Here is a 72,089-nt window from a genome sequence, read left to right on the forward strand (position 1 = left end):
GGTCTGCCAAGGATGATGGATTCATCCATACACTTCCCAGTCTCTAGGACTATGAAATCAGCAGGGATGTAATGGTCTTCAATCTTTACCAGAACATCCTCTACAAGTCCATAAGCTTGTTTTCTTGAATTGTTTGCCATCTCTAGTGAGATTCTTGCATTTTGTACCTCAAAGATCCCTAGCTTCTCCATTACAAAGAGAGGCATGAGGTTTATACTTGACCCTAAGTCACACAGAGCCTTCTTAAAGGTCATGGTGCCTATGGTACAAGGTATTGAGAACCTCCCAGGGTCCTGTCTCTTTTGAGGTAATCTTTGCCTAGTCAAGTCATCCAGTTCTTTGGTGAGCAAAGGGGGTTCATCCTCCCAAGTCTTATTACCAAATAACTTGTCATTCAGCTTTATGATTGCTCCAAGGTACTTAGCAACTTGCTCTTCAGTGACATCTTCATCCTCTTCAGAGGAAGAATACTCATCAGAGCTCATGAATGGCAGAAGTAAATCCAATGGAATCTCTATGGTCTCATTATAAGCCTCAGATTCCCATGGTTCCTTATTAGGGAACTCATTGGAGGCCAGTGGACGTCCATTGAGGTCTTCCTCAGTGGCGATCACTGCCTCTTCCTCCTCTCCAAGTTCGGCCATGTGGGTCATGTCAATGGCCTTGCATTCTCCTTTTGGATTCTCTTCTGTATTGCTTGGAAGAGTACTAGGAGGGAGTTCAGTAATTTTTTTGCTCAGCTGTCCCACTTGTGCCTCCAAATTCCTAATAGAGGACCTTGTTTCAGTCATGAAACTTTGAGTGGTTTTGATTAGATCAGAGACCATGGTTGCAAAGTCAGAGTGGCTCTGCTTAGAATTCTCTGTCTGTTGCTGAGAAGATGATGGAAAAGGCTTGCCAGTGCTAAACCTATTTCTTCCACCATTATTGTTGTTGAAACCTTGTTGAGGTCTCTGTTGATCCTTCCATGAGAGATTTGGATGATTTCTCCATGAAGAATTATAGGTGTTTCCATAGGGTTCTCCCATGTAATTCACCTTTTCCATTGATGGGTTCTCAGAATCATAAGTTTTTTCTTCAGATGAAGCGTCCTTAGTACTGCCTGGTGCAGCTTGCATTCCAAACAGACTTTGAGAAATCATATTGACTTGCTGAGTCAATATTTTGTTCTGAGCCAATATGGCATTCAAAGTATCAATCTCAAGAACTCCTTTCTTCTGATTCGTCCCATTGTTCACAGGATTCCTTTCAGAAGTGTACATGAATTGGTTATTTGCAACCATTTCAATGAGTTCTTGAGCTTCTGCAGGTGTCTTCTTCAGATGAAGAGATCCTCCAGCAGAGCTATCCAATGACATCTTGGACAGTTCAGACAGACTATCATAGAAGATACCTATAATGCTCCACTCAGAAAGCATGTCAGAAGGACACTTTCTGATCAATTGTTTGTATCTTTCCCAAGCTTCATAGAGAGATTCACCTTCCTTCTGTCTGAAGGTTTGGACTTCCACTCTAAGCTTACTCAATTTTTGAGGTGGAAAGAACTTTGCCAAGAAGGCATTGACTAGCTTTTCCCAAGAGTTCAGGCTTTCTTTAGGTTGTGAGTCCAACCAAATCCTAGCTCTGTCTCTTACAGCAAAAGGGAATAGCATAAGTCTGTAGACCTCAGGGTCAACCCCATTAGTCTTGACAGTGTCACAGATTTGTAAGAATTCAGCTAAAAACTGATAAGGACCAATGGAAGTCCATGGAACTTGCAATTCTGTTGCATTAGAGAAACTAATTGAGGCTTAAGCTCAAAGTTGTTTGCTCCAATGGCAAGGATACAGATGCTTCTCCCATAGAAGTCGGGAGTAGGTGCAGTAAAGTCACCCAGCACCTTCCTTGCATTGTTGGCATTGTTGTTGTTTTCGGCTGCCATGGGTTCTTCTTTGAAGATTTCTGTTAGGCCCTCTACAGAGAGTTGTGCCTTAGCTTCTCTTAGCTTTCGCTTCAAGGTCCTTTCAGGTTCGGGGTTAGCCTCAACAAGAATCCTTTTGTCTTTGCTCCTGCTCATATGAAAGAGAAAAAAACAAGAAAATATGGAATCCTCTATGTCACAGTATAGAGATTCCTTGAGGTGTCAGAGGAATAGAAGGAAGAGGTAGAAGAATTCGAACTTATCAAGAAAGATGGAGTTCAAATTGTGCATTGAGGAGGAGTGTTAGTCCATAAATAGAAGGATGTGAGAAGAGGGGAAGAAATTTTCGAAAATTAGAGTGAATTAAAAAAAAGTAATTGATTTTCGAAAACTAAGATTGGAAAAAAAATTAAGTGATTTTTGAAAAAGATTTTGAAATTAGAAATCAAAAAGATATGATTGAAAACTATTTTGAAAAAGATATGATTGAAAAGTTATGGTTTTAAAAAGATGTGATTGAGAAGATATGATTTGAAAAACAATTTAAAAATATTTGATTTTGAAAATTAATGACTTGGCTAACAAGAAAAGATATGATTCAAACATTAAACTTTTCTCAACAGAAAAGGCAACATACTTGAAATGTTGAATCAAATCATTAATTGTTAGCAAGTATTTTTTAAAATGGAAAGAAATTGATTTTGAAAATATATGATTGAAAAGATATGATTTGAAAAGGTTTTGTGAGTGCAATTCACATACAGCAATAAACAATAAAATAAAGAAAGCAATAAACAAGTTGGTGTGAAAACATTATGAGAAAATAGTTAAGGCTTTAGAGATGTTTACTTTTCCAGATTAAAATATCTTACCAACTATTTTAACAATGAATGATTCATTTTATGGCAAACCATAAGTGTCTAAACCCTAATCTCTTAGCGATTTAGCCTCCTCTAACCTTCATCAACCGCCACTCTCGTGGTCACTTAACTCAAATTAGAGGGTGAAGTTCAAAAAACTAGTTTATACCACGAAGGCCTTAATCACCCTAAATCGGCTGAATAGATGTTGCTTATCCCCATCGGTTCGTGTAATTAGCCGTCTAAGATGAGTATTTTCAAGCTGTAGTTCAAGCAAGATAACTCTCTCGAGAATCACAAGAACTCATGTAGAAAAATGTCATACTCTCGTTCCATCAAATTCATAAGATTACAAATGAAAATAATCCTTAGAGTTGAATCAAACATAAATTAAAATAGAAGAATAATAGTTCTAATCCATAGAAATAAACAGAGCTCTTAACCTTAACAAAGAGAGGTTTAGTTGCTCATACTTACAAAGAAAATGCAATTCCCTAATGATGCTTGATGCAAGATCCCTGATGCCCCGAAAGGGTGCATCTTATTCCTTTAAATATTAATCCTAGTAATAAATGTTAGACCTAAAAAAAGATATTTTTCGTAAATAAAGATTACAAAAGGAAATAAAATAAAACTAGGGAGTGCTAAATTCAATTGAAGGCCCAAAGAGGGGGTGACTTTGGTAGACGGCACTTGGTAGACGGCAGCGGCAGTGAACTCAAAGGGGGCAAGGGTTGTAGCTTCGGTAGTCTTTGGGACAGTGAAGGTGATTTGGCCAAAGCTAGGAGGAATAAGAGGAAGGAGAAGAAGAAGGAAAGAGGGCGATGTCATAGTGGCTCTGTGGTTGCCATTGATAAACCACTATTTTATGACCTATTTTGGATCAAACTAAGTGGATTCTATCAACTTTACTCACACTTATCCATATAATTTGCATGTTTTTAAGTTTCCTTTCGAATTTTGTGCTATGATTGAAAATATGCTTCCTAGGCCTAAAAATTACAAAATTTTAATCCTCTGTTATTATCATTCGAAACCGTGATATGTGCGTTAAGTGATTACAGGATTTATAGAGCAGAAATGGCATAGAACATGAAGAGTAAGCATGCTAAAGTGGAAAAAACACAAGAATTTGAAGATTCGAAGAGCCAAAAGCAACGCGCATGCATGGCTGAAGCGCACGCATGACCAGGCCATCTTCCAAGCGATGCGTACGCGTGACTGATGCGTATGCGTGGCCAATGCAGAGTTCACTGACGCGTACGTGTGATTGACGCGTATGCCTGACGAGCGTCACGTGTTGCAATTAAGGGAATTCATTGGGGGCAATTTTTGGGCTTATTTTGGCCAAGTTTCAAGTCCAAAAATGAAGACAATATGCTGGGAATAGATCTAGAACACAAACACTTTCACTTTAGCTTAGTTTTTGAATTAGTTTTGAATTCTAGTGAGAGAAACTTCTACTTCTGTCTAGGGTTTTGATATTCTTAGTTACTTTTTAGTTGGATCTTCAGAGAAGTTGTGGTTACCTTCATTTCTAGTCATTTCTCTTATAGTGTCTTCTCCAATTCCTTCAGTACTATTTTCTATTTGGTTACTTGAATTCATGTTTGGATCTTGTTACTATTGAATTTTGTTAATGCATTGAGTTATTTCCATATTTATTGCTATTGCTTATTCTGTTCTTGTTAATTATTTTCAGTGCTAATTTGAATTGAGTTATTTTTCCTGTTTTTATCATGTCTTTTATCTTTGCTCACCAAGTGTTTGAGAAAATGTCATCCATGATAATAGAGTAGATTTCCTTGCTTGGTCTGGGGTTGAGCAATTAGAGCCACTTGAATTGTTATATTCAAGTGTTGATTGGTAAATGAAGATTGCCAATTAGCTTGAAACTCACCAACTCTAGCTCTTCTTTACGAAGTGACTAAGACTTGTGAGCTAAAGTTAATTGTTTCACTTGACTTTCCTTCAATCGTTAGAGGATAACTAAGTGACAGCAATGAGCTTTTACCATCACACTTGGGGAAAGACAATAAGGATAGAAATTCCGATTCTCACCCCTAACTAAGACCTTTTATATTGATTATTTTACAACACTTTCTAGTTATCTATTGCTCTAATTTCTAGATATTTATTTCTCTTGTTTTCAACTTCGAAAATCTCCAGGAAATCCTAATCAATAAATTGTATCTTATGTCAACTCCTAGGGAAACGACTTGGGATTCTACTCCCGATATTTGATTTTATTGGTGACATACATTTTAACTCTGACTAGAGGAAATCTCGTCGGTTAAGACTATACTTGCGACGTTAATTTGGAAAACCCTTTTGGTAATTCTTGACCAACATTTATCCGCTTGTCAAGTTTTGGCGCCGTTGTCGAGGAGTTGCATATGTGTACCTTATTATTGGTTGGTGTAAATATATTCATATTTGCATAATTACATCTTTTATTTGTGTGCTTTTTGGTTATTAGTAGTATTTATTAGTTATTTTGCTTAATATATTTTGTTGCCATGAGCTCTATGTATCTTTTATTCAATGACGCGTTCATTACCGGATCCGAGCTTAGCCCCATTTGATCCTAAAATTGAAAGAACCATATCACAAATTAGGCGAGCTCGGCGTCGGGTTAACTTCAGAGGGTGGTGAAGGGGTTTCCCTTAATTCACCAATCTTACCCGAGGTTGAATCCGAAGCGTCATTTGAGGAAGAAACTAACTCCTCTCCCACTAAATATATTGACATCTCTTCTATTGATTTAGATACCGATACCATGGCTGCTCCTAGAAAAACCACTCTCAAGGAGGCGGAAGCTTCGGATTTCACTTTCCAACCATTTCAAGCGCGTCATCCAAATTTAAATGCTGATTTTGAGCTAAAGACCTCATTGATTAATCTACTTCCTAAGTTCCACAGTCTACCCGCTCAAGATCCCATCAAGCACCTTAGAGACTTTCAAATGGCTTGTTCAACTGCTATGCGGTATGGTGTGGATGAGGTTGCCATTTTCTCTTGAGGGAAGGGCAAAGGAGTGGTTCTACACTCAACTCGAGAATGTTGTCACTAATTGGGATTTGCTTAGAATGGAATTTTTGGATAAGTTCTTCCCACCGGAGGTCACGGATAGATTGAGGAAGGAAATCTCTTGTGTCACTCAAGGTGAATCGGAAACTCTCTATGAGTATTAGGAACGTTTTAGGAAAATCCTTGATTCGTGCCCCCATCACATGATTGACGAGTTGGTGCTTATTAGTTACTTTTCCTAAGGCATGAAGCCTCAAGATAAGATCCTTTTGGATGCTTCGAGTAATGGCTCTTTGACAAAGTACAAAACGATAGTGGAAGCGTGGCAACTTATCACCGATTAAGCCGAGTCTAGCCAACATGCAAGGCACAGGAATAATCATCCCAAGGCTATTGCGGAAGTTTCCTCTAGTACTGAGTCCGCCCTCACCAAGACTTTGGAGAAATGACCAATATCCTCAAGCAACTCCAACTCAATTAACAACAACCTCCACCTCCTCTACAACAATAATGTCAACAGTTGGTCCCTCAAAGAGTATGTGGAATTTGTGCTTGTTATTCTCACTATACTGATGAATGTCCACAACTCCAAGAGGACAATACCTTAGTGGCTACCAATGCTTATTACAACCCTCTGAATCAAGGATATTATCAACAAGGTGGTAACTTTAATCAAGGTGGTAACTACAACCAAGATTGGCAAGATAATCCAAATCAAGGATGGAGAGACAACTATAACCAAGAAGGAAGAGACAATGGTCAAACCAAAGGTGGAACAATAATTACCAACAAAATTGGTATCAACAAAACCCTCCTTACCAACAACAAAACCAAGGTCAAAAGTAACCACCTCACTAAAGGCAAGCTCAAGTACCTCAAATCACCCAACCACAAGCCCCATAAATTACCTATCCTTCTTCTTCCTCCAACCAAGATGAAACCCTTCACACTATTCTTCAAGGGTAAAAAGAGCTTTAAAATACACTTACCTCTAGCCTCACCGGTCTCACCTTTACTCTCCAAGCTCTTATATCCCGTATGGACCAACCCTCTACCCCCAATTCTCAACCTTCACGCTCTAGTGCACTTTCCTCCCAACCCTTACCTAACCCCAAGGGTGGAATCAATGCCATCACCTTGAGGTCTGACACTACATTGCAAGAGAAGAGTTTCGAGGAGCCAAGCTCAAGAGAAGCCACTCAAGATGAAGAGGTTGTTGAGGTAGAAGATGTTGAAGACAAGGATGAGGTACAAAAGACGGTTGATGAAGAAGTTGCCCAACCCAAGGATGGAGTTTCTAAGGAATAAAATGTTTTAAAAGATGATATTCCAATTCCTTTTCCACACCTAGCTAGGAGGACTAAAAAGAAAGTGGAGCTAGATCCCAAGATGGTAGATATATTCAAAAAGGTTGAGGTAACTATTCCCCTTATTGATGCTATTCACCAAGTTCCTAAGTATGCTAAGTTTCTAAAGGATTTGTGCATGAATAAGGAGAAGATTCATGATTTAAAAACTATTCCTTTGAGTAGCTCAATTTCTGCTTTGATGGGTGCTATACCGGAGAAATATGGTGATCCCGGTCCTTGTCTAGTTACTTGCACTATAGGTGGTATACAATTTGTTGATTGCATGTGTGACCTAGGTGCTTGTGTTAGCATTATGCTGTTATCTGTTTAAGATGCATTGAAGCTTCCACTATTGAAAAGGTCGGCAGCCCATTTTGTTTTGCTGGATAAAAGCATAATCTCAGTGGTTGGCATTGCGGAAGATGTCTTAGTGAGCATTAAAGGGTTGAATTTTCCAATTGACTTATATATTCTTGAGATGCCCCATAATGACTTCGGAAAACCATCATCTATCTTGCTAGGGAGGCCGTTCTTGAAAACCTCTTGGTTTAAATTGGATGCCTTTTCGGGTACCTACTCCTTTGAAATTGATAGAAGAGCAGTGAGTTTCAATCTTGATGAGACTATGAAGCATCCACTAGAGGACCATTCTATCTTTCGGTGTGATATGATTGATGATATTGTGGCCGAAGTCCACCATGATATAGTTGATGAGAAAAACATGGTTCAAGGTGCAAATGTGGGGAAACCCCCTGAATATGATGAAGACACCATGTCACCTCCAGTGATACCGAATAATCAACTGCCAAGCCATGAGCTACATATGGAGTTGAAGCCACTTCCACCTCACCGTAAATATGCTTATCTTGAAGAGAATCAAAAGCTCCCGGTGATCATTGCAAAGGAGCTTACTTCCCAACAAGAGGAAAGATTGCTTAATGTACTGCGAAGGAACAAGAAAGATATTGGGTGGAGTTTGGCGGACATAGTTGGTATGAGCTCCCAAGTGTGTGAGCATCGCATTTTTCTAGAAGAGGGAGCCAAGCATATCCGTCAACCACAAAGGCAGTTGAACCCCACAATTCTAGAAGTTGTGAAGAAAGAAGTGACCCGACTACTTGAGGCCGATATTATCTATCCAATCTCAGACAATGAGTGGGTTAGCTCGGTACAAGTGGTTCCGAAGAAGTCTGGCGTCACCATAGTCAAGAATGAGAATGGGGAACTCATGGCCACAAGGGTGCAGAATTCATGGAGAGTTTGCATCGACTACAGGCGCTTAAACTTGGCCACTCGTAAGGATCACTATCCACTACCATTCGTCGATCAAATGCTTGATCGTCTGTCAGGTAAATCACATCATTGCTTTTTAGATGGCTATACTGGTTATTTTTAAATCCATATTGCTCCAGAAGACCAAGAGAAAAATACTTTCACATGCCCTTTTCGAACGTATGCATACAAAAGAATACCTTTTGGTTTATGTAATGCACCGACTACATTCCAAAGGTGCTTGACGAGCATCTTTTTGGATCTTCTTAAGAACTGTATGGAAGTATTTATGGATGATTTTAGTTTTTTATGGTGATTCTTTTGACCTTTGTTTGGATAATCTGGCTAAAGTATTAGAAAGATGTGCTAGTTCAAACCTTGTGCTTAATTTTGAAAAATGTCACTTTACGGTAAAACAAGGCATTGTTCTAAGTCATATTGTTTCTAATACTGGTATATCTAATGATCCTACAAAGGTTGATGTTATTTCTGGTTTACCTTACCCCTCTTCTGTAAGGAAAGTCCGTTCTTTTCTTGGTCATTGATAAACCACTATTTTATGATTAATATTATGCTCAATTGAGTGGTTTCTATCAAGTCTTTGCTCACTTATTCATATAAATTGCATGGATTTACAATTTCGTCCTTATTCCTTAATATATATGAAAATATGTTTCCTAGAGCATAAAATTGTTAACTTTAATTATCCTTTATTATCATTCGATGCCTTAATATGTGTGTTAAGTGATTTCAGAGTTTACATGGCAGGAATGGCTTAGAGAATGGAAAGGAAGCATGCAAAAGTGGAAGGAATACAAGAAACTGAAGGAACTGCTAAAGCTGTCCAGTCTGACCTCTTGGTACTAAATCGACCATAACTTGAGCTACAAAGGTCCAAATGACACGATTCCAGTTTCGTTGGAAAGCTAACATCCGGGGCTTCAAAATGATATATAATTTTCCATAGTGGCCATACCGCTAACATCTTTTCAAAATATGGCGATCCACGCGTGTGCGTGCCTGACGCGTACGCGTCACTTAAAATTTATGCGACCCACGCATATGCGTGCTGTACGCATACGCGTCGCATGCGACACACAACTCAATTAGCACACCACCAGATTTCAAATCTCCCCTCCCCCAATCGCGTACACGTCGCATGCAACGCACAACTCAATTAGCACACCGCCAGATTTCAAATCTCCCCTCCCCCAATCCTAATCTTTCTCATTCCCACTTCTTTTCTTCTTCTTTCTTTCTTTTCTTCTCCCCCTCTACTCTTTTATCCCTTTAATTTACTGCATTTGTTTATTCTTCTTTCTTCCCAATTTTTCTTTTAGCTTCATTATTTATAGTTTCTTTTTCTTTCTTTTTCATGCGTTCTTATGTTGGTATTGGAACTTTATTTGGGTCTTATATTATTATAATTGAGCTTGTGGATATCATTAAGAGTGATTTGACCATTAATATTAATTTTTGGATTTTTACATGCATACCAAGTGTTTGTGAAAAGCCCGTATGGCATTGTGAATTCTTAATTATTCTATCCTTCTACTCTAATTCCTATTTTTCACAAAACCCTTTAAATATTTTATTAATTAAATATAATTGTCAATACAAAAGTGCTTGTTAGTTTGTTACAAGTGATAATACATTTAAGCTACTGATGCTTGATCTATGCTACTCATGCCTTTGCCGGCATGCTAATAAATATCTTGCATTTAATTGCCTCAATATATCATGCTATATTTCCATTGATGTCCTAATTACATGGAGTCGCGACCATGTGTTAACGACATTCTTCTTTACCTTGGCATGATTATCACTCGTACTGCCCTCTTCCTTGCTGAATCCCTTTGAATTCATGTCCCTTTCTCTACTCCCTTTTCAGGATGGCCACCCAGAAGGGTGCAGAGAGAGCCTCTAACAAGTCACCGGCAAGGAGGAGAATGAAAAGCACAAGCATCTTCACCAAATCAGTTGCTCCTTCAGATACTTCAGAGGTTGGATCGGCTTGACAGGTAGGCAAAGTAGATGGAGCGCCGCAACCAGCGGCGATATGAGTGGTCTGAGCGTCGCAGCAAGTGACGCTATGAGCATTTGAAGTTGATGATCCGGTCAGGCTACACTGACATCCCCTCCGAGCCTGACACACCATCAGAGCCATCTGAGGAGGAGGCGGATGACCAGGAGAAGGATGCACGAGAAAAGGTTGAGCAGGCAGGACCCGAGCATGCAGAGCCCCAGCATGAGGAGCCTCAGTAGACACAGCCAGTAGACCCACATGCACCTATACAGGCAGAGCCTCAGACACTTTCACTGCCAGAGCCCATACAGACAGCACCAGCACACCCCTCCGGAGGTGACGACTCTTCACACCCAGCCTGATTGAGCATCGAGGACGATGCTATTATATAAGTGTGGGGAGGTCGCCATCTCTGATGAACTTTATTTTGGTGAACTACTTTCAGACTCTTTATTCTATTTTATTTCTCTTTCTGTATTTTATTTTATTTTATCTTGTTTGACTTCCAGTACTTGCACATTTTCTTTTGCTATATTTCTGATTACTTTATTACATTTTGCATTTTGTGCTGTATATATATCTTAAATATTTAGCTTAATTTGCACTCTTAGCTTATTTAGTTGTGATATAGAAAATATGGATTATTTAGTTTACTTTATCCTTTTAGCATATGATAATTTGGTTTAAATAAAAATAAAGAATAAATTAGAAACTTTAGTTTTTCATAATCACAATAATCCACCCACCATATATATATATATATATATATATATATATATATATATATATATATATATATATATATATATAGCAATAAATATTGACAAATTGACAACATTTTTCAAGGAAAATACTTATTTTTATAAGAGCCATTCAAAGATTCACATTGATTTGAATGGAAACTCTTCATTTCTACTTGCATGATATACATAACTGATATATGGCTTTTGAGCCAAAGAACACACAACCCGTGAGTTTTTTAGCCTAATAGCAGGGTTATATTATTTAACCATAGTTTTCATTCCTATGTGTTTCTCCCTTCTTCTCTATGATTGCAATCTTTACTTTGTTTCATTCTATATGTCCATTTTTTAGTGTATTTACATGCTTGCATATGATTAAGGCCATTATTTGAATTTTTGCTCACTTATCCCAAATAAGCTTACCCTTTTATGTCACCCTTGTTAGCCACTTTGAGCTTTTAATCCCCTTCTGTTCTATAACCACATCACTAGCCTTAAGCAGAAAAACAAATTAAATATCCCAAATTAAATCTTTGGTTAGCTTAAGATAGAGATTTTGTATCAATTAAGTGTGGGAACCGTGGGAACTTGGGTTGATAAGAAAGTATTAACTCTAGAAATTATTTGAAATTTGGGTGCATGCTCATGTGAGACCAAAGTAATTAAAATACCATGTGCATTGATATGTTATGTTTATGTTTAATAAAAAAGAGAGAGAGAGTAAATAAATAAGGGGACAAAATTATCCAAACAATAAATCTAGTAAAAGATCAATGCACATGTGATAAATTCTAAAATAAGTTGGTACATGAGTATGTGATACAAAAGTGGAAAAATTGGGTAGCTAGGCATAATTTTAAAATTGTATAGAGTGTGTATATATTAGGTGAGATCTTAGACTAATCAAGGATTCAATGTATAGCTCACTTAGCCTTATATATACACCTTCACCTTTACCTTAGCCCCATTACAACCTTGAAAAGACCTCATGATGTTTGCATGTATACATTAAATATTTTTTGACTGGTTAGATGAAGAACAAAGTTTTAGAAGGCATGACTAGAGAAGAGTAGAATGATTATCCCCAAACACTGAGTGATTAGAGTGTAAACACAAATCCAGTGAGGATTCAATGGCTCAATTCCATATATCCATGTTTAATCATTGCTTGTCTTGCAAGTTTGTGAATTCTTTTGATTAGCTCAACTCAATTGTGAATATATTTTAATATGGTTCAACCTTTGTTGTGCATATATGATTCCTTGAAAAATTTGACTTAATTTGACCACATGTAAGCTCTATGTGTATATAAGTGGATAGTAATTAAAATTGCATGATTCATTTAGGTAGCTTGCATTTAGATAGGTTGCATTGCATAGATTCCACCATTCTACCTTCACTCTTTTTCAGTCTCTCTTGAGCTAAGCATGAGGGCATGCTAATGTTTAAGCGTGGGGAGGTTGATAAACCACTATTTAATGATTTATATTATGCTCAATTGAGTGGTTTCTATCAAGTCTTTGCTCACTTATTCATATAAATTGCATGGTTTTACAATTCCGTTCTTATTCCTTAATATATGTGAAAATATGTTTCCTAGACCATAAAATTGTTAATTTTAATTATCCTTTATTATTATTTGATGCCTTGATATGTGTGTTAAGTGATTTCAGATTTTACAGGGCAGGAATGACTTAGAGAATAAAAAGGAAGCATGCAAAAGTGGAAGGAATACAAAAAACTGAAGGAACTGCTAAAGCTGTCCAGCCTGACCTCTTGGTACTAAATCGACCATAACTTGAGCTACAAAGGTCCAAATGACGCAGTTCCATTTGCATTGGAAAGCTAATATCTGGGGCTTCAAAATGATATATAATTTGTTGTAATGGCCATATAGCTTGGCGACGCACACGCGTGATTCACGCGCACGCGTCGCAGTGACAAAAAACCAGCATGGCAGATTTTGCCCCCAACGATTTCTTGGCTGTTTTTGACCTAGTTCTCGGTCCAGAAAACACATATTATAGGCTATAAAGTAGGGGAATCCATTCATTCATAAGCATAGGATTATTATTCACAATTTTAGGTTTTAGATGTAGTTTCTAGAGAGAGAGGCTCTTTTCTCTCTCTTAGGATTTAGGATTAGGATTCCTCTTGAAGGTTAGGTTCACTTCTTCTTCATTCCAGGTTCAATGTTCCTTTACTTTAATTTCTTTTCTACTTTTATTTATTCTATTATTTTAGTTTGTTAATATTGGTTTATGAACTCCATGTTAGGATTGATTTTCTTATTTAATACACATTGAGGTATTTCATATTTAAGATTGCTTTCTTCAAATTCATGTTATTGATGCTTCTAATTTAATTTAGATTTTTCCCCCTTTGCTTTGGTTGAGTAATTGGTGACACTTGAGTTATCAAACTCAGCTGTTGATGGAAAATTGGAATTTGCTTATTGATTTGGATCCCTCTAAAGCTAGTCTTTCCATATGAGTTGACTAGGACTTGAGGAATCAAATTGATTAGTCCACTTGACTTTCCTTTATTTAGTAAGGGTTAACTAAGTGGGAGCAATAAACAATTCTCATCACACCTGATAAGGATAACTAGGATGGAATTTCCAGTTCTTATACCTTGCAAGGGTGTTCATGATAATTAATTTACTTTATTGCTAATTTATTTCCTTGTTCACTATTTTAAAAACCCAAAAATATACTTTTCCATAACCAATAATAAATCATACTTCCCTGCAATTCTTTGAGAGACGACCCGAGGTTGAATACTTCAGTTATTTATTTTTATTGGGTTTGCTTTAGTGACAAACAAGTTTTTGTACGAAAGGATTCTTTGTTGGTTTAGAAACTATACTTTCAATGAGACTTTATTTGTAAAATTCTTTACTAGCAGAAATTTATTCGTCAGTCATGCAGGTTTCTACTGACGGTTCATCAAGGACTTCAATTAGGTTGCACTACCCCTTTCCCATTTATTACAAAAGGATGTAGAGTTTGACTTGAGTGAAGAGTGTATGGAAGCATTTGATAAGCTGAACATTGCCTTGACCCAAGCTCCTATTGTGAGAGGGTCTGATTGGAGTAGGCTGTTCGAGATTATGTGCGACGCATCTAACTATGCGGTAGGAGCCGCGCTGCCTTAGCGCAAAGGTAAGGATGCCTATATCATAGCTTATGCTTCTAAGACTTTAGATGGTGCACAGTCTAACTATATGATGCATGAAAACTTGTCTCTAAATCCCTTTGGCAACTATACCGAATTGTTGTCAAGTAAAACTCACAATAGAGTGAGGTCGAATCCCACAAGGATTGATTGGTCAAGCAATTTTAGTTAGAAGAATATGCTAGTTGAGCTAAACAGAATTTAGATTGAGATGCAGAAATTTAAATGACTGGAAAGTAAATAACAGAATTTAAAGTGCAGAATCTTAAATGGGGATTTGGGGTAATGAGCATGAAATTAAATTGCAGAAAGTAAAGAGAACGGGTAAGATCAGAAATGGGGAAATCATTGGGTTCAGGAGATGTTGCATTCTCCGGATCAAGTTCATTCTCATCTCTTCCTCAATCAATGCATTCATTGATCTCCTTGGCAATCTTAAGTGATTGGATCCCAATTCCTTGGCAATCCAATCTCTCTAAGCTTAAACAATTGTCCAATTCCTTGATTTAATTGCTCATGAGAAGAGATGAAGTGTGGTCACTGATTATACCACATCTATTTCCAAATCAAAGTATTGGGAGGATTACTGTCACTATATCCGTCCAAACCCCAATTTGGTCCAACATGAGAAAGCATTTCTAGCATGATCTCCTCATCCCTTTTCCAAGGCTCAAAGGAGATCCAATTATGGAGAGTTTCTTTTCCAAGACAACTAACCAATTGAATTAAGATCGAAAGCTTTCTAGTAAGATCAAGAGAAAAGAAAGAAGAAGAAGAATGAAAACTATAATTGATCCATCAAATTACAACAGAGCTCCCTAACCCAATGAAAGGGGTTTAGTTGTTCATAGCTCTAAAAATGAAAAATGGCAGAAGAGAAGAATCCATGTTAAAAGTGCAGAAAAGTAAATCTATAGAGAGTAGTTCCCAAAAGTGCCAAGCTTCTCTCTAGTTCAAAACTACTCCGATATATACTACTCCTCTTGATCTTCTAGTGAGTTCTTCAAGTCTTGGATGTGGGCTTTGGATCTTGAGTTGAAGCAGTTCTCTTCTTTAGTGGGCCCAACTTGCAGAGAAATATGAATTAGGCTTTGGGTATTTAGTAAGATTTAACGTTGATTGCCAGTGTGGGTTCGAGAACGTTAGTGGCATTCACTTTTTCCACTAATGTTCCAACCTCATATATCCACGTTAAATCCAACGTTAGTGGTCTTAACGTGACCACTAACGTTACTTTCTCAAAACTTGGCCAACGTTATTGGGACTCACTTTTCCCAATAATGTTGGCTTATACCCCTTCGCAAACGTTAATGGGAATCACTTTTCCCATTAACGTTGCTTAGTGCCCGTATGTTCCTATGTTAGAGTCCACGTTAGCATAGCTAACGTGACTCTTAACGTAGGTGTGATCCACCTTCGAGAGCATTAGTGACACTCACCTTTGTCACTAACACTCCAAATGCCATATTCTCTACATTAGAACTCACGTTAACTAAGTTAACGTGGCTCTTAACGTAGTAGTGAAGCCATCTCCCAACGTTAGTGACAAAAGTGAGTGTCACTAACGTTGGTTCCTTGATGTCAACTCCACGTTAACTTTCACGTTAATAGTCTTAACGTGAAAGTTAACGTAGGCAATGCTAGATGATCCAACGTTAGTGACAAAAGTGAGTGTCACTAACGTTGGCTTGTGTTTCCTCTTCCACGTTAGAGTTCACGTTAACTAAGTTAACGTGACTCTTAACGTGGATCATTGCCAAGTTTTCCAACGTTAGTGGTGTTCACTTTTACCATTAACGTTGGAGTTCCTTTTTCTTCTACGTTATCTACCACGTTAACTTAGTTAACGTGGCAAGTAACGTGAGCTTTGGGTGGCTTCGCAGGCGTTTTTGGTGATCACTTTTCTCATTAATGTTGCAAGCTTTACCATTCCACGTTAGTGTTCACATTAACTTGTTTAACGTGAATACCAACATGGTTATTCCTTGCGTTCTTTGCCCTGAAAACAAGCAATTAAAGTGCATCAAAGCTCTAGCCAAGGTCATGAGATTATGCATCATTAATTTATCATGAAATTCTAGCAAAATACTCATGAAATTATGTAAAGTTCACAAAAGTTGCTTGAATCAAGGTGTAAGTGTAATTTCATCCAAAACTTGCCTTATTCACTAAGAAAATGCATGAAACTACCCTAAAACAGTAAAGAAAAGGTCAGTGAAACTGGCTTAGATGCCCTGGAATCACAATACTAAACTTAAAGCTTGCTTGTCCCTAAGCAAGTACTGAAGCATAAGAAGAATGAAATGAAATAACAAGAAGATAAGATAGAAGTGGCATTCTTGGTTTATGGGGTTTCATGCATAGCAACTTAGGTTCTCTCCTTTTAGGTTTCAAGCCTTTATCAAATCCTTAGTCACCTTCTTGATTGCATCCTTTGAGAATTCTTTCTTATTGTTCCTTCCTTCTTTTTTCAAAGTTATTTTTCTTTTTGCTAAGTGCTTTGTAAGAGGGCGACTCTTTATGATAAGCTTTCAGCCAACACTCCCAAACCAGTTGGTTCTAAGGTGCTAGGTGTTAAGACACCCCTAACGACTTACTCCCTCAAGTCTTTTTCTCTCAAACATACACACCACAGGCATATGGCTTGTTATTTTTTTTTTTCTTGAGACCTTGGTGTCCAGCACCTCTTTGGGTTACTAAGTGTTTTGTATCAAAGGTTACTCTTAATAGTGGACTTTTAGCTGATAATCCCGGATTAGTTAATCCAAGTTACCAAGTGATAATGCACCCCTAAGAGCTTATTCATCCAAGTATATCCTTTGTACATAAACACCATAGACATATGCCTCAGTTTTGAAACCCTTGATGCCTAGCATTGTTTCTTATTGTGTTTCTTTCCTTTTTACTTTTATTGCTCTTCCTCTTTTCTTATTAGGATCTTATTGTTTAGCTATTCTCAAAGGGTGTGTCTCAAACAAAGGACTTAGGATAGATAGTTGCTTTCTTTCCTTCTTTGGTGAACCAACTTAGCTTACTAATCAACCTACCACAAACATTCAGAATGCACTTCATAAAATAACTCTACTCTTGTTCTTTTCATAACATTTTCTTTTTGATTAACTTAAAGAGACAAGCATACAAGTAAGAAAGGTGAAAGTGAAAACTTAAGACATTCAGCGAGCACACGTAAATGTGAATAAAAAGGAACAAGTAAAAGATGCAGGTTCTATTCAATCATTTTTCACTTAGAGTTCTGCAGTTCGAGATGGGTTGAAACAACCTTATGATATCTTCCTTGGTATTCTTGTCCTAATATTTGCATCCCTGTCTGTTTCCTCGGATGCTGGAGTATGCTCATTCCCTGAGATTGATTGAATTCCTGCAACACTATTGAAAGTTGCTTGTTCCCCAAGCACTTGGGAGAGGGTTAGCATGAATACATGTTTGTGAGCTTCAGAACTTAACTTGGTGTGTGAACACCAAACTTAGTTCTTTGCTTACTTGACAAATTGGATGCATGTAAGAACCTTGTGTGCTTTTTATTAAGAAACAACTATGAGCTAAAAAACATATAATCTATATCTTAGAGGCTAAGCCTCTGTCAAGTAGGTTCTCTAATTGCTAGAGGGATGCTTCATCACTAAGGATTGCAATGCACTCTTCGGCTGGAGTTTTGGTGGAACACCAAACTTAGAGCACTATATTCACCCTTGAATTGTTTTTGGTGTGTAACACCAAACTTAGTTCCTCACACTATAGAGAATCCAACTTGAAATTTTTATTGAAAGACTTATGAAAAGAGAATTACCTCAGGTTGGGTTGCCTCCTAACAAAGCGTTTTTTTAGCGTCGCTAGCTCGATGATTCTTTCCTTAGTTGAGGTTGTATTTCTGTTTGGGGTTCTCCCCCATGCTGCCCAAGTAGTGTTTGAGTCTTTGTCCATTCACAATGAATCTTCTTTTTTAGCCTTCTTCCATTATTTCTATGTGTCCATAAGGTGAGACTTTTGTGACTAGGAAGGGTCCCGACCATCTTGATTTGAGTTTCCCAGGAAAGAGTTTCAGTCTAGAGTTGTAGAGAAGCACATGTTGCCCTTCTTCGAAACTTCTGGGTACCAAATTGAGGTCATGTCTCCTTTTTGCTTTTTCTTTACAGATCTTGGTATTTTCATAGGCTTGAGATCTAAATTCTTCCAATTCTTGAAGCTGCAGAACCTTTTTTTTTACCAGCAGTAGTGCTATCTAGGTTCAGTGTTTTAAGGGCCTAGGAGGCCTTGTGCTCCAGCTCTAACAGCAAGTGACAAGCCTTACCATACACCAGTTGATATGGGGACATCCCAATTGGTATTTTGAAGGCTGTTCTGTATGCCCAAAGAGCATCATCTAGCTTCTTCGCCCAGTCCTTTCTTGATATCCCCACAGTCTTTTCCAAACTCCTTTTCAACTCTCGGTTAGATATCTCTATTTGCCCACTTGTTTGGGGATGATAAGGTGTGGCAACCTTATGCTTCACCCCATATCGCAGGAGTAGGGCTTCCAATGGTCTATTGCATAAATGGCTCCCTCCATCACTGATGAGGGCTCGTGGGACTCCAAACCTAGTGAAGATATTCCTTCGAAGAAAGTTTATGACCACCTTGTTGTCATTACTTGGGGTCGCCACTGCTTCCACCCACTTAGATACATAGTCTACTGCCACCAAGATAAACTTGTTTGAATATGAGGGTGGGAATGGTCCCATGAAATCGATTTCCCATACATCAAACAGTTCAAGTTCTAGAATGTATTGCTGTGGTATCTCATTTCTTTTGGGCAGGTTGCCAGCCCTTTGGCATTCGTTGCAGCTTCTCACCAATTCCTTAGCATCTTTGAAGATAGTGGGCCAAAAGAACCCGCATTGCAGCACCTTTGTAGCAGTTCTTTCTCCTCCAAAGTGACCTCCATAACTAGCACTATGGCAACTCCACAGGACCTTTCGTCCTTCTTCTTCTGAGATGCACCTCCTAAGGATTCCATCTGAGCATTTCTTAAAGAGATAAGGTTCACCCCAAATAAAATACTTGGCATCATTAATGAGTTTCCTTCTTTGATATTTGTTGATTCCAGGGGGTAAGTCACCAGCTGCTTTAAAATTGATAATATCCGCAAACCATGGTGCTTTATGAATCATCATTAGCTGCTCATTTGGGAAGAATTCATTTACACTTGTATCATGGGCATCATTCTTCTCACAAGGTATTCTGGATAGACAATCTGCCACTTTGTTCTCCACACCCTTTTTGTCTCTAATTTCAATGTTGAACTCCTGCAACAATAAGATCCATCTTATTAGTCTTGGTTTTGACTCTTGTTTGGTAAATAGATATTTGAGTGCTGTGTGATCAGTGAAAACAATAACTTTAGAGCCAATAAGATATGATCTAAATTTGTCAAATGCAAAAACTATAGCCAACAATTCCTTTTATATAGTGGTATAATTCTTTTGAGTATCATTAAGGACCTTGCTAGCATAGTATATCACATGCACCAAACTTTCTTTTCTCTGTCCTAACACTGCCCCAACTGCGAAATCAAATGCATCACACATCAGTTCGAATGGATAACCTCTTTTTCAAGTTTTCAAATTCTAGCATGCATTTCTCATAAAAAATAAATGGTGTATCAGACATTAGGAGATTGCTTAAGGGCTTGGCTATCTTTGAAAAATCCTTGATAAATCTTCTGTAGAAGCCAGCATGTCCCAAAAAGCTTCTAATTGCCTTGACATCACTTGGTGGAGGTAACTTTTCAATTAGCTCCACCTTAGCTCTGTCTACCTCAATGCCTTGATTAGAAACTTTATGGCCAAGAACTATTTCCTCTGTCACCATGAAATGACATTTTTCCCAGTTCAAGACTAAATTGGTTTCTTGACATCTTTTCAATACCAAGGCAAGATGGTTTAGACAATTAGGGAAGGAATCTCCAAATACTAAGAAGTCATCCATGAAAACTTCAATGAACTTCTCTATCATATCTGAAAAGATGGAGAGCATGCAGCGTTGAAAAGTTGCTGGTGCATTACATAGCCCAAATGGCATGCGCCTGTAGGCAAACACTCCATATGGACATGTGAATGATGTTTTCTCTTGGTCTCTTGGATCAACCACTATTTGGTTATATCCTGAATAACCATCTAGAAAACAATAATATGTATGTCCCGTAAGTCTTTCCAACATTTGATCCATGAAGGAAAGTGGAAAATGATCTTTTCTTGTGGCTTTATTGAGCTTCCTGTAGTCAATACACATTCTCCAGCCTGTGATAGTTCTTGTAGGGATTAGCTCATTTCTTTCGTTGGGTACCACAGTGATTCCTCCTTTCTTGGGAACCACTTGAACTGGACTGACCCATTGGCTATCTGAAATTGGATAGATTACACCACCTTGCCACAATTTCATAACTTCGTTCTGCACTACTTCCTTCATTGCTGGATTCAACCTTCTTTGGGGCTGAATGGATAGTTTGGCACCTTCTTCCAGGAGTATCTTATGCATGCATATGGCTGAACTGATTCCATTCAAGTCAGCAAGTGTCCATCCAATGGCATCCTTATGCTTTCTCAAGACTTGAAGTAACTCTTCCTCTTGTTCTTGGCTGAGGGCTGAATTTATGATCACTGGATAACTTTTATTTTCTCCCAAGTATGCATATTTGAGAGTGGTTGGCAGTGCTTTAAGCTCCAGTTTGGGCGCTTCTTTTCCTTCCTCCTTTTCTTCTAGCATGCCTTGAACATGTATTTCAGCGATTGCAGCTTCTTTGCTTGCTGCTAATTCTTCTTCTGTTGATGCTTCAAGTTCTTCTTCAAGAGTTTCTTGTACCAAACCCTCTACGGAGTCCAACCTCATACATTCTCCCAATGAGTTGTGTGGGTAACTCATGGCTTTAAACACATTGAATGTCATTTTCTTCTCATGTAATCTAAGGACAAGTTCACCCTTTTGGACATCAATAATGGCTCTAGCAGTGGCTAAGAATGGTCTTCCCAAGATGATGGAAGTCTTAGCTCCTTCCTCTATGTCTAATACTACGAAATCTACTGAAAAGATGAAGTCTCCCACCTTCACCAGCAGATCTTCTACTATCCCATGGGGAAATTTGAATGATCTGTCTGCTAGTTGCAACGCCATTCTTGTTGGTTTGGCTTCCTCAATCTTCATTTTTTTCATCATTGCTAGAGACATTAGGTTTATGCTGGCTCCTAGATCACATAAAGCCTTTTCCACAGTGATTTCCCCAATGATACAAGGGATTTGGAAACTCCCAGGATCCTTCAATTTCTGGGGTAATTTGTGTTGGATGATGGCGCTGCATTCTTCCGTGAGCACCATGGTCTCATTATTCTTCCAGCTTCTCTTTTTGGTCATCAATTCTTTCAAGAACTTGGCATAGAGTGGCATTTGCTCTATTGCTTCAGCAAAGGGTATGTTTATTTGTAGTTTCTTGAAGATTTCCAAGAATCTTGAAAATTGGTTGTCCTCTCCCCTCTTCTTTAATTGCAGCTGCTGGGGGTATGGAGCCTTTGAGAAACATGGTTTGAGTGCTTCTTCTTCTTGATGTGGCATAGGATTTGAAGGTTGAGCTTCTTCATGTCCTTTGTTTTCTTTATCTAATTTCTTCTCTGGTGGTTTCTTGTGGGTCTCCTTCAATTCTTTCCCACTCCTGACGGTGATAGCTTGACATTCCTCTTTTGGTATTGAGTTAATATTGCTACAATTGTTGTGTCCAGAGACTTGCTTGAATAAGAATTCAATCTGTGTTTCCAGTTTCTTGATGGCAGCATCTTGATTCTGCATGTTGGATTGCACTTCTTCTAGGAAAGCTTTACTATCTTGGACTTCTCTGCATAAGTTTTCAAGTAGAGCTTCAATCTTTGAGAGCTTATCATCTGTTGATGATGGTGGGTTGAGATATGGTGGTTGAGAAGGTTGGTTAGATGGATGTTGGTAATATCTCTGTGAGGTGTTTTGATGAGTGGCATTGTTGTTGGAGTTGAGGTTGTGCCATCTCTGATCTTGTCCTTGGTCTTGTTGGTTTCCCCATCCAAAGTTGGGGTGATTTCTCCATCCAGAGTTGTAAGTTTTGGAGTATGGATCATGGATTTGTCTAGGTGAGTTTCCAATATAGTTGGCTTGCTCCCAATCACCTTCTTCTCCTATGTTTACTCCTTCGTGAGCTGATGATGAGGTGATAGCTGCTGCAACTTGGTTCTCCTCCACCTTCTTGGTAAGATCTGCTAGCTGCTTGGTGATCATCTTGTTTTGAGCTAACAATGCATCCATGTGGTTCAGCTCCATTACTCCTCTGGTGTTACTTCTTTCGGAGGCATAGAAGTAGTCATTTTCAGCAACTGTTTCAATGACATCTATGGCTTCTTCAATGATTTTCTTCTTGTTTAGAGAGCCTCCTGATGAATGATCCACAGCCTTCTTGGACTCATAGGAAAGACCTTCATAGAAGATGTGAAGTTGAACCCACTCATTAAACATCTCTGGTGGGCATCTCCTTGTTAGGTCTTTGAATCTCTCTCATGCTTCATAAAGTGTCTCACCATCTTGTTGTCAAAAAGTTTGCACCTCAGTTCTTAGCCTATTGATTCTTTGAGGAGGGTAAAATCTTGCTAAAAACCTGTTCACCACTTCTTCTCAATTAGTTAAGCTCTCCTTTGGGAAGGATTCAAGCCATTTGGATGCCTTGTCCCTGAGTGAAAAAGGGAACAAGAGCAACCTATAGACATCTGGGTGGACTCCATTGGACTTCACTGTGTCACAAATCCTCAGGAAAATGGTCAAATGTTGATTAGGATCTTCTTGAGCACCTCCTCCAAATGAGGAATTATTCTGCACAAGAGTGATGAGCTGGGGTTTTAGCTCGAAATTGTTGGCATGTATGGTGGGCTTCTGAATGCTGCTTCCACAGTTTCCAGGATTAGGATTGATATAGGATCCTAAGACTTTCCTTTCTTTCCCAGCCCGGTTTGCATGGCCTTCTCTGACATGATTATGAACTTCTTTTTCATGATTTTTTTCTATATTTTCTTCCATGTTGGGTTCAAAATACTCTTCCTCTCCTTCCTCAGCACCAATAATTCTTTTCCCTCTTGCTTCCCTTCTTAGTCTCCAAAGGGTTCTTTCAGGTTCTGAATCAAAGGATGTTGAAGCTCCTTCTCTTCTCCCTGTCATACAACAAACAGATTGCACCACATGAGATAAAATGAAGAAACTATTCTTGTTAGAGTAATTGTTAGTGTGAGTGATGCAAATTATCAAACAGTTAGTGGGTTAGTGAGCCGAACTGTAATCAAAGGAGGAAAGAACGAAAAAAAATAAAAGAGGGTGCAGGGGTGAGGAAGAAATTAAAATAAACTAAAAGAAATTAACTGAATAAACTAAACAAAAAAGAGAAATACTCAATCTAGTGATCTTCAAACTTAATCATTGTTGATTCAAAATCAATCCCCGGCAACGGCGCCATAAACTTGATGCATGAAAACTTGTCTCACAACAAATTTCCCTTCGGCAAGTATACCGAATTGTCATCAAGTAAAACTCACAATAGAGTGAGGTCGAATCCCACAAGGATTGATTGGTCAAGCAATTTTAGTTAGAAGAATATGCTAGTTGAGCTAAACAGAATTTAGATTGAGATGCAGAAATTTAAATGACTGGAAAATAAATAACAGAATTTAAAGTGCAGAATCTTAAATGGGGATTTGGGGTAATGAGCATGAAATTAAATGACAGAAAGTAAAGAGAATGGGTAAGATCAGAAATGGGAAAATCATTGGGTTCAGGAGATGTTGCATTCTCCGGATCAAGTTTATTCTCATCTCTTCCTCAATCAATGCATTCATTGATCTCCTTGGTAATCTTAAGTGATTGGATCCCAATTCCTTGGTAATCCAATCTCTCTAAGCTTAAACAATTTCCCAATTTCTTGATTTAATTGCTCATGAGAAGAGATAAAGTGTGGTCACTGATTATACCACATGTATTTTCAAATCAAAGTATTGGGAGGATTACATGTCACTATATCCGCCCAAACCCCAATTTGGTCCAACATGAGAAAGCATTTCTAGCATGATCTCCTCATCCCTTTTCCAAGGCTCAAAGGAGATCCAATTATGGAGAGTTTCTTTTCCAAGACAACTAACCAATTGAATTAAGATCGAAAGCTTTCTAGTAAGATCAAGAGAAAAGGAAGAAGAAGAAGAATGAAAACTATAATTGATCCATTAAATTACAACAGAGCTCCCTAACCCAATGAAAGGAGTTTAGTTATTCATAGCTCTAGAAATAAAAAATGGCAGAAGAGAAGAATCCATGTTAAAAGTGCAAAAAAGTAAATCTATAGAGAGTAGTTCCCAAAAGTGCCAAGCTTCTCTCTAGTTCAAAAATACTCCTCTTGATCTTCTAGTGAGTTTTTCAAGTCATGGATGTGGGCTTTGGATCTTGAGTTGAAGCAGTTCTCTTCTTTAGTGGACCCAACTTGCAGAGAAATATAAATTAGGCTTTGGGTATTTAGTAAGATTTAACGTTGATTGCCAGTGTGGGTTCGAGAACGTTAGTGGCATTCACTTTTTCCACTAACGTTCCAACCTCATATATCCACGTTAAATCCAACGTTAGTGGTCTTAACGTGACCACTAACGTTACTTTCTCAAAACTTGGCCAACGTTATTGGGACTCACTTATCCCAATAACGTTGGCTTATACCCCTTCGCAAATGTTAATGGGAATCACTTTTCCCATTAATGTTGCTTAGTGCCCCTGTGTTCCTACGTTAGAGTCCACGTTAGCATAGCTAACGTGACTCTTAACGTAGGTGTGATCCACCTTCGAGAGCGTTAGTGACACTCACCTTTGTCACTAACGCTCCAAATGCCATATTCTCTACGTTAGAACTCACGTTAACTTAACGTTAACTAAGTTAACGTGGCTCTTAACGTAGTAGTGAAGCCATCTCCCAACGTTAGTGACAAAAGTGAGTGTCACTAACGTTGGTTCCTTGATCTCAACTCCATGTTAACTTTCATGTTAATAGTCTTAACGTGAAAGTTAACGTAGGCAATGCTAGATGGTCCAACGTTAGTGACAAAAGTGAGTGTCACTAACGTTGGCTTGTGTTTCCTCTTCCACGTTAGAGTTCACGTTAACTAAGTTAATGTGACTCTTAACGTGGATCATTGCCAAGTTTTCCAATGTTAGTGGTGTTCACTTTTACCATTAACGTTGGAGTTCCTTTTTCTTCTACATTAACTACCACGTTAACTTAGTTAACGTGGCAAGTAACGTGAGCTTTGGGTGGCTTCGCAGGCGTTATTGGTGATCACTTTTCTCATTAACGTTGCAAGCTTTACCATTCCACATTAGTGTTCACGTTAGCTAGATTAACGTGAATACCAACGTGGTTCTTCCTTGCTTCCTTTGCCCTGAAAACAAGCAATTAAAGTGCATCAAAGCTCTAGCCAAGGTCATGAGATTATGCATCATCAATTTATCATGCAATTCTAGCAAAATACTCATGAAATTATGCAAAGTTCACAAAAGTTGGTTGAATCAAAGTGTAAGTGTAATTTCATCCAAAACTTGCCTTATTCACTAAGAAAATGCATGAAACTACCATAAAACAGTAAAGAAAAGGTCAGTGAAACTGGCCTAGATGCCCTGGCATCACTATACTACCATTGAAAAGAAACTTTTAGCAATTGTTTTTGCCTTGGATAAATTCTGGACCTATTTACTTGGAACCAAAGTGGTAGTATATTTAGACCATGCGGCTTTGAAATACTTGCTAGCTATAAAAGAGTCAAAGCCAAGGTTAATCCATTGGATTTTGCTATTGCAAGAGTTTGATTTAGAGATCAAGGCTAGGTGTGGTTCCCAAAATTTAGTGGCGAACCACTTGATTCGCCTAGAGCATATAAAAAGTGACTCCACTCCTATTAATGATGGATTTCCTCTTTATAGCTTGCAAGCAATATCTGAGGTCGTTCCTTGGTACGCGCCCATTGCTAATTATTTGGTCAGTCACACCTTTCCTCCAAATTTTTCTAAACATTAAAAGGACAGGCTCAAGAGCGAGTCTAAGTATTACATATGGGATAACCCATATTTGTGGAGATGTGGTGCCGACCAAATAATTAGATGGTGTGTTCTACAATCCGAAATTCAATCTATTTTGGAGGTGTGCCACTCTTCTGAAAGTGGTGGCCACTTTGGCCCTCAAAGAACTGCAAGAAAATTTTAGACTATGGATTTTGGTGGCCCACACTCTTTAAGGATGCAAATCTTTTCTGTAACTCTTGCCACCAATGGCAAAGGTTTGGAAACTTATCCAAGAGGGATGGGATGCCCCAACAACTCATGTTGTTTTGTGAAATTTTTTATGTTTGGGGTATTGACTTTATGGGTTCCTTTCCAAACTCGAATGGTTTCTTATATATTCTGTTAGCTTTGGATTATGTTTCTAAGTGGGTGGAAGCAATTCCTACCCGTACTGATGATGCTAACGCGGTTGTCTCTTTTGTTCGAAATAACCTTATTTGCTACTTTGGATCACCACGAGCAATCGTGAGTGATCAAAGCTCTTATTTTTGTAACAAAAGAATGACAGGTTTGATGAAGAAACATGGTATTATTCACAAGGTGGCGACAGCTTATCATCTCCAAACAAATGGCCAGACTGAAATGTCTAATAGAGAGATTAAACGCATACCTGAAAAGATAGTTAAACCCCATCGGAGGGATTGGAGCTCTAGGCTCGGCGATGCGTTTTGTGCTTATCGAACGGCTTACAAGACACCGATTGGCATGAGTCCGTTTCGCCTAGTCTACAGAAAGGGTTGTCACCTTCCGGTAGAGGTGGAACACAAGGCTTATTGGGCTATGAAGGAATGTAACTCAAGATTGGGAGGAGCCGGAATTGAAAGAAAATTGCAACTAGAAGAATTAGAGTGCATTCGGCTAGAGGCTTATGAGAACTCAAGGCTCTACAAAGAAAAGGTGAAGGTGGTACATGATCAGAACATCAAGAGAAGAGAGTTTTGAAGAGAGAACTTTTGCGTGGTCTAGAATTTAAAATGAATTCCCGTTGCAAGTATAGCTTCTAAACCAACAAAAGTCCTTTCTTACAAACGTTTGGTTGTCACAAGTAACAAACCCAATAAAAATAAATAACCGAAGTATTCAAACATCGGGTCATCTTCTCAAGGAATTGCAGGGAAGTGTGATTTATTATTGGTTATGAAAAAATAGTGTTTAGGTTTGAAAAAGGTTTTAAGCAAGAGAAATAGATTGCAAGAATTAATAAATTAAGAACTAATAAAACTCTTGGCAAGGTATGAAAACTGGAAGTCCTATCCTGGTTATCCTTATCAATTGTGATGAGAATTGGATTTTTCTCCCACTAAGTTAACCTCTAACTATGAAGGTAAGTCAAGTGGATGGAATAAGTTTGGTTCCTCAGGTCCTAGTCTTTCCTTGGAAAAGGCTAGAGTTATTGGAAATCGAGTTAATTCTTGGAGAATTCCAATTTTCAGTCAACAATGAGTTTGACAACTCAAGAGTTACCAATTACTCCACTAAATGCCAAGAATATAAAAAGCTAGATAAAAATCATAGATCTGAAAATACCTCAAATTATATTATTTAAGAAAATTCTAACATGAATGGTGCATAAGCCAAATAGGCAACATAAGTAATACAAGCATCAAAGTATCTGAAAGTGACAGAGAAATACAAAGTAAAAGGAATATTGAATCTGATATGAAGATGAGATAATTCCTAATTCTAATAGAAATCCTAATCCTAATTCCTAAGACAGAGGAGAGAGCCTCTCTCTCTAAAAACTACATCTAAACTATGAAAAGTGTGAATTACTCGCTATCTTCTTATCCTCCTCCGCATGAATGCATTCCCCCACTTCATAACTTCTAATCTGTGCCTCTTGAATTTGGATCTGGGCCAAAAGGGCCCAAAAATCGCTAGAAACAAGATCTGCAAATTCTGCAGATCGTGCACGTCACATGTCCGCGTGGGTCACGCGGTCCGTCATCTGGAGTGTTTCTCTTCCACGCGGTCGCGTCAGTCATGTGCTCGCGTCAGTTGTATTTCGCAAGTCACGCGTTCGCCTCATCCATGCGCTCGCGTCAATTTCCTTTTGTGCGAACCACGCGTTCGCGTCGTCCATGTGGACGCGTCACTGCCAGTTGCTCCAAAACTCCAATTTGTGCTTTCCTTCCATTTTTGTATGTTTCCTTTCCATCCTTTAAATCATTCCTGCCCTATAAAACCTGAAAGTACTCAACACACAAATCACGGCATCGAATGGTAATAAAAGATAATTAAATTCGATTATTTTAAAGAATAAGGAACATATTTTCTCAAATATCACATAATAAGGAAGGGAAAGTTAAACCATGTAATTTACATGAATAAGTAGGTGAAGGGTTGAATAAATCACTTAAATTGAGCTCAATATACATCATAAAATATGGGTTTATCAAGTTTAGAGCTGGGGGATCAAGTCCTTCTCTATAACTCAAGGTTGAGACTAATGCAGGGCAAACTCAGGTCAAGGTGGGATGGACCATATGTGGTGAAGAAGGTTGAACCATATGGAGTTGTCCACTTGAGTCACCCCTCAAGCCCTGCCTTCTTCAAGGTAAATGGCCACCGTTTAAAGCTCTACCATGGTGCAAGAATGAAGAACAACAAGGAGTTAGAGATCTTTCTCTTGAAGGACGTTAAAGAGGACCGAGCTTATAAACCGTCCAACTTAAAGGACGTTAAAGAAAAGTGCTAAGTGGGAGACAACCTACCATGGTATTTTCTTCCTTTTCTATAGTTTTTATTTTATTTATTTTCTTATCTTTCTTTCATTACATGTGTGTGATACTTTTCAATTATGCGTATTTGCCTCTGTTCTAATTTCTATATAAAAAAAAGTCCGTCTCACGTATGTGCATGGCCGACATGCACGCGTCATATTTGATGTTGCTGCTCTCTGGTACAAAAACCAGAGAGTTATGCCAAGACCATGCGAGAGGGGTGCCAGGGCGCACAATCCACCCCATGCGTACGTCTTGCTGACGCATACGCGTCACCCAATAATTTTACCTTTCCAATGCTCATGTTGCAATCCCTGGTACAAAAACCAGAGACTTGCGCTGGAACTGTATGGGTGGGGTGTTGGGCGCACAACCAAGTCCACGCGTGCGCCTCATTGACGCATATGCGTCACTTTGTTTTCTGGCTACCAACGCGTGAGCGTGGCCGACGTGCACGCGTCATCTCTTAATGTTGCCTCTGGTACAAAAACCAGAGAGTTGTGATGGAACTGTGCCAGTTTCGTGCGTCTAGCACGAAAAGTAGTCGCGCATGCGTAACCGACGCTTACGCGTCACTTTCACTTTTGGTCATCCCACGCGTGCGCATGGACGACGCGCACGCATCACAGCGCAGATTTAATTTAATCAGCGCGCCACCCTGCACCCTTTCATTCTTCTTCTTTCTCCTAATCATTCTTCTTTCTTATTTCTTCTTTATTCTTACTTCTTTCTTCCCTCTTCCCCTCTTCCATCACCAGTGGACCACCACCGGCGACCACTACCTCCGGCAACCCCAACTTCTTTACCTTTATTTTTCTTTATCTCTTCTCACCCCTCTTATCTTCTTCTTACTTACATTTATTTGCCTCTCTTCCCTTTCTTTTTAAGGTTTCTTTCATTACTCTCTTTTACTCTTTAATTCTTCATTTGTTTATTACATTCGAATATTTTAATTGTTCTTAATGCATATTCTTTTTGTTATTTGTAATTTCCTTTTAGTTCTTTTCTCTCTTTGGATTTTTGTATTGGTGTTGGAATTTCAAGTTGAATATTCTGTGAATTGATGGATTATTTTGATATTTCTTAGCTTGTTTGTGTTATGTGGTATTGCTTTGATAATTGGCATTCTATTTTGGGTCTATTACACACTTGTGAAAAAGCACCAATGATATCTTGATTTCTTTTCTATCTTATTCTTCCAACTTAGTGCTTCTTTTTCACAACACTTACCCTTCGTGTGTATTGAGCTTATTTTCCATGGTTTGTCATCATCAAAATGCACATTATTTGTGGCTTGATATTTTGGGTGTTTATCTCTCTGAGTTTAATATTCTTTCTTTTTCTTTCTTTTTCAGGATGGCCACCAAGAAAGGGAAAGAAAAGGCTTCCAAAAAAACACCAACTAAAAGGACAACTCAAAGAGCATCCGTTAAGGCACAAACCTCCACAAACGTTAAGCCACCTTCTAACCGGTTGAAGAGGACTATCCGAGTTGATGAAGCCGAGAAGGAATTTCCCGCAAAGGACTCCATAAGATTCACAAACCGCTATTGTGAGCGGATGTTCACCATATTGGTAGGGAGAAACTACCACAATGAGCACCAACTACTTCTTCCAAAACATTTCGTTCAATTTGTGGTACCCTGCATTGAGAGACGGTATTGGAGATTCTTAAATCGGAGGAAGCGAGAAGTTAATTGGTGCACAAAATTGTGATCATCAATGGCGCCATCAACATGGTACGCTCAATTGCAATCTCAACTCTTTATCACAACTTCGCACAACTAACCAGCAAGTGCACTGGGTCGTCCAAGTAATAAACCTTACGCAAGTAAGAGTCGATCCCACGGAGATTGTTGGTATGAAGCAAGCTATGGTCATCTTGTAAATCTCAGTCAGGCGGATTCAAATGGTTATGGAGGATTAATGATTAAAAGATAAATAAAACATAAAATAAGGATAGAGATACTTATGTAATTTATTGGTGAGAACTTCAGATAAGCGTATGGAGATGCTTTGTCCCTTCCGTCTCTCTGCTTTCCTACTGTCTTCATCCAATCCTTCTTACTCCTTTCCATGGCAAGCTGTATGTTGGGCATCACCATTGTCAATGGCTACAGTCCCGTCCTCTCAGTGAAAATGTTCAACGTGCTCTGTCACAGCACGGCCAATCAGCTGTCGGTTCTCGATCATGTCAGAATAGAATCCAGTGATTCTTTTGCGTCTGTCACTAACGCCCCACAATCGCGAGTTTGAAGCTCGTCACAGTCATTCAATCCTTGAATCCTACTCGGAATACCACAGACAAGGTTTAGACTTTCCGGATTCTCAAGAATGCCGCCATCAATTTTAGCTTATACCACGAAGATTCTGATTAAGGAATCCAAGAGATAAACATTCAAGCCTTGTTTGCTTGTAGAACGGAAGTGGTTGTCAGGCACACGTTCATAAGTGAGAATGATGATGAGCGTCACATAATCATCACATTCATCATGTTCTTGGGTGCGAATGAATATCTTAGAACAAGAATAAGCTGAATTGAATAGAAGAACAATAGTAATTGCATTAATACTCGAGGTACAGCAGAGCTCCACACCTTAATCTATGGTGTGTAGAAACTCCACCATTGAAAATACATAAGTGATAATGGTGATCATTGGCTTCGGCCCCAGAGAGGGAACCAGAAGAACCAAGATGAAAATACAATAGCAAAATGTCTTATTTATAGAGAACTAGTAGCTTAGGGTTTACAGAAATGAGTAAATGACATAAAAATCCACTTTCGGGCCCACTTGGTGTGTGCTTAGGCTGAGCATTGAAGCTTCTATGTGTAGAGACTTTTCTTGGAGTTAAACGCCAGCTTTTGTGCCAGTTTGGGTGTTTAACTCCCACTTCTGTGCCAGTTCCGGCGTTAAACGCCGGGAATTCTTGAGCTGATTTGGAACGCCGGTTTAGGCCATCAAATCTTGGGCAAAGTATGAACTATTATATATTTCTGGAAAGCCCTGGATGTCTACTTTCCAACGCAATTGAGAGCGCACCAATTAGGCTTCTGTAGCTCTAGAAAATTCACTTCGAATGCAAGGAGGTCAGAATCCAACAGCATCTGCAGTCCCTTTTCAGCCTCTGAATCAGATTTTTGCTCAGGTCCGTCAATTTCAGCCAGAAAATACCTGAAATCACAGAAAAACACACAAACTCATAGTAAAGTCCAAAAAAGTGAATTTTAAATAAAAACTAATAAAAATATAATAAAAACTAACTAAAACATACTAAAAATATACTAAAAACAATGCCAAAAAGCGTATAAATTATCCGCTCATCATTAATCTATCTTGTTAGTTGAGTTCTACTTTAATTACCACACGCCTACCCTTCAGTCAGTTTTTGTGCATCAAAAGCAAGTTCCTATCTTGGAAGATGCTATTCAACAGGTACTTGATCTTTTACCAAGTCCAGATGGGATGGATTCCTACCAAGAAGCACAACTTGAGCGCAAGAGATTCGATATTGACTGGGATCCCGTCCTTAGGGTCATTGCTCAACCCAGAAGTGAGTGGATCCAAGGGAGGGGCAGGGCTCAACCCAAGGGCATCTCCGCACAGGAACTCACTATAGAGGCTCGAGTGTGGGCACAGATCATGTCTTACTATATATTGCCGAGCACTCATGAGTCCATTATTACTGCAGACATGGCCATTCTTATTTGGTGCATCCTCACAGAGAAATCTCTTAACTTTCTACGACTCATCCGACAAGCTATGGGCCAAGTTCAAACAGTGGGCAACCTACCTTTTCCCATGCTGGTTATGGACTTGGTGTCTGCAGCTGGAGTTTCCCATGAGGCTAGGGATGTGAAAATCATGATTCCAAGGGACGAAAAAATTGTCCCGAATGAAAAATATATTAGGCCTCCAGTACCACTCGTGAGCTGGAATGAGAACCCGTCTTTTGAAGCTCCATCATTCTCCACTCCACCATCGTCGACACCACAAGCACCACCACAATCCGCTCACCAGTTGTTACTTGAGCTCCTTGAGAAGGTAGACCGGAAAGGCCAGAGAAGTGAGTAGATGGAGCAATGTAACAGGCGCCGCTATGACTACTTGAAGAAGCTCATTGGGTGTTCTAACCCACCTATGGAAGAACCCGACACCTCGGACTCTACTTCCATTGATGCTGATGCAAGCGATCAAGATATGGACATAGAGGCGCCCCTGTCCCCCTTCCCATTTTTTGGCCATTGGAAGTGGCAATTCCAGACCCACCTTGTGGATCACTGATGGCACGGAGGACCGTACCAAGTTTTAAGTGTGGGGAGGTCGGTAACTGACTTCCAAAGGTAACAACCCTCTCAACCCAACACCTATGTCTTAAAATTCTTTTTATAGTTATTTGTTGCATTACATTATAGTTAGAGTTTGCACATATTTTACCACTTCTTTTCTACTAGGACTACTTGGTTGAAGTAATAATTTCTTTTTCAAGAAACTATTTCAGGGATTTCACTAATTTAAATTAAAATTTTTGAGCTTGCTTGAAGAAATTTATTTTTGGAACATGTTTTTAGAGTTCGAACACACAAGCCTAGTGAGCTTTTTGAACTTAACTGATTAGTTGCATCTTATCAACCAATATTTTGTTTTGGTGTGTGTTGTTCTTTCTAAAATTATGATTTTTGTCTTGCTTGATTCTATATTTCTATTGTTTGATGTATGCATGCACTTATGTGATTGAGGCCTTTGTTTCACTATAGCTCACATACCCACATGGCCTTACCCTTTCATCATCCTTTGCAACCCAATATTGAGCATATTTTATTCCATTTGTTCTCTATTTTAGCACATCACTAACTCTAAGCGAAAAACAATAAATGTCCATAATTTGAATCATTGATTAGCTTAGACTAGTGAAAGTGTACATGAATTAAGTGTGGGGAAATTGGGTTTGGGGAATGCTTGGTTTGGGAATTGGGTATTTTATATTCTTATGAGAAAATATGATAATTTGGACACTTGCTCATGCATCCAACACTTTAATCAAATGCATTAACTCCTTGTGTATATATATTCTCTACCATATTTCCATTAAAAAAAGAAGAAAAAAGAGAAAGCAATAAAAAGGAGACAAAATGCCCCAATGCAATTAATGATATCAATGCATATGATTTATACTCAAAAATATTAAGGTGCATGAATTTGTGTAAAGATAGTCAATGGGTAGTTAGGTTTTGCATTGTAATGACATGGAGTGATGATGACAAGTCATCTTATGCTAGCTTTTCAAGTATTTTTCACTTATTTTCATTAGGTTTTATGCACTTTCTTGCATTATAAGTAAGTGATTTGGAGTGGATTTGCATGGTTATGTTAAATCAATCAACCATCCTTTATTTGACACAAAATCATAAGGTTTAAGCTAGAATTAGTTGGTTTTTTGAATGATTTATAACCCTTGTGAATTTAGTTATGCTTTGATTGGTTGTTTTGATTACCTATAGGTGAAGAAAAGAAAGAAACAAGGAAAGCGTGCCTAAACAAGCGTGGCCCAAGGAAACAAAAACGTGGCACTCACTCAAGGAAGCAAGTATAGCGCTCGAATAATGAGCGTAGTGCTCAAAAAGTGAGCGCTAGAGAACAAGCACTTAGAACCAAAGGCACAAGGCAAGGGTGCTGCGTTGAGAGAACAAACAGAGCGCTTAAAGGGATACCAAATTAACAAATCCAAGCATAGCGCTCCATTAAAACATTCACCTTTTTCGTGCTCCATTCAAAACAAAAACAAGGCGCGCTACACTAAAGTTAGCCACCAAGAATCAAACCTTGCACATGGGAACCAAGAGAAGCGCTACTTCACAAGGAAATTGCTAGCACATGAAGCCAACAAGGTTCGAACTGGGAATCTTGCACAAGCTTAGAGAGGGCGCTCCGTTTTGTTACTTAACTGAGCGCTGCTTGCAAGGAGATTGGCCAAATTGAAATGGCTTCACCAAGGCTCAAAATAGGGAACAAGAGGAATGAAAGAAAGGGCGCTACGTGAACTTAGTTCACTGAGCGCTATGCTTCACAAGTTGTTGGCTCCAAAATGAACTCACCATGGTTCGAAGAGGGAATCCCACTCAAGCATGTAGCGCTATGTTGCATGAGTTAACTGAGCGCTATGAAGCAAGGCTTGGTTCGAAGCCTGGGAAGAGCAAAGGAAGCGCTACGTTTGGTTACTTCACTGTGCGCTCCCCTGGAAGGTGTCCCATGGACCATTTTGCAACCAAAAGCCAAAGTGGATCCAATTCTTCACAAATTTGACAAGCCCACTCCAAATTCTGAAAATCAAAAAAAGAAAGTGTATAAATAGGAGTTAGTTTAATTTGTAGAGAATTTTTCTTTCATTTTTAGTTTGGAGTTTTACCTTTAGCTCATTTTAGTTTTCATTTGGTTTTTTATTTGAATTTGGGGAATTGGGATTGAGATCTGAGTTCTCTTCCTCTTTGTTCTTAATTCTGCACATTTTAGTTTCTGTTTCTAAATTTTGGATTGAGGTTGAAGGAATTCTGTTTCAATTCTTGATCTAAGATTCATCTTTGTTTTTCTTCTGCACAATTCTGAGAACTAAGAAATTGGATTTGAATTTCATTTGCTGCTTCATTTACATTTCTTTTGCAATTTATTTTCTGTTTAATCAAAGGAAGAATTGAGATACAGATCTGCTTCCTGAGCTCATTGATTTTCGTGGATCTTCAAATTCTCTTGTAGATTTTACAATTGAGCTAAGTTTCTTTCTATTTTGTTTCTTCAAGCAAATTTTCCATTTATGTTGAGATCTGCTGCAACTTCATCTTCTGCTTCTCTGATCTATTGCTCTTTACATTCTCTTGTTTAATTTCTGAATCCCAGCTCCCAGCTCCCTTTACTCTTTCAGTAATTTAAGTTTCTCAGTTATTTAGATTCAGTAATTTACATTTCTTGCACTTTAAGCTTCAGCCATTTACATTTCTTGCAATCTAAGTTTCAGTATTTACATTACTTGCACTTTAAGATTCAGCTCTTTTAATTCTTCTTCACTTTACTTTACTGTCAATTTCCCCTCTCCCTTTTAGTTTCATGCAATTTAGCTTCTATTGATCATAATTCACTCAAATCATCACTTTTTTACTTGACTAAATTAACCATCTAACTAAAATTGCTCAATCCTTCAATCCATATGGGATCGACCTCACTCATGTGAGTAATTACTACTTGATGCGACCCGGTACACTTGTCGGTGAGTTTTATGTTAGAATCTAATTTTCACACATCAAGTGACTTAGGTTAGTTGGGAATTTTAGGTTAATCAGGGATTCGGATTTCAGTTTACTTAACCAAATACATTCCTACCTTGACCCTAACCCATTACAACCCTTGAAAAGACCTCTTGATATGTGTATTTGTGCATTAAATTTTTGTTGGTTGGTAGAAGAAGAGCAAGCCTTAGAAAGAAATATTAGTAGAGAACCAAGAGAATCGACCATCAAACACTAGAGTGATTAGAGTGTATACACTTCTGGTGAGCGTTCGATGCTCGATTCTTTGTTTCCGGCTTTCACGAGCTTTCTTCTTGCAATTCCATTTGTAGTTCATTTTATGATTTGAATTAGTGGAATCCAGTTCACATTTGTTCTTGGAAGATTTTTTTACTTTTAACTAAGTAGGTAGAAGCATTTAGTGTGTAGTTGCATTCATATAGATAGGTTGCATTGCATAAGTCCTACCCTTTTCCCTTCACTCTTTTGGTTCCCTTGAGCTTAGCATAAGGACATGCTAATGTTTAAGTGTGGGGAGATTTGATGAACCACTATTTTATGACTTATTTTGGATTAAATCGAGTGGATTCTATCAACTTTACTCACACTTATCCATATAATTTGCATGTTTTAAAGTTTCCTTCCGAATTTTGTGCTATGATTGAAAATATGCTTCCTATGCCTTAAAATTGCAAATTTTTAATCCTCTGTTATTATCATTCGATGTCGTGATATGTGGCGTTAAGTGATTACATGATTTATAGATCAAAAATGGCATAAAGGATGAAGAGGAAGCATGCTAAAGTGGAAGGAACACAAGAATTTGAAGATTTGAGAAGTTGGAAATGACGCACGCGTATGGCTGAAGCGCACGCGTGACCAGGCCATCTTCCAAGTGACGCGTACGCATGACTAAAGCGTAGGCGTGACCAGAAGCGTCACCCATTGACGCGTACGTGTGACTAATGCTTCCACGTGGCCAGTGCAGAGTTCACCGACGTGTACGCGTGACGAGCATCATATGCTGCAATTAAGGGAATTCGCTGGAGGCGATTTCTTGGCTGATTTTGGCCCAGTTTCAAGTCCGAAAATGAAGACAATACGCTGAGAATGGAGCTGGGACACAGACACTTTCACTTTAGCTTAGTTTTTGAATTAGTTTTGAATTCTAGTGAGATAAACTCCTACTTCCCTCTAGGGTTTTTATATTCTTAGTTACTTTTTAGTTGGATCTTAAGAGAAGCTGTGGTTACTTTCATTTCTAGTCATTTTCCTTATAGTTTCTTCTCTAATTCCTTTAGTACTCATTTCTATTTGGTTACTTGAATTCATGTTTGGATATTGTTACTATTGAATTTCGTTAATGCATTGAGTTATTTCAATATTTATTGTTATTGCTTATTCTGTTCTTGTTAATTATTTTCAGTGGTAATTTGAATTGAGTTATTTTCCTAGTTTTTATCATGTCTTTTATCTTTGCTCACCAAGTGTTTGAGAAAATACCATCCATAATAATGGAGTAGATTTCTTTGCTTCGTTGGGGTTGAGTAATTGGAGCCACTTGAATTGTTATATTCAAGTGTTTATTGGTAAATGAAGATTGCCAATTAGCTTGAAACTCACCAACTTTAGTTCTTTGCTACGAAGTGACTAGGACTTGTAAGCTAAAGTTAATTGTTTCACTTGATTTTCCTTCAATCGTTAGAGGATAACTAAGTGAGAGTAATGAGCTTTTACGATCACACTTGGGGAAAGACAACAAGGATAAAAATTCCAATTCTCGCCCCTAACCAAGACCTTTTATATTGATTATTTTACAACGCTAGCCAGTTATCTATTGCTCTAATTTCTAGTCATTTATTTCTCTATTTTTCAACATTGAAAATCTCCAGAAAATCCTAACGAATAAATTGCATCTTGTGTCAACTCCTAGGGAAACGACTCGGGATTCTACTCCCGATATTTATTGATGACACACATTTTAACTCTGACTAGCGGAAATCTCGTCGATTAAGACTATACTTGCGACGTTGATTTGGAAAAATCCTTTTGGTAATTCTTGATCGAAATTTATCTGCTTGTCAGGGACGGCGAGGGTGGTTTGGCCAAAGCTAGGAAGAACAAGAGGAAGGAGAAGATGAAGGAAATAGGGCGATGTCACAGTAACTCTGTAAAATCCAAGACTTATGAAAAGTCCTACTTTGAACTAATCTCAAATCATATATTTATTTACAGTTTTAATTTCAAATTTTCTTTTATTAGAAATAATTTAAGGCAATTTTGATTAATTGTCTTCTAAATAAATTAAGGTTTTGTTCAAACTCTATACTTAAGGATCATTTTTCTATTTATGATTTAAAGTTTTAGAAATTCGAGAATAATGAAGTTTGGCTATTTAAATCAGAATTTTATCCAATTTTACAAATATTAGATTATTTTCTATATTTAAATTATGAAGTTGGCAGTTATGAAATAATAGGGATTTTATATGATTTGGAACAAATAATTTATATTTTAAGATATTAATACCGTTGTTTTGGAAAATAAAAAAATTAAGTATATTATTTCTATTTTTTGGATTTGAACATTTGATTGAAAATAATTTGTGAAATTGATGAACAAATAGTATTTTTATACATTATTATTGTTGGTTAGAATTTATTTCTAATTACTATATTATCCCTACTTTTATTTGAAATTAAAAAACTACCCATAAAACCTAATTTTACCCAAACCCTAATTTCCCCAATTCACTAACCCTAACCCCCTCTTCACCGTCAAACACCCACATCCATGGAAAAGGAGAGAGAGCACAAGAAGCAGAGGAATAAAGACAGGGAAGAGCTACTGCTTTGCTGCTACTGTGACCACCAGACTGCCGCACGCGAGGATCCCATGCCACCATCGTCAGCGTCGCCTAGCCTTGCCCGCCTTTCACCTCCTCCTTTCACCCGTTCGTGGAGCCTGCGAAGTCACTGCTGAGCTGCAGCGCCGCCGTCCAGCCTCGTCCCACCGCGTCACCATGGTCACAGTCGCTGTCGCAAGGAAGGGGGAGAGGGCCGAAGCTGCGCGTCCGAGGGAGAAGGGTGGATGCGGTTCACGTTGCCAAACCTTCATCATTACCTTACTATCGCCGCCGCTTCCGAGGGTGGTGGAGGAGAGCGTCTCCGTCGTCGAGGGTGGAGGCCACTACCCAAGCTGGCATCAGAAGAAGCTGCTACTACTGGATGTACTGAGAAGAGGAGCATCGCGAGAATCAAGAGAAGAAGACACGTCTAGAGAGAGAACCGGGAGAAACGACGCGCAAAGGATGCTGTGACGGGAAGGGAAGCCACCTGCGTCACCGCTGGATGAGGAGGACTCGCCGGATGCTGCCCAGAACCACCACTGTGGCTGCCATGGGAACAGAAAGGGTACCAGAATCTGACAGTGCCGCTGCCATCGATCGGAGATACCAAAATCCTGCTACCGTCACCGAAAAACTCTACCGGTAAGGGTTTTAATTGAGGTTTCTGTCTTTTCTGGATTTCAAATGTGGACCTATGGTTTTTGGAAAGACTCATAAGACGAGCAATGATCATTGTACTCTAAGAATAATTTTATTTTACGTATTTTGTTATAGCAATTTCTGTAACCCTATAGTGAGGACAAGCGAGGACGACGTTCTCACTCCCCTATAGGTTATTCCTTTTCAGGATACGGATGACGAAGCTTCAGAAGAGTTATGTTTATTTTTTGTTTATTCGGTATTTTTGTATTATCTTAGCTACTATGTTTCCCTCACCTTTATCTTTATTAAGGTATTGTATTTGGTTGTATGTACATATATATTTATGTTTTCATCGAAAAAGCATTTTTGAACGGTTATGCGGTTTTAAGTTTTAAACAGACTCCTATTTTAGTATTAAATATATGTAGAGTTATCGTAATACCCAAGTTATTAGAGTGGCGCAGTCGGAAGCGTGACATTCGGGTAATGCTGGTGTTACAGGCTCTGTGTTTACCAGCGGTGACAGAGAAGAAGGAATAGAGGTGATGGTGGATGGCTGTTGGGAAGGGCTAGGGTGCGACCAAAGGGAAAGAGAAGAATGTGAGAAGTAGAAGAATGAGGAGGGAAGGGTCTCGGTAGTGGGTTGACGGCGATGAAGAGGGGGTTGTGATGGTGGTGGTTTCGGCAGTGAAAGATGGTGGTGATGGGGAGAGTGAAAGAAACAAACGAGAGAGAGAGAGAGAGAGAGAAATTCGAATGAGGGAGAAGAGGGTTCACGCTTTGAATTTTCGGCCTAGTTACCGTCGAAAATCATTACAAGTTACCAAAATGCATCGTTTCACAAAATTGATTTACCGTCCGAGTTTTCCAACGGTAAATCCGACCCTAAAGAACGCGCCAATTTATTTTTATTTTCCTTTAAATATTATCGGAAAATTTACCGTCGAAAACGTAAATTTACCGGTAATTACTTAATCTTATAAATTCGATGCCGTTACTGCTGGTAAATTCGACGATAAATTTACCGCTATTCTGCAATGCTAAATTCAACGGTATTCATGTTTTTGTTTTAATGTGTGATCCAATTTGTGTATTCGTGAGAAGGTTTGAAAAAATATATAATATCTAAAAAATTTTTATTGTCTTACAGTTTATTCTGAATCAAAATTATAGCTTAAGAAAGCTCAATGCAAATAAAATTCTTTGTACACTTTTTTTTAATATTGGTACTCTCAATAATTTTTAAGAGCTAGATGTAAGCATGCATTTTAGCTGAAACAATATACATGGTTGTGTAAATATTTTGAACTCTTAACTCCTTGATTAGATTTCACGTATTATATTTATTTTAGTTAAAATGTTCTTAATTATGTTTATAACACCATCTGACAATAGCTCAGAGTCATTTTTGCAGTCGTAAAAGACGAAATCATTATGGCTCATTTTCATAAGTTAGGATCAGGATCGAAGATAGGATTGAATTTTATACCATTTTTTCTAGCATCAAAAGTGAAATTTGCTCAAATCATTTTGTTGCTATTGTCTGCAAATGAAATTTTAACTAGATACGCAAATTTGTAATTTTTCTTATAGAAATATTTAGTAACAAAAAAGAATTAGCTAAAAAAAAATAAAATTTATCTTATTTAATATTATTAATTATGACAATAATTAATTAATGCTAAATAAAATAAATTTTAGCTAATTTTTTGTGTTTTCCTAACATGATGATGGTTTTTCTTATTACTGGTTATATTGGGAAATATTTTTTATTTAAAAAAAAATAAAGTATCTGAATTATTGTTCCCTCTTTATAAATAAGCTATTTTAGAATTCTAGTTTAATTAGGTAAGTCATGCTACATACGACCACTAGCAAGACTTCCAGATGAGTTTACAAAAATAGCTGCGACAGTACAGATGGCATTGTTGAAAAGATCAAGGAAAAAGAAGAGCATGCACCAAATGAATGCAACATCATTATTCTGATGCCAAATTGTACTGTGATCAACAAAGATAATCTTATGGCACTTGCTCCAACTCCACGGCTGGCTGTAGGACAATCTATTCATCGAATTTGCGCCATTTAATTCACACCTCCTGCAAAGATAGACGATATAATTTAATAATATCTAAAAAATTTACAAGTTGAACAAAATATAGTAAAACAATCTATAAGTAATTAACTCGCTGTTGTTATTTTCATGCTATTTTTATACCAATCAAAACACAATCACGAAAATAAAGAAAAGCATTTTCCTGTTATATTCTCCAAAAAAATTATTTACAAAATCATAATGTTCTTCACCAGCTTCCAGTTGTCCTACAAATATATATTGAAACTTCAAGTGTAAGTTGTTATATCGATTAAATTTGAACTAAATAAATATAATATAAATTTGAAAAGACCAATAGCCGCGCCTTAATAATTAATCACATTAAAATTTTGCTCAAGATGTAGCACCGTACGTCTTATCCGTTTTGTAATTTACTATTTAGTTAGTTTAACAATAATTTCCTCAATTTGTTTGAGGAAAATAATATATAAGGGTAAAAGAATAAAGTTTTTGATGTCTCACAATCAAATGTTGCCCAACTTGAGAAACCTTGTTTATCTTCTTGGACAGAAAGCAAGGCGAAAAGGTCAGAACTGCCATTGCTCTTTCCTATAAACTTATCAAAATCAACTGATGAAGATGCCCTCTTAATTAACGGTGGAGCTGAACTCTTCTTTTGCACAACTAAGGAACCCTGAAATGAAGGGACAAAATCTAAGCTTATGAAAAGTATCATATAATTTTTTTTTGTATTGCGTATCAGAGTTAATGAAATAAAGTAATACAACTGAAATTTATAAAATAGAAAATAGAAACTACTATTATAATTTATATTTAAATAATAACAAAAATAATATGATTAAGTGATAAAATTATATATAAACTCAAATTTTAAGAGAAAACTATAACACACTAAAATATATTATAAAAATTAGAAGAGATGTTACCACTCACAGCTCAACTTGTGTTTTGCTCACCCTATCAAGAAAGAACACGACGTGCACAATTTTAATCGTATAAAGTTTTCTTTTTAAGAATATTCTATTGTATAACAACTCAGCTTTGTATAATTTTGTGAGTGCATTCCAATTTTTCTTTTTTTTTTTTCGTTAAGATAAACGACAACACCAAATCTATTATTGTCAAGTGTAAGTTGGCAATAACATAATTGTTGTCTATCTCATTCACTTGGCATGATTAATTCCTACGCATTTTCCTTCAATTGCATCTGATCAACTTTTTGTATTTAAAATGCCTTGATCTTTAGTGGAAGATTAATATCATAAGTCTTTGATATCACCTTTTAAATATCAAAATGATGCAACTAAAATTTATAGATAAGAAAAAAAAAAGTAAAAAAGAAACTATAATCTATATTTAAATAATCATGAAAATAATATAACTAAATAGTAAAATTACAAATTTTTTATTTTTTTTTCAAAAGAAAATACCGAAAAAAGATTTTACTAATTTGTTTTTCTCTAATTACACTCACACATACACACTTCAATATTAAATATTGGTTTTACTATATATCTAAATACTTTTATCAATCAAATTCAATTAAGTTAATCTAAATATATTGGATGTAAAATAAATGAATTGTGTATTTATATATATATATATATATATATATATATATATATATATATATATATATATATATAAAAGAGTACGAGAGTACATAATAAATTATATTAAGTATAATATTTCTTCTTAAGTTGGCAAATAAATATTTATCATGCCAAACTTGGAAATGAGATTATTGAACTGAGCTAGAGTTACAGGCTTAGTAAACATATCAGCTAGTTGGTGTTGTGTCCAAACGTGAATGAGATTCAGAAATCCTGCCATTACTCGTTCTCAAACAAAGTGACAATCGATCTTGATATGCTTTGCTCTTTCATGAAATGTGGGATTCGTTGCAATGTGGATGGCTGATTGTGAGTCACAAAAGCATAAAAGATGGAATGTCAACTTCAAAGTAAAAAAAAAGGTCTCTCAACCAGGTTAATTCAGCTGCCACTCCTGCCATGGCCCGATATTCGGATTCAGCGGAAGACCTTGAGACAGTGTGTTGCTTCTTTGATCTCCAAGAGATAAGAGAATCACCAATAAAAACACAGTAACTGGTAACACTGCTTCTAGTATCCGGGCAACCTGCCCAATCAATGTCAACGTATGCCATAAGTCACAATTCTGACTTGGCAGAGAAGAGAAGGCCTTATCCCACAGTCCCTTTTAATTACTTAAGTAAGAAGTGGAGAGCAATAAGATGAGTGGTGGCTGGTTTGGATAGAAATTAACTCAATATGGAGATAGCATATGTGATGTCAAGGCGTGATATTGTAAATTACATTAGCCTCCCAATCATACGCCTATAAGTGGAAGGATCATGCAATGGTCCCCATCAAAGACGCTCATCCTCAGATTTGTCTCCATAGGTAAGGAACTTGACTTAGCATCAACAAAGTTAGTGTCTTCCAATATGCTCAAGGTGTACTTTCTTTGGCTAAGGACAATGCCTTTAGATGATCTTACAAGTTTCAGCCCCAAAAAGTATTTTAAATCACCTAAAACTTTGAGTTTGAACATAGATTTTAATAAGTGTTGTACCTTGCACATCATTTTCTTGGAGGAGCTTGTCAAGATGATGTCATCCACATATACAAATAAGTAGACTATGCTGTCACCTGTACCAAAGGTGAAAAAGGAGTAGTCTCTCTTGGATTGTTTGAATTTGTGGCTCAATAATGCTGAGAAAAATTTAAAGAACCAATGTCTGGATGCTTGTTTCAGGCCATAGATGGACTTATTCAATTTGCACACAAGATTCGACTCCTTGGTCTTGTATCCAAGAGGCAACTCCATATAGACTTCCTCAAAGAGGTCACCATTAAGGAACGCATTATTCACGTCCATTTGTAACAAAAAGCAGTTATTGATGGCTGCTAGTGATAGAAGAACCCGAATAGTAATTAATTTGGCTACTGGAGAAAAGGTATCTTTGTAATCTATGCCAGCTTGTTGTGTATATCCCTTTGTGACCAACCTTGTCTTGTATCTCTCTATTGATCTATCAGCCTTACATTTTACCTTGTATACCCATCTACAACTTATAGTGTGTTTTTCTTGTGGAATAGGCGCCAAGGTCCATGTGTTAGTTTCTTCCATTGCCCGAAGCTCTTCATTCATGGTTTGTCACCATTCTGGGTATTTCACAGCTTGGTGGTAGAAAGCAGGTTCAGGTATGATGTTTACATTGGCTACAAAGTTCATGTATGGTTTGGTCAAATGTTTGGAATTGGTTATGGTGGCAACATTATGGCATTGATAATCATGAAGATATTGTGGAGGTTTAGTTAGTCTAGTAGATCTTCTAAGGATAAGTTGAGATGGTTGAGGTTCAAGGATAATATCATGATTGTGATCAAGTGTTAAAGGTATTGTGGGCGATGAGGGTTGAAAGTATTGGTAAAGGAATGCTGAATTGGTGTTGAGCCATGAAGAGAAGTGTGTTGGAGCACTGTAGGCATCACCACATCTGAAAAATTATCCACAAAACGGGACTAATCAGCTGGTAGCTCACTGAAGAGAAATACACTTTCATTGAATGTGACATCTCTGGATATAAAGAACTTCTTTGCCTCTAAATCATATAACTTGTATCCTTTATATCCTGAAGGATATCCAACAAAAACTGCTTTTATAGCCCATGGAGAGAATTTGTTCCTCTAAGATATTAACGTGGATGCATGAACTAGACACCTGAAAACCCGCAGTACATAATAATTAATCTGGTTGCTTGAGAAATAATTTCTCATATGGTGAAGTGTGCTACAGGGCTAGACTAGGCATCCTATTCACCAAGAAGGTAGTAGTCAGAATACATTCTCCCTAGAATTTGATGGGCACCTTAGACTGAAAAAAGAGGGCTCTTGCAGCATTAAGTAAGTGTTGATGCTTTTTTTCTACAACCGAATTCTGCTCGGGTCTCTCTACACATGAAAATTGGTGAATTATGCCCTTCAACTGCAGAAAATCAGTGAGTAATAACTCCTTGGCATTGTCCGATCGAATTTGTTTCACGTTAACACTGAATTGAGTTTTCACCATGTTAACAAAATTCATAAGAATATTAGTAACATCGGATTTTTGTCTCAAAAGATAAGTCCAAGTAAATCTTGAATGATCGTCCACAATTGCGAGGAAATATCTTATACTATTGTATGTGGAAGTACGATAAGGGCCCCAAATGTCACAGTGAATCAATTCAAAGGCATTATTATAGAAATTATTATGTGACTGGAAAGAAAGACACTTAAGTTTTGCTAAAGGACATACAGGTAATTTGAATGATTGTATTTGATGGGTTTTAATGACAAAACAGGACTCAATTTATTCAAAATCTTTTCAGATGTGTGACCTAAACAAGTATGCCAAACATCACTACTAACAAAGGACGCTTGATAACAAGAACCAGTAATGTGTGTGGAAGGTGCTATGGAAGGTGATTGCAGTACAAACAAATCATCTAACTCATCACCTTTGCCAATCACCTTCTTGGAGATCTTGTCTTGTATAATGAAAGAAAGGTCAGCAAAGGTTACTATGCAACAAGACAATTTTAGTAAAGAACTTACAGAAATTAAATTCACCGAAAAGAATGAATAAAAATGGCATTGTAGATGGTTAGATGGGGGCTAAAAATGACACTGCCCGTGGCTAAGGCCTTAATTCTAGTTTGATCTGGTAGAGCTACAAAATGATTAAGTAATGGTTGTGGGTTGATAAGAGCAGTGAAGGAGTTAGTTATGTGTGTGGTTGCCCCTGAATTAATGATCCAGGAGCTAGACACTGCCTTTTGATTCATGTAACATGAAGAAAATCTTTCACCCGCACAGATTTCAAGTTCTATGGCTTGCATTGCTTGATGAGTCTGAAGCAACGCCATTAACTGATTGTATTGTGATGTTGTAAGTGAGAATCCATTGCTTGGCTGGGAATCTTGATTTTCTTGGCTTGGCTCGAGCTTGTCGACATGATTCACTTGAGCGACTTGGCGAGTATTTCTGCTCTGTGAGTAGCCGGGTGGATAGGCATGCAGTTTGTAGCACTTTTCTTCTGTGTGGCCGAGATAGCCATAGTGTGCACATTGAGGACGGTCTTTCTTGCCTTTCATCTTAGATCCAAAAGTTGCCATGAGTCTTGGAGCTTACTTCACGGCAAAAGCCATGTGTTGAGGTGGTTGAGATGAAGTGAGTGCTCGCTGTTTCTCCTCTTGCAGCACTAGCGAGAAAACTTTTTCAATTGGAGGCAGAAGATTTGAGAGCAGAATTTGGTTCCTCATATTTACCAAATTATCATTCAATCCCATGAGGAATAGCATGACATACTCTTGACTAAGATACACTTGGATGACCTTCACTTCACTGCAAGAACAAGCAACAAGAGGCTTAAAGGTGTTGAGTTCTTCCCAAAGAATCTTCAGCTTTGTGAAGTATTGTGAGACAGTGAGAGATCCTTGAATCAGTATCATCAGTGATTTCTTTAACTCAAAAATTCGAGGTGCGTTGCTTTAGGAGAACCTAGCTTTTAGATCTTGTCATAAAAGTGTAGCTGAGCCAGAGTAAATCACACTTGCTGCGATATCTTTTGAAATCGAATTTAGCAACCAACTAGTGACGATATCATTGGTGCATTGCCATATTTGGGTGGCGAGCCAGTGATAGAAATGAAGTAAATGAACCGGAGATAGAGGGATGTGAGTGGGGTGATCGACGCTGGTTGCGTCAACAAGGAGAGGAGGAGCCGAGGAGTGCTTACCGTGAGAAGCAGCTGTTGGTAGGGGTTGTTCTTGTCTGAGTTCTCTGATAGGGTTTAGGTTGTGTGAATTGTGAAAGTGAAGGGAGAGTGAGCCTTTTGTACTACCAGTATGGGTTTTCTTTTTTTTCCTGCGTCAAAAACGACACCGTTTCAAGCAACAATAAAAAACCGAAACCGTTAAAAATCCCCGCCGGTTTGGCCGGTTCACCGGTTAACTACCGGTTCGACTGATTTTTTACCAGTTTTTTGCAGAACGGTTCTGGATGTAAATCGGACCGACCATGTGACCGGTTTCTAGTTAATCCGGTTGAACCAGTCGGTCCGATCCGGTTTTCAAAACCATGATCATGACACATGTAGTTCGTTAATTTTGACACCGTAATTTCTTAAACATAACACAAGAAATTTTTTAACCAATTAAAAGTTATTAGAATATGTCTTAACTTGTGGTCTGATCTTTTGAAAACTTATTGTGTCTTTCACAAAAGAATTTCTATATCATTTTAAATTAAAAAATATTTTTTTATTATTAAACTGATTAAGTGATATTAAACTCATATATAAGGTGTTTAACCATTTTCTGTGCCATTTTTAACAAATTGATATATTTTTTTAGTTCTGAAACATATTTATTTATTGAGTTAAGGTTTTAGACTTATAGTTCTTTAATTTTTTTGTGTTATTTATCAAAAATTTCAATGTCATTCTAATAGACTTTCTATGTGATTAACCAAAATGTATGTGTCACTTCTGTAGAAGATGATGATGATGGTGATAATAAAGGAGAAGAAGAGAAAAAAGGGAAGAGATCAATCAGAAAAAAAAGTATAAGGGACCAATTAGTGGTACAGCCAATTGTAGTCTACTAGGGTAAAATAAGTTCTAATAAAAAAATTTCTAAAAAAGAGTCAACCTAGTTTTATCCTAATTCCCTGACAATACACAATAGAAAAACTAACTACACAAACCTTAATCTCTCTCTCCTCATCCACGTGAAAAATACTAATCCCTCCCCACATTCCCGCCAACCACTACCGCAGGGTGCAGCGCCGCCAACTACCGCTGCTCCCTCTGTTGCGAATCCCACCACTTGTATCCATCACGGCTCCCACCTCGCATCACAAAGCCTTGCTAAACATCGCAGCTCCTCCGTCGTGATGTGCAGCGCCTTCGACCACTGTGGCTCCCTCCCTTGCGTTGCATAGCCCAAGCAACCACTGTGGCTCCCTCCTCGCATCGTGCAGGGCCACTGAACGCCGCATCTCCCTCCGTTGCGACATGCAAAGCCATCCTTTCTCCACATCTCCCTTTGTTTCTTTTTTTTTTTGTGTTGGTTTTGGATATTTTTTTTCATTTTGAATGATTATTTTAATAATTTTAGATGTTTTTTTAGTTTTTTAATGTTGTTTTTTAATATTTTTTGGATATCTCGTTTTGTTAGATTTAAAAATTTTTAAAATAACTTTTGAATATATCTTTTTTATTAAATTTTGTATGCTTCTTTTTGTTTAAAATAATTTTTTAATTTTTTTTAATTTTTAAAATGTTTTTTAATGTTTAAAATTGGTGGTCATGGATGGGCATCTATTGGAGCACCATAGTAGCAGTGAATGAAGGTGCACAAGATGGTTGATGAAAATCTTCCTCAACATTGGTCCAACTTTGATAGCTCCGATAATGCAGTTTCATTTGGTTTCATTGCCACTTTCATTTTCATCTCCATGTTCTTGCTCATGGCCATCTTTGAGAGGTTCTACATACCCTCTTTCTTTTCCTCTTCCTCCTCTTTTTCTTTCTCCGCCACCACCCCCTCCAGTAACCGCCCTCACCTTCGCTCTCACCTCGAATTCAACTCCAAACTTACTCATCCATCACTGAAAGTAATAAGTCTTTAACTTTCTTATTAGCTTTCGATCATCTTGTTAATGCATTCCAACAATATTTGCTTTCTTTCCTTCTTCTTTCACTGTTTCAGGCTTTCTCTCTTCACTTTAAACAACTGTAGCGGTGGCTAGTGGTGATGGTAGAGGGATAAATGACAGTGATGGCAGTGATAATGATGGGGTTTGATTTGACAATTAGAATTGAAATTTGGGAGGTAGGATTAGCTAAAAGATAAAATTGAGAAAAAAATTTGATTAATTTTTAATTGTTAAAAATTTAATAGCATGATTAATATTAAAACTCATTTTAAAAGTTAAGAATATAATTGATTCAAATTAAATGTTAAAGATAATTTTAAAAATGTTGAGATAAAAAAACATATTTTATTCTTATATTATTTAAAAAATTTTATTATAAATATGAATATAAATTATTTTATATTTTTATATAAATAATTAAATAGTGATTATTGTTATTATCTTTAACATAATGGTATTTGTATTGTTTATAACTTACCCCACCATGAGCTCGTGTCAATGGAGGCAGAACTTGTGCCATGTGTTTGGAAAGAATGCTTTCTTCTAAAGAAAGTTTCCTACTAATGTTCTTCGGGAAATAATTTGTAGCTCCACTAATTAATCCTTCTTTTGAAGCCCACTTTTTCTCCACATACCTGCAATTCCATGAAAAATTATTAAATATAATCGTCTAATTTCAACTTTCAGGTGATGTCTTTAAAAGTAAAATAAAATCTGGGTATTAAAAGTTTCAAAGTTTAATTATTTACTTGGAATAAATAAATTTCTCAATTCCCATTGTGCCTCTGTCGAAATTGGGGGGCAGCTTTGCCTCCCAATCCTTATTTGATTTTTCATTACCCATAACTACATATGAGACATGTAAATCAAGAGACTAGTTTAGTAGGCATTAATATAAGATATTCAAAAGTGAAATGAAAAGAAAAATTAAAAAAAAAAAAGCATGTGTAGATCAGAGCATTAAAATGGATTAAATCTATAAAATTATTTTATTTATTTGTTTAAATAAAAAAATTTAAAATTTTTATCTTTATAATTAGATTCATTTAAATTTTGGATTAAAAAAATAACAAATTAAATAGACAAATCTACAAACTCAACAAGAACGATATTTAATTTTTTTGTATTTTTTTAAAAAAATTGACACCTATGATCAATATTTTTTTTTCTGAATTGAAAACTCAACCCATCAATTAAAAAGTCATTGTTCATTTATGATTTTAACTATGATTTTTGAGTTAAAAGTAATATTTTTTGTTAAAATATTTTTTAAAAAATAAAATAAAAAGATAATTGAGTCCCGCCCATTTAACTTATTAGGCTGGCCATACACGGCTAAGATTAAAAAATTATGGTAATAAAAAAATAAATTTAAATGAATTAGTCTATTTAATCTGTAAATTTAAGCGGGTCAAACTTAAATGGACAAAATTAATTTATTTGATAATCTTATGTGTATATCTATGTATATTGTGTATGGAATTGAAAAAAAGGCAAATACTTTTATCTCTAATCATTTTCTGTATCTTTAATTACAGAGTATTAGTTAAGAAAAGGCTTTATATATATATTTAAAATTAATAAGTACAATTCATTTTGAGAATCAAATATTAAAATAAATGAAATCCTCGTCAATGGAGTTTAAAATTTTACGAACCTCTTCCATAAGAATCCTAAACACACTAAGAAAATAACAAAGGGATTGCATAAGTAGTTATTTGTGTAAATGATCGATCATATTAGTCTTTGAAAAATTATACGTTTTTTAAATTAACTTTTAAATTTTTTTTAATTAAATTTATTTTTTAAAGATTTTAAATTGATTATATTAGTTTTTTTTTTTTTGTCATTTTCAATACTCATAGTATCAAAATTTACTGATATAGTATATTAAGTGATATTATATTGACTATAGCATATATTTAACCATCTTAATTAGCTGCTAACATGATAAATTTATGCAATTAGTTTAAATTAATCTTAAATTGAAGGAGATCTTGAAATATTAAAATCTCTCAATTTTTGAGTTGATTTTGACTAATTTCATAAACTTATCATATTAACATTCAATTAGGACTGTCAATGTAGTATCACTTAATATGTTACATTAGTAAATATGTTGACATCATGAACAAAAAAAGGACAAAAAGACTAATTAATTAATTTAAAATTTTTAAAAGATAAATTTAATTAAAAAAAATAAAAATCAATTTAAAAATAAATAATCTTTTAAAGACAAATTTGATGCTTACATTGCATGAAAGAAACTTGATCGGGCAACCATGTATCCAAGGTTGTAGATCGCACCTAATCGCACGTAAAATCAGAAGGCATATCATCAATTATCGATACATACACTAAACATATATATGTGTGTATAAATTAAACGTATATCTAAGGACTACAGTAAGACAAATTTTAATCATACAAATAGTGGCTTATTGGCGGCTTTGCATGACCAAGTAGAACTACTGAACCTAGCAACTATAAGCAAATGGTAATTAGATAGTTCTGTAGTTATTATTAGGCGAGGATAATTCTATGTTTGTCTGCTTCCAATTCACCATAATATCCTGTTGTATATTTGTCTAAATCTGAAGCATATATAAAAATAATCTCAATAGATCAGAAGAGAACAAGTTATTAGGCTAAAAGTTGTCGATGAAAACCTTGGATATATGCACTCCAAGACCTCGGTGTATCCCGGAACATTGCATGCAAATAAATATCCCTAGGTTCACACTCGCCCATCGTGGTGCCCTAAAAATTTGTAAATCAAGTGTTGCAATCATTATAAACTAACCATAATTTAGAATAACATCTCTTCCCATTAAGTAATTTGTGAACGTGCATGTGAAAATAATCCTTTACCATACGATTCATGGAAAAATATAATGCTCTTTGAACATTAAAATCACTATTTGATATTTGGCATATATAGTCTTCATTCCAAAAATTATAATATTGATTTTTTACTATTATAATAGAGTAAGGGTAGCTTAGTCTTTTTTCTTGTTCTTTAGTAATATAATCTATCTCTCTCTCTCCTACAATTGCTTCTAATGCGAGAAACTTTCTTTTTTAATTCTATTTTCATCTTAGCTACAGTTACTTCTAATGCGAGAAGCTTTCATAGTATCTAGAGTCAGGTTCTAGATAATTTTTCTCGGAATTTCTTGTTAGTGTTACAAGTGTGAGGAGTGTCAAAGTTAGTCCCACATCAAAGAAAGCAAGGAAGAGTGAGGAGTTTATAAGATGAGAGATCCATTAATTTGACACTTTAAGATTTTGAGTTGGATGTGGTGTTTTCTCAACTTATGTGTATTTTCTATATCAATCAAACTTTTTTTGTTTCAATTTTTTTCTGCATCATGAAAATTTCACTCACAGACTTTTTTTTTAAGAAGTCTATTCCGGTCCTTTGTTTACTAAACAATTAGATGATAATAATTTTTTAACATCGAGACACCTAAATCTATCTCACGATACAGTGCTTAGATATGGAAGATCATTTGGATTCTTCTAAAATTTCATAAGAATTCATGGTTGATGACACCAAGAAGACCAACACTAAATCAGAAGAATTCAAGAAATGGAGATTAGATAATCTCACACTCTACAACACCTGGCTTGTTACTTCCATGACAAATACTTACAAGAATAAGGTTCTACATTTCACTCGATTTCATCAAGTTTGGGATCACATCAACAAGATGCTTATAGATTCTTCAGCTACAAAAACTCAGAGTTTAAAGTCTCAATTGAGATCTGTAAAGAAGACAACTTCAGTAAAAAAGTATCTTTCAAAAATTCAAAAGCTTGTGAATTTCTTATCCTCTCTTAGTTACTATGTTCAAGTAGATGATTATATCCAAGAAATTCTAGATGGTTTAAATGAAGAATACACTAGTTATATTACTTTTGTAATGTCAAGATTGGGAACTATTAGAGTTGTTGAAGCTGAAATTTTTTTGGTGGCTTATAAAGATATGATTGAGAGGTTTAAGAAATCTGAATCGGCATGCCTATGACCAATCTTGCTCGATCACAGTTTCAATTTGACTACAACAATATTAGAGGCTTTAATGGTAGAAATGGAAGAAGAGGTAGATTTTTGTTCTCAACTCCAAGTATTCAGTGCCAGCTATGTGGAAGACAAGGCCACTATGCTATTCCGACTTGTTATTATATATTTGATCAAAACTTTCAATCTTTGAATCCAAATCTACAACAATCACAATAATAACCTCCACCAACTCAGATTTCCTATACCAATTCTCATCCGCTACTACCATTTTCATCATTCCACCAACCAAGGTTCTTTTTTTCTACACCATCAGTCGTAAGTGATGGTTTTTGGTATGCAGATTCAGCTAGCCATCATATTCTTCTAATCTACTAATGATCAGGATCAATTGTTTGTCGGGAATGGTCAATGTACACCTATTTTATCCTTATTGGTTCTTCAATTCTATCTGATAAACATTCAAAAATCAAATTTCTGCTTAAGAATTTATTACATATACCAGCTATTACGCACATTCTCTTAAGTGTTTCCAGATTTACAAAAAATAACTATTTTTATTTGAATTTTGGCCTAATAATTGCATTGTTCGTGATCAAAACTCACAAGATTTTTCTTCAAGACACTACTAGAAATGACATTTTTGCTTTTAATGAATTAATTGTTCCTAAGACTGCTATTCTTGTTTCTTTTCCTTTGAATTGTAATAGAGATAGCTCTCATAATTCAGATGTAACATCAAAAACGGCTTTGGTAGTTAATTCTAGTAAAAATTTTACAGTGAATTTGTGGCATAAAAGACTTGGCCATACTACAATACCTATAAGTTTTACCAGTTCTTAATACATGTGCTTTATCTGCAGCTTATGACATTCATTCTTTACCTATATGTGAACCTTGTTCTAAAGCTAAGATGAATAAAATTTCATTTGTTCAATCTGATATAGTTTACTCTACACTTTTAGAATTACTTTTTTGCTGACATTTGGGGACTAACCCCTGTTCACTCTAGATCTAGATTTTATTATTTCATCATTTTTGTTGATTCTTGTACAAAATTTGTTTGTTTGTATTTGTTAACCAATAAATTTCACGCTCCACAACATTTAAGAACTACAAAGTCTTTATGAATACTCAACCGGGTGTAAACTAAAGACTCTTCAAACAGATGAAGGTATGGAGTTTTTATCCAAAGCCTTTACTGATTTTCTTGCTAGCCAAGGAATCATACATCGAATGTCTTGTGCCTATACACATCAACAACAAGGAAGTGTAGAACAAAGACATAGACATATTACTGAAGTAGAATTAGCTCTTTTGGCTACTGCCTTACTCCCAATATAATTTTGGGAAGATGCCTTTAGCAGCACTATCTTCATTGTAAATAGATTGCCTACCAAGATTTTACACAATAAAGGTCCCTTAGAGATTTTTTTTTTTTAAAAAATTTCAGACTATCATCTTTTAAAAGTCTTTGGATGTACTTGTTTTTTATTCTTAAGGCCATACAATAAAGTGAAATTTGATTATAAATCATAAAAAACTTTTCTTGGGTTATGATAATCAACATAGAGGATACAAGTGCATGAGTATGCATGGTAAGATTTATCTTTCTAGACATGTGATCTTTGATGAAAAAAAAATTCTTTATAATAATTTGTTTCAACAAAAATCTGTATTACAATCTCAATCTTATTTAAACTCTAGTGCTGCTAATTCTTCTATTATTAGTTTTGATTTTAATTTTCAGCCACCAACTATTCTATCAACACCTAGTACAACATCTCCTCCTACATCAGGTCCTTCTACATCTATGACAAATTTTGTCCTTGGACATGATGATGCTAACTCTTCACCATCTTCTTCTACTATCTTTATTGATACTCCAACATCAAATACTATTGGTAATTCTAACACTCATTGTGATATACCAATGCCTATTTTTAACATTGAGATTTGCTTACTATTTGAAAATTTACCTCAGTACAAATACTGGTACTGTTCAGAATTTACATTCTACTTCTAATACTCATCATATGCTTACAAGATCAAAAGCAAAAGTTTAGCTCCTAATGCCACTACAAAAAATTCAGCTCCTATTGATTTGGTTCATCAAATTCCTAAATCTGTAAAGAGAGTTATTATATGTGATCATTGGGAGCATGGTATGGATATTGAGATGAATGCACTTCAAAAGTGTCATACTTAGGGTTTGGTATATCCCCCTCCCAATGCAACTATCATTAGTTGCAAATGGGTGTATGTAACATGTTGAGGTACAAAGTCTAGGTGGTAGCTTAGGGCTTTCACCAACAAGAAGGCATAGACTTTAGTGAAGTATATAGCTCTTACTATTGTATTGTCTCTTATTTGAAAATTGAAACAATTTGATTTCGATGACGCTTTCCTTAATGGAAAACTTGATGAACAAGTCTTTATGTTACAACTTCTTGGCTATGGTAGCCCTGATGATATGTGAGTTTGTAAACTCAAGAGCTTGGTTTTAAATACTTGTAGCAACTTTAAAAGACTTTGGATTCACTAATGCACGTTCTGACTTATCACTCTTTATAAGACAGATTTTCAATTCTGTTATTTTTCTTCTTGCATATGTTGACAATGTTGTTGTTACAAGTAGTGATTCAAAAGAAATTGAAACATTTATTCAAGACCTTAACAAAATCTTTCCGCTAAAGGATCTTAGGAATTTACATTATTTTCTAGGTCTTGAAATTACTGAATTGCCATCTTCTAATCTTCATGTTTCACAGCAGAAAACGGAGCATATACTGCTGTGAGAGTGGATCAATAGAGAGGAATATTTGTCGTTGATCTTTTAAGCTATCATTAAAAAGTGCAGAAAAACTATTATGAAATGTGTGTACCCTAAGCCTGAACAAAAAATTTGATCCCTTGTTGACATCATCTTGAAAGACTTTTAGTGAAGATTTCATATGGAGTCAGAAGAAGAAGCAGGGATAGGTAGTTGTTACCTCAATTTCTTTTAAATTCCTTTTTTAGTGCATCTATTTGTCATTGAATGATATTTTAGTACATAGTATTAGGACTTCAAATAATTTAACATTTTAAGTTGTTTTCTTGCACTGCAACTATTACCTAATATTATGATACACTTGCATTGATATGTAACAATGTTTGTGCTCTGTTAATAATATTCATAGATTGTTAATTGTTTTGTTAAAATGAAGCAAATTTTACTGATCTTATTTTTATTAGATAGATATTGTGTTTGTTGATGAATAAAATCATTTTCATTTATCTATAAATTAAATTAAAAAAAAAAAAGTGATGATGAAATGCGTTACTTGTTCCGGCAGTCTGCACATTCCCTATTTTCTTGTAGCTTCATAAGTCCTTCTAAGATCTGCAAATAGTGACAAGTGGCATCATATAAGAAACAAAAATAACTAATAAAGGTTAAATAATCCATCTGTTCCTACCCCTCTGATTTTGATTTAAATTATTATATTATCACAGAAAATTTAACTCAATCTAAGAACTAAAGCCAAAATTAGAGCATGACCAAAAAGTGAAAAAGTAAATTGGTTTTAACCCCATAAGAATAGTGATATTTATTTGCACACCTAATACGTATTTATTTTTTATCCAATATAATTTAAAGGGGTAAATCAAAAGTTAAAAAAGAATGTGCGAATGATGAAATGAGTGTTACAAATATCAAAAACACAAAAATACTATCAGCAACTTTGTCTAATTATGAACTACAAAAATTAGAAATATGTATCTGCATATATACGGTAACAATTATATTATGTATACATTAAAAATTAATAATAAAATCAGATATTTATATAAAATATAAATTAAAAGTAAATTAAATAATATATATTTATATATAAATAAATATATAATAATTAATTTAATGATTGATTTTTTTATCAGGTAGGATTTTTTATATACTAAAATATGTAATGTGTATCTAGTTATAGTTTTTTCTATTTTTTAAAAAAATTATTGATAGAAATGACTGATGTAGCATTATTTCATTAAAAAAAATAATAAAACTTGTAAAAGTTACAAACATTTAACGTAGTTATAAATTATTTACACAAATTGCCAATTAAAAATTTTATAATAATAATAATACAGATCAGACAATTTTTACCCATGTTAAAATATCATTTTCTGTATCATTAGTATATTTTAGCAGAACAGAACGGTTTGAGGTTTAGTATAAATCGTATCAAGTTTCCATCCAATAACACTTGTTCTTGACTTCTTAGCTTGTTGATCAACAAAGAAAATAAATAAAATAGGACTTTAATTAAGGACACAAACCATGTATTAAAAGAAGGAGCGACTTCAAAGCACCCAGCTCAAAAAACTACACAAAATCAAAACTAGAACTTACAAAACGATATATATATATATATATATATATATATATATATATATATATATATATATATATATATATATATATATATACTTGAAAAGAGAGAGGGCAAAACAAGGAGTAGCAAGAAACCTTGGTATGCTTGGCATTAAGCTCCTTGGAGATTGAGGCTTTCCCGTTCATGATTCTTGAGGGTAACCAAGTGAAGACGAGAAAGGAAGGAAAATTGCTCAAAATGGATGAGAAATGAATGAAGAACGAACTTGTTTAGTTATTTATTAGTTTGCCTTAGCTTTTGTAGAGAGGCGAGTTTTGTGACTAAGGGAAGTGTCCTCTTGCTGGCGGCATTTCCAAGCTTTAATTTGATTTACAACATGCTATCATCACTCCCTCTATCCTTGTCGCCTTTTACACGTCAATTTAGTTGGAACCACCAACTCAAATCAAATCACACACACCCCTCTCTATCCCCGCAAAAATAAGCATTTAATTATGAAAAAAGATAAGGAGACAATAAGAATATTAAACAATATAAATATTACATATATTGGATGTTCAATTCAATATGTAGATAATTATGTTAATTATTCTTAATTAGATAATTATTTTTTTTTATTCGACAGTTAATAATGGTTAAATGTTTAATTTCTTAGGTGTGCCAATAATTATGCTAATATTAAAGTTTAGAAGATAATTTAAGAGGTGGAATGTTTTTTTACTTTATTAGATCAATTTTAGAACATATTGTTAATATTATTTAAAAAAATTATTGTCTATTTAGCAAAACCGATTAATTATATATGTTAAAATTTAGATGAATTTCATGAGTTGGTTTATGGAGATACATGCGGAATGCTTGTAAACAAAGTGAATATTCAATTGGATCAATTTAATATGGTTATCTATTTCCTATAATCAAAGACATGAAAAGGACACAAAATTTACTGATACGGTCATTTTAAATTTTTGTCAATCACATGAACACTACAAATATGTAAAAGGAAAAGTCTTCGGCTCAGTAATTTTTTAAAATGTTGGTTAGTATTTAACCATTAAAAAAAAATTGAATAATCCTATATTATTAAATTTAATTTTACACCATTAAAAATACTATTGATGGTCAATTGATGTTTATAAAACACAAAAGTTATTAACCCCTAGCATTTATACAATTTTTTAGATAAATTATAATATTATTTTAATATTTTATTAATATTAATTAAGAATCAATTTACTTTTTAAATAATTTTAATATTTTAATTATTTAAAATTAATCACATAATATTTCATATTAATAATTGATAATACATATTATTTTTAAACTAGTCTGATTATATGTACACATTTTATAATAAACACTGATTTGACAATCGGTATTTTTTAATATTAAACACGCATTTTTTTATTTTATTAATTAAAAAATAATTTAAATACACAATTAATTAGTAATGATCATATTTTTATATGAGTATCAAGAATATTTTGGTATAAATAGTATTTTTCTTTCTAAACTAATTATATCAAGAATATAGGTTATCAATTAGGTCAGACATGCAAATAAGTGATCTTATTTATATATGTATAAGTGTGTTTATATATATATATATATATATATATATATATATACTAAGACAAAATAAATACGTGCGACCAAATATCAGATGTGTTGGATTTTTTTTTTCTTTGTAAGGTTCAAGCTTAACTTTTTTAGGGGTGTATTCTTGTATCCTAGTATCACAACCCTAATTCATTTTTTTGAGATTTTTTGAGAGAAAGAGAATAGCCACCAAAAGAGAGAAAGAAGGGAGAAAACAGAATTTCGTTTTGCCCAAAGCAACAAATTTCAAATGGCAGTTTCTCAATTTTTCACCGTTGGATCGGCTTGAAATTTAAACTGCATGTTTATATCATCTTGTTCTTCATTTTACTCGGTGGAGATGTTGATTGGATGTTTGCAGTAAGAGAAATTGGCTTCGCAAGAGAGAAATTAGGTTTCCCGTTTTTACACAAAGCAGCAATCTTGGAACGGCAGTTTCTCATTCTTTCACCATTAGATCGACGTGAAATTTGGACTGTAGATTCTTCACATCTTGTTTCTTCATTCTGAACGATGAAGATTTTAATTGGAGGTCTACAAAGGGAGAAATTGGCTTCGACATCAGCTCTATTTTTTGGGTATATTTCATCTTCTTGCTTCTTATTTGTGAGCTTTGGTGCTTTGATGTTTTGGCTGGTTATATGCACATTTTTGTGTTTTGTTTGAAACTCTCTTGTACCTCATTTGATTATAGTGGAGCTATTTCATTGTTCTGGATGACCCGTGGTTTTTACCTCTCACATTGAGAGGGTTTTCCACGTTAAAATCTCGGTGTGTTCTTGTTATTGCTTTACTTGCTATATTTGCTTGTTATAGTTGCTGCCATATTGTGTTGTGAGTGCTTCCATATTGTTCTTGCGTTGGATATTTGTGTCGTTTCCACTGCTATTTACTTGACTTAGTGTATTTTTATTGGCTATGGCATGGATGAGTTTGGTTACAGGTTTTATGATCCTGTTAACAAAAAGGTGATTCGAAGTAGAGATGTTGTCTTTGTTGAAGACCAAACATTGAAGGATGTTGATCATGCGGAGAAGCCAATGGTTCAGCCTAGTGATGATTTTTCTGACTTGGATATTACTCCCTCTATGCCTATGGTAGAAGATAGTAGAGTTGAAGCTCAAAATAATGAGCATGATACAAGTGCAGGTGAAGATGGAACAGTTGATCCGATACTTGATGAAGTTGGTGATGATGATCAAGATGAAGAACCAGCATTGGAAATTCTTGCAAATGCACTCAGAAGGTCTACAAGAGAGAGGAAGCCTTCGTCAAGGTATTCTCCACATGAGTTTGTTTTGTTGACTGATGAGGGAGAACCTGAATGCTTTGGAGAGGCTATTGAAGTTGAAAGCAAAGCTCAATGGCTTGAAGCTATGCAAGAAGAAATGAAGTCCTTGCTTGAGAATGATACCTATGAGTTGGTGAAGCTACCGAAGGGTATGCGAGTTTTGAAGAACAAATGGGTATTCAGAATCAAGAATGAAGAACACAATTCTAAGCCTCGGTATAAGGCTAGATTGGTTGTTAGAGGTTTTAGCCAGAGAAAAAGGTGTTGATTATGAGGAGATATTTTCTCCTGTTGTGAGGATATCATCCATTCGTGCTGTGCTTGGATTAGCAGCATCTCTTGATTTGGAGATTGAGCAAATGGATGTGAAGACAGCTTTTCTTCATGGTGATTTAGATAAGGAGATCTACATGGAGCAACCGGAGGGCTTTGTTGTTAAAGGAAATGAAGATTTTGTATGCAAGCTTAAGAAGAGTCTTTATGGGTTGAAGCAAGCTCCAAGACAGTGGTACAAGAAGTTTGAATCTGTTATGTGGGAGCATGGTTACCGTAAGACAACTTCAGATCATTGTGCATTTGTGCAAAAATTTTCTGATGATGACTTTTTCATTCTTTTGCTTTATGTGGATGATATTTTGATTGTGGGCAAGAATCCTTTGAGGATTAATGAGTTGAAGAAACAGTTGAGCAAGTTCTTTGCTATGAAGGACTTGGGTCCTGCCAAATAAATTTTGGGCATGAATATTACTCGTATAGAGATTCCAAGAAGCTTTATTTGTCACAGGAGAAGTACATAAAGAAGGTGCTTCAAAGGTTTGGCATGAATGATGCCAAATGTGTTGCTAGTTCTTTTGCTCCTCATTTTAAGTTGAGTACCAAGCAGTGTCCAACCACTGATGAGGAGAAACAAGCAATGGATGAAATTTCTTATGCCTCAGCTGTTGGAAGCTTGATGTATGCTATGGTGTGTACTAGACCAGACATTGCTCATGCGGTTGGTACAGTGAGTCATTTTCTCTCTAATCCAGGTAAAGAACATTGGAATGATGTTAAATGGATTATGAGATATCTCAAAGGTACAACTAACTTGAGTTTGAGTTTTGGTGGTGAGAAACCTTTGCTAGTTAGCTTTACTGATGCAGACATAGTAGGAGATATTGATTCTCAAAAGTCTACTTCAGGTTATTTGGTCAAGTTTGCAGGGGGAGCTATTTCATGGCAGTCAAGGCTACAAAAGTGTGTTGCACTTTCTACCACAGAGGCAGAGTTTATTGCAGCAACTGAAGCTTGTAAAGAGTTGTTGTGGATGAAGAAGTTTCTTGCAGCACTTGGTTTCAAGCAAGACCGTTATGTGTTATTGTGTGATAGCCAAAGTGCTATTCATCTTGCCAATAATTCTACTTTTCATCCAAAATCTAAACACATTGATGTTAGGTATCACTAGATACGGGATGTGTTAGATTCTAAGTTGTTGGAACTTGAGAAAGTTCACACTGATGACAATGGTGCTGATATGATGACAAAAGCATTGTCAAGAGAAAAGTTTGAAACATGTTGTTTGATCGCCGGAATGGCGAGGGCCTCCACCTAGTCGAGAAGGGGGAGATTTGTTGGGTTTTTCTCTCCTTTGTGAGGCCCAAGCCCAACTTTTTTTAGGGGTGTATTCTTGCATCCTAGTGTCACAACCCTAATTCAGTTTTTTGAGATTTTTTGAGAGAAAGAGAGTAGCCACCAAAAGAGAGAAAGAAGGGAGAAAACAGAATTTTTGTTTTTGCCCAAAGCAACAAATTTCAAATGACAGTTTCTCAGTTGTTTACCGTTGGATTGGCTTGAAATTTAAACTGCATTTTTCTATCATCTTTTTCTTCATTCTGGTCGGTGGAGATTTTGATTGAATGTTTGCAGTAGGAGAAATTGGCTTCGCAAGAGAGAAATTAGGTTTTCTGTTTTTACACAGAGCAGCAATCTTGGAACGGCAGGTTCTCATTCTTTCACCGTTGGATCGACGTGAAATTTGGACTGTAGATTTTTCACATTTTGTTCTTCATTCTGAACGGTAAAGATTTTAATTGGAGGTCTGCAGAGGGAGAAATTAGCTTCGACATCAGCTCTATTTTTTGGATATATTTCATCTTCTTGCTTCTTATTTGTGAGCTTTGGTGCTTTGATGTTTTAGCTGGTTATATGCACATTTTTGTGCTTTGTTTGAGACTCTCTTGTACCTCATTTGATTATAGTGGAGCTATTTCATTGGTCTGGACGATCCGTGGTTTTTACCTCTCACATTGAGAGAGTTTTCCACGTTAAAATCTCGGTGTATTCTTATTATTGCTTTACTTGCTATATTTGTTTGTTATAGTTGCTGCCAATATTGTGTTGTGAGTGCTTCCATATTATTCTTGTGTTGGATATTTGTGTCGTTTTCGCTGCTAGGCTCTTTCAAAATGCGTAATGTAATTATCATAAATATAGTAAAACTTCTATTAAGGTTTAGCCATAATTTTTTATCTGATTTTAAATTATTTTTTTACGTTAAATATTAGTGCAAATTATTATCGAGTTAAATATTAGTACAAATTATTATCGAAATAAATGGTACTCGTATAATACTATTCTTGTACACATACAAACTATAGACATATATATTGGTAAGTATTATACTGTATAAATATGCAATATTGTTGATCTATACATATATGCTTGTTTGTATTTTTCTATTTTATTTTAAAATTTAACAGATTTCACTGTTATTTATTGTCATATTCAGGACTAAATTCCTATTTTGATTTTTGAAATTCACGCAATTATTCAATTTGGTTTTCCAAATTTAAAATTATCTATATTAATCTTCTAGATTTAAGTTCGGATACTAATATGATTTCTCGACTCTTTCCGGCAATAATTAGACAAACAAAGTATTAAGATGGCACCCTCCCTATCACACTGGATGATAAGTAAACGACATCGTTTATTCTTAGCGCCCAAACAAGTAAAAAATGAAGAATAGTGGAGGTAGAAAAGAAAAAGAATATTTTATTTTGAATCTCCATCGTTTCTTCTCCTTTCATATACAGGGACGGATCCAGAAATGATATTATGGGGGGCCAAAACACATATAATAGAATTTGTGTCAAATTTTTCAGTAATTTTCTTTCAATATAATTAAGAGATAATTAGCAAGAAATTCATCTTTTATTTTGTTTCTAAGTTATTTTCACAATATTCATAGTTGAAAAAGATCTCTTAATTGTAGCAGTTGAAACAGAGAGAATTAATACCAAATGAATAAAAAAAGACGACCACAAGAAGAAAAAGAATTCACTTTATGACATTTGAAAATTTTTATTTTATTAAAAAATATTAATAATAATATCTTTTTCAGATTTCTTTAATATTATTACTTATTTTTTAGATATTAAAAATTATTAATATTTAAATTAGACTGAATTTTTATTTATACTAGACTAAATAATAAATAATTTAAAAAAAATTAAATTATACATAATAACTTATTACTATTTAAAAAAGTTGGGAGGTCGAGGCCGCCACTCGCCCCCCCTTATGTCCGTCCCTATTCATCTACAAGGCGACGACATTTCTGACTTGTTTAGGTACTAAGGGTAAACGAAGTCGTTTACTCATCATCTAGCGTAGCAGGAAGGATGTCATCTTAGTATTCTGTTTGTCTAATCATTGTCAAAAAGAGTTAAAAGACCATATTAATACCCGAACTTAAATCTGGAGAACCAATATAAATAATTTTAAATTTTAAAAATCAAAATAAATAATCGTATAAATCTCAAAGATTAAAATGAGAATTTAGTCTCACATTTAGATATCTACCTATTTACACCAAGAATAACTCTCAAAGCTAAGCCGACAAACGTAACAAAGTGTTTATGCATCATATAGTCCATTTCTATAATATATAATAATTTGGTCTTTAAATAAAATGAAATGATAATCTAGACTTCAACTATAAAAAGACACTTCTTGAATTAACATTATTCTAAAATAACTAATCCATCTCATATTTTTTTAATATTTCAAAAATTAAAAAATCGCACGCCTCTCATGTTCGATAATCACAAAGTCCAATGTTGCGGGCAAGATCCGGCAATTCTTACATGAAAATTTGTTTTCTAATTTAAAGCTTTTAGGGGGCAAGAAATACTAGCATCTGCTGTTGTAGAATATTGAAAGAATCTAATTCATTGCTTTTTACACATCTTGTAATCAGCTAAATAAGAGTAATTCATACTCAACAATGTCACAAACATTATACCTCTCTGAACTTGAGAAATTCCTTATCCTGAAAGCATTCTAGCATTTCTCATTTTTTTTATTTTCTTTTAGGATTTATTATATTAGGCAAATTATATTTAACTCCATATATATATTAAATTATAGGAAACATTTCAAGTGCACCGCGGAGTACCGGTGCACCAATTGTTTTAACCGTTGATCTGAATTAATATATATTATATATATTTTTTATAATTCAGATCAACGGTTAAAATAACTGGTGCACCGGTACTCCCGGTGTACTTGAAATGCTTCCTAAATTATATTGGTACTACATTGATCTCCTTATGTTTACTTTATGAGTTGCATTGGGAAAGACTATTGGCACACCCTTTGTGGCTATAATTCCATATATATGACAGCATCCTATCTAAATAACTTTACCTTAAAGTTATTAAAATACTCTATCTTAATTAATATATGGGATGAAAATTTTCTATTGCTACACAACTATACTAATTAATATTAAATACTATTAAATAAAAATTGTATATTAAAACTCAAACTCATAAAATTTTGTATTAATTATTATACATATATATGGGATGAAAATTTTCTATTGCTACACACATTATATACTAATAAATATAAATACTATATTAAATAAAAAAAGTACATTAGAACAGGAAGAGAGAACTTTTGCGTGGTCTAGAATTTAGAATAAATTTTCGTTGTAAGTATAGCTTCTAAACCAACAAAAGTCCTTTCTTACAAACGTTTTGGTTGTCACAAGTAACAAACCCCTGATAAAATTGATAACCGAAGTATTTAAATCTCGGGTCGTCTTCTCAAGAAATTGCAGGGAGGTATGTTCTTATTATTGGTTATGAGTCTTGTAAATTGGGGATTTTGAAAGTAAGGAACAAGTATGTTAAATGATAAGAAAAATAAAATAGTAATGATAAAATAAACTCTTGGCAAGGTATTAGAATCAGAATTCCTATCCTAGTTATCCTTATCAGGTGTGATGAGAATTGGATTTTAATCCCACTTAGTTATCCTTTATTAAACAAAGGAATGTCAAGTGGACTAATTAACTTGATCCTCAAGTCCTAGTCAATCTCTGTGGGAAGACTAACATGGAAAATCATAAATTATTGAACCTGGTATGAAGAAACAATCCTAATCCTAATAGAAATCCTAATCCTAAATCCTAAGAGAGAGGAGAGAACCTCTCTCTCTCTCTAAAAACTACATCTAAAACCTAAAATTGTGAGTAATGATTGAATGATCTGATTCTGCTCCACTCCCAGCCTCTAATATGTGTTTTTTGGGCCGAGAATTGGATCAAAACAGCCTAGAAGTCACTCCCAGCGCTTTCTGGTCCGTACAGGTCGCGGCAAAGTGACGCGGAGGCGTCGTCCACGCGTTTGCGTGGATTGAAGTTCGCAGATGCGACGCGGGCGCGTCATTCACGCGTTCGCGTCACCTAACTTCGGGGCAGCTATGGCAAATTATATATTGCGAAGCCCTGGATGTTAGCTTTTCAACGCAACTGGAACTGTGGCCTTTGGACCTTTGTAGCTCAAGGTATGACCGTTTGAGTGCGAAGAGGTCAGGCTAGACAGCTTAGCAGTTTCTTCAACTTCTTGTATTCCTTCCACTTTTGCATGCTTCCTTTCCATCCTCTGAGCCATCCATGCCATGTAATCCCTGAAATCACTTAACACACATATCAAGGTATCGAATGATAACAAGAGAGGATTTAAATAAAAGAAAATAAAAGGCAAAGAATCATGTTTTCAATCATAGCACAAAATCAGGAAGGAGAATGTAAAATCATGCAAATCATATGAATAAGTGGGCAAAGGCTTGATAAAAACCACTCAATTAAGCTCAAGATAAACCATAAAATAGTGATTTATCAACTTCCCCACATTTAAACATTAGCCTGTCCTCATGCTAAGCTCAAGAGAAGCTATAAAGGAGTGAAGACAGAATGGTAGGATGTATGAAATGCAACCTATCTATATGAATGCAACTAAATGCAAAATGTTTCTACCTACTTGGTTAAGGTAAATAAATCTTCCAAGAACAGACATGAACAGGATTTCACTAATTCAAATCATAAAAATGAAGTACAAATAACTTGCAAGAAGAAGATAGCTCATGAAAGCAGGGAACATAGAATTAAGCACTGAACCCTCAATGGTAGTGTATATCATTCTAATTCTCAAGTGTCTAGGGTCAATTCTCTCAATTCTCTACTAATCCTGCTTTCTATAGCTTACTTTTCATCTAACAATCAACAAAAATTTAATGTACCAATACACAAATCAAGAGGTCTTTTAAGGGTTGTAATGGGGTTAGGGTCAAGGTAGGATTGTATTTGGCCAAGTGGACTAAAATCTAAATCCTTAATTAACATAAACTTTCCACCTAACTTAGGACAATCCATGTAATATAAAATCAATAACTACCCATTAACTGCGTTTACTACATATTTATGCATTCCAAGTTTTGAGTATAGTACATATGCATTGCTATTGCCATTTACTTTGGGGCATTTTGTCCCCTTTTTATTTTTCTGCTTTTTTTTTTCTATTTTTCTTTTCTTAATAATTTTTTTCAATTCATATGATTAAGGTTTTGAATGCATAAACATGTTCTTAATATTTTTCACATTTTCACACAAAGTCTAACATACTCAATTCTCAAACCAAGCGTTTCCAAACCCACTTTCCCCACACTTAATTTATGAGCGCTTTCATTAGTCTAAGCTAATCAAGGATTCGAATTAAGGGCATTATTGTTTTTTGCTTAGAGTTAATGATGTGCTAAAGTAAAGAACAAAGGGGTAAAATGGCTCAATATTTGTTTGCAAAGGATAATGAAAGGTAAGGCCATATGGGTATGTAAGCTCAGTGAAACAAGGCCTCAATCATATAAGTACATGCATACATCAAATAATGGAAATATAGACTTAAGCAAGACAAAGATCATAATTTTAGAGAGAAAAACACACACCAAAAATAAAATATTGGTTGATAGAATGCAACCAATTCAAATAAGCTCAAAATCTCACTGGTTTTGTGTGTCCGAGCTTTAAACCATGTTTCAAAATAAGATTTCTTCAAACAAATTCAATAAAATTTTTAATTCAAATTAGTGAAATTCTATAAAAAGTTTCTTGAAAAAGAAAATATTACTTCAACCAAGTAATGGTAATATATGCGCAAAATCAAACAAACATGCAATCAAACATGCAAATGCAACAATGAAAAATAAAAATTGGTGTTGAGAAGAAAGTGACTAACCCATGGAGATTGGCATCGACCTCCCCACACTTAAAGGTTGCACCGTCCTCGGTGCATGCTAAGATGTGCAGGTGGACAGGTTACTTCAACTTATGCTTTTCTCCAAAGATTGAGTAGATGACTTGTTTGTCTCCCCATTAGGAAGGTTTTCCTCTTCCTTCGTGGTGGCTATCCTGAAAGAAGAGAAAAAAGAAGGAAAGTAACCCAAAAATAAAGATAAGAACATAAATAAAATATGGGTGTTAATGCCAAATAATAAAGGTCTCAATTACATGGTAGCTACAACATGCAAGTGAGAAAATAATAGAAGCAATTGGCATATCAATAGTGCAAAAGTTGCAACAACGGGGAAGAAAGTGTGGGTAATGCAAGATAGTGTAAGTACATATCAATGCAAAAGGAATATCAGTAGTATAAAAATTAGCATTGAGTTAAGAATAATACCCAATCAGAATAAAACAAGTCATAAAGCACTAGAATAAATCAAGAAAAGATGCAATAGTTGAAGAAGAGAATTATAACACCAGTGGAAAAGAAAAAGAAAGTAAGAAAGGAGGAAGAAAGAAATAAGAAGAAAAGAAAAGATTTAGATATGGGGAAAAAAAAGATAAGATATTTGGCTGATTTAGGTAAGCTGTGCGCCGCTTGTGACGCGGACGCGTCAGCGACGCGGTCATGTGGTGTGCGGTGTTTTCAAGTGACGCGAATGCGTGGGTCACGCGATCGCGTGACCTGATATGTGCTATTGGCGCGAGTGCAGCCTCGCGCACGCACAACTCACTGTCTTATATGCATATTGCCAAAATTTAGGGTGACGTGGTCGCGTGGGTGACGCGATCGCGTGGATGGCCTAAATTTGAAAACGGTGCGGACGCATGGAGCACGCGTACGCGTGGCAGGGCTTGTGCTTCTAGCATGACTCCAGCCCAATTCTAGCCCAACTTTCGGCCATACATCCTTTTTACGTCAATTTTGAGGCACGCGTTCGCGCGGGTGACGCGGACGCGTGGGAGGCATTTTTTTCCACATGACTCGGACGCGTCAGTGACACGGTTGTGTGGACCAATTTGTGCCAAAGGCACGCCTCCAGCCACACTCTCGCGTGACTCTCTGTTCAATCTTATTTTCTTCCTAACGCACTTGTGACGCGGACGCGTCAGTGCCGCTTACGCGTCGCGTGCGTGTTTTTTTTATGCAGTATGCAGAATGCAAAATGCAATGAATGTTATGCAGAAATTCCAGGTTCAAGCAAAATTCAAAAACAAAGCAAAATGGAAAGGGAACGATCTTACCATGGTGGGTTGTCTCCCACCTAGCACTTTTAGTTAAAGTCCTTAAGTTGGACATTTGATGAGCTTCCTGCTATAGTGGCTTGTGCTTGAATTCGTCCAGAAATCTCCACCAGTGTTTGGAATTCCAATAGCTTCCGGGATCCCAAATGAGGCATGTAAAGCCCTTAGGTGAGTTCAAACAGGCTTCAAGGTTCCCAGGGTGTTGAATTTCAGAACAGACTCCAAGATCCCAAACTTTTCTTCTACACCCATCTTTGTCTTGATCTACATTTTTCCAGTCGGGTGGTGAGTAGTCTGAATTCTCACTGCAGTGACCAAACAACTTCCGAGATCCTTTCAATTTAGCTTGACACCAATCTTTGCACCTCAAATTGAAGTGTGAAACCTCATTGAATCTTGCATACCAGCTCTGAGTGCGAGTCATTTTCCTTTTACTCTTAAAGCCACAAAGAGCTCTAAGCTGGCCATCTGTTTCAAGTAAACCATATTCAAGTGGAAAAGTGAAGATAAAGGTCAAGGATTTTACCCACTTGAAGTCTGCATTGGGTGGTAATGGCCTTGGGATAAGTGTTTCCAATGGTTCTGCAAGCTCTACTCCCTTGTGGTCTTCAGTGAATTCCTCCACTTCTTTGCAAATTTCTTCAATTCCAACCATGTCTTGGTCAAAGTCTTCCATATCTTCCTCATCACTTGAGTCATAATTAGGAGGTTGAGAAAAGTCTACCTCTGCATCATTTTCGTATTCACTTGGGGAAGATTCTTCCATCTCAAAGAATTCACTTGCGGATGCAAGTTCATTACTAAAGGAACTTGACTTGTGATTATCGTCATCAAGGAAACTTGTGTTTTTGGTTATTCCGTCCAATTCTTCATAAGATATCTGCATTGGAGGTTGTGTACTATCTTCCTTAGCATCAATTGTAACACCCTTGACGGAATTCTCCACAACTCTGAATTCCTGCGGAGGTTCGGCATCTCCTAAATCTTCAACCAACTCTTCTTGTTCTATAATGACAGCTTCCTCTACTTGTTCTAGTATGAAGTTATGCTCTATACTGTCCACTGGAGTTTCTAGTATCTCCTTCATGCTGCGTTCTGCATTAAATTCTCCACATGAAGCCATGGGGATTTGTTGAGTATCCGAACGTCTGGAAGATAATTGATTTATTGCTTGCTTCAGTTGATGAAGGGTTGCATGAAATTGGTCTATTGATTCTTCGAAGCGAACCTATGATTCTTGGCTTGATGGATATAGACATGGTGCATATGGGAGTGGTGGTTCTTGGGAGTAATTGGATTGGTGTTGGGGCGGATAAGGATCATATGGGGGCGAATGGTGAAAAGAAGCTTGTGAGTATGGTGGGTTGAGGTTATGTTGAAAGGATGGTTTCTGAGCATAGGGTGGGGCTTGTTGGTAGCTATAAAGCGGTCCACCATATCTGTCAGCTTGGTATGCATTGCAGAATGGTCTCTGCCCATGATATCTAGGAGGGTGTTATTGCCTAGATCCTCTTGGCTCCATCCATCTTTGATTGCTTAGACCTTGATGCATAGTCCTGTTATAGCTTCCATTCCTTGCAACAAAAGTAGAACCAAACTCAAAGCGAGAGGAGTGAGAATTCATAGTAGATATCAGAAATAAGAAGGGAAAACAAATAAACCAGTAAAAGAAAAATATCTACAATAACCAATAATAAGGCACACGTTTGCAATTCCCCGGCAACGGCGCCATTTTGAAGAGAGAACTTTTGCGTGGTCTAGAATTCAGAATAAATTCCCGTTGCAAGTATAGCTTCTAAACCAATAAAAGTCCTTTCTTACAAATGTTTTGGTTGTCACAAGTAACAAACCCCTAATAAAATTGATAACCAAAGTATTTAAACCTCGAGTTGTCTTCTCAAGAAATTGCAGGGAGGTATGTCCTTATTATTGGTTATGAGTCTTGTAAATTGGGGGTTTTGAAAGTAAGGAACAAGTATGTTAAATGATAAGAAAAATAAAATAGTAACGATAAAATAAACTCTTAGCAAGGTATTAGAATCGGAATTCTTATCCTAGTTATCCTTATCAGGTGTGATGAGAATTGGGTTTTAATCCCACTTAGTTATCCTTTATTAAACAAGGAAAGGTCAAGTGGACTAATTAGCTTGA

General features: G+C 36.0%; 1 protein-coding gene and 1 non-coding gene across 2 annotated transcripts; one reads left to right on the plus strand and one right to left on the minus strand.

Moving 5' to 3' along the window:
• The first annotated feature begins 22,877 nt into the window (after positions 1–22,877).
• LOC130978080 (small nucleolar RNA R71) lies at positions 22,878–22,985 on the plus strand. Its single transcript, XR_009085744.1, has one exon. It is a non-coding gene; the product is annotated as a small nucleolar RNA R71 (small nucleolar RNA).
• Positions 22,986–41,788: 18,803 nt separating this feature from the next.
• LOC130976564 (probable ADP-ribosylation factor GTPase-activating protein AGD15) lies at positions 41,789–58,563 on the minus strand. Its single transcript, XM_057901452.1, has 8 exons — positions 58,329–58,563; positions 57,145–57,203; positions 52,464–52,554; positions 52,047–52,101; positions 50,544–50,640; positions 50,273–50,429; positions 42,569–42,740; positions 41,789–42,089 (listed from the first exon to the last, which is right to left on the minus strand). Coding segments are annotated over exons 1-8 (684 nt in total). The 5' UTR covers positions 58,380–58,563; the 3' UTR covers positions 41,789–42,087.
• Between the last annotated feature and the right edge of the window lie 13,526 nt (positions 58,564–72,089).

Source organism: Arachis stenosperma, chromosome 4 (genome assembly GCF_014773155.1).
Source record: "Arachis stenosperma cultivar V10309 chromosome 4, arast.V10309.gnm1.PFL2, whole genome shotgun sequence".
Taxonomy (NCBI): Eukaryota; Viridiplantae; Streptophyta; class Magnoliopsida; order Fabales; family Fabaceae; genus Arachis; species Arachis stenosperma.

Bases quoted from the DNA above. Each gene is read 5' to 3' on its own strand.
- LOC130976564 (XM_057901452.1), bottom strand. From the start codon at position 58,379: ATGAACGGGAAAGCCTCAATCTCCAAGGAGCTTAATGCCAAGCATACC. The intron at 57,204-58,328 runs GTTTCTTGCTAC...CACTATTTGCAG, and splicing joins TTAATGCCAAGCATACCAAG to ATCTTAGAAGGACTTATGAA. The intron at 52,102-52,463 runs GTTTTCATCGAC...ACGTGCGATTAG, and splicing joins TTGGAGTGCATATATCCAAG to GTGCGATCTACAACCTTGGA.